At 37.4% G+C, this 72,089-nt stretch overlaps 1 long non-coding RNA gene and 8 gene segments (V, D, J or C); 2 read left to right on the plus strand and 7 right to left on the minus strand.

Moving 5' to 3' along the window:
- Nucleotides 1-1,099: 1,099 nt before the first annotated feature.
- LOC308389667 (Ig kappa chain V-VI region NQ2-48.2.2-like) lies at nt 1,100-1,581 on the plus strand. The segment is given in 2 exons: nt 1,100-1,151; nt 1,244-1,581.
- A 1,513-nt stretch (nt 1,582-3,094) lies between these two features.
- LOC308389668 (Ig lambda chain C region-like) lies at nt 3,095-4,818 on the minus strand. The segment is given in 2 exons: nt 4,782-4,818; nt 3,095-3,417 (listed from the first exon to the last, which is right to left on the minus strand).
- Nucleotides 4,819-16,500: 11,682 nt separating this feature from the next.
- LOC308389669 (Ig lambda-3 chain C region-like) lies at nt 16,501-18,185 on the minus strand. The segment is given in 2 exons: nt 18,149-18,185; nt 16,501-16,817 (listed from the first exon to the last, which is right to left on the minus strand).
- Nucleotides 18,186-23,727: 5,542 nt separating this feature from the next.
- On the minus strand, nt 23,728-25,422 carry LOC308389670 (Ig lambda-3 chain C region-like). The segment is given in 2 exons: nt 25,386-25,422; nt 23,728-24,050 (listed from the first exon to the last, which is right to left on the minus strand).
- Nucleotides 25,423-31,213: 5,791 nt separating this feature from the next.
- LOC308389671 (Ig lambda-1 chain C region-like) lies at nt 31,214-32,868 on the minus strand. The segment is given in 2 exons: nt 32,811-32,868; nt 31,214-31,533 (listed from the first exon to the last, which is right to left on the minus strand).
- Nucleotides 32,869-34,863: 1,995 nt separating this feature from the next.
- Nucleotides 34,864-36,518, minus strand: LOC308389673 (Ig lambda-1 chain C region-like). The segment is given in 2 exons: nt 36,461-36,518; nt 34,864-35,183 (listed from the first exon to the last, which is right to left on the minus strand).
- Nucleotides 36,519-38,513: 1,995 nt separating this feature from the next.
- Nucleotides 38,514-40,149, minus strand: LOC308389674 (Ig lambda-1 chain C region-like). The segment is given in 2 exons: nt 40,113-40,149; nt 38,514-38,833 (listed from the first exon to the last, which is right to left on the minus strand).
- Nucleotides 40,150-47,273: 7,124 nt separating this feature from the next.
- LOC308389395 lies at nt 47,274-48,191 on the plus strand. Its single transcript, XR_013970263.1, has 2 exons — nt 47,274-47,749; nt 47,823-48,191. It is a non-coding gene; the product is annotated as an uncharacterized lncRNA (long non-coding RNA).
- A 21,630-nt stretch (nt 48,192-69,821) lies between these two features.
- LOC308390087 (Ig lambda-3 chain C region-like) lies at nt 69,822-71,525 on the minus strand. The segment is given in 2 exons: nt 71,489-71,525; nt 69,822-70,144 (listed from the first exon to the last, which is right to left on the minus strand).
- Nucleotides 71,526-72,089: the final 564 nt, after the last annotated feature.

Genomic DNA, 72,089 nt, shown 5'->3' on the forward strand with positions numbered 1-72,089 from the left:
GAAACATATGTGTGAGAACAAGCACATTAGTTATACTAATATCAAATTAAACTAGGGACTGATGTGTTGCAGAGATGATCTCTCGGAGGAGATTAGAGACAACACTGTTCCATAGAAACTCCCTGATACTCATTAACGGGTAGTGAAATTGACATTTGCGCTCCTTTTTTCAGCTTCACACTTCAGTTATGCAAACAGTTTCCTTATGCAGAAACAAACATTGTTCTTAGAATCTATAGTTCCAAAGCAAAAGGTAAAATAAACTCCAGAATACAGATTTTTTCCTTTGGATTAGATTAGTTTCATACCATAGACAGAGACTTGACTTTATAAGTAAACATGCAGTAACATATACAACCTGCTAGATTAGTAGTTAGTATGTTAAAACAAAACAAGTTTTACCTCACAGTCTGAGGATCTGGTCTTCTTGAGCTTCAATAATTATTATCTAATGAGTTTAAAATCAAAAAGCTCTGTGAGGTCTGAGCAAAAATGCCAACATCATCATGTTAAAGCATTTGCCAATAACTTTTTGACTCAGACTGATGAAGACAAGCAACATTTCAAGCAAGATGTGCTGCTTTTTCCCTCATTTATTTTTGTTGATAAATGAATGATTTGTTTTCTAAGCTATTACCACTCAATTACCTGTGGTAGTTCCATGTAATAAGCATGCAAAATGCAAAGCTGCCCGTTTCTATATAATAACATATTATTAACCTATTAAAAAACTTAATTGAATGAACTGGAAAAACATATGCAGAATCATAATAATTAAAATTGAATGAAGAATACACATGAATACATTAGATTCACATATACTCTTTCACAGCATAATTAATATCTAGATGACAATACATAAAATGGTAAAAATATTTCAGGTAGGAAAGAAAGTAGAACACATTCAAAATGTTCAATAAACAAAAATAAGATATATAAATTTCCTTCAGTGTGTTGAGAGCAGAGAAATGATTTCCATAGAGAGGAGGCTTTGCATCATCAGCTTATCCTCCAGAGAACTGAGAAGGTTTATAGTCCTGTGACTTCAACACTGCAGGACTCACATCTGTCAGTCAACACAGCAGAAAGCACAACCACCATGACTCTCATCACCATCCTCATCTGGACGCTGACCTGCTGCTGTTTTACAGGTTCATTCACTCAGCAACATTTCAAACATGATGTGCTGCTTTTTCTCTCATTGATTTCTGCTGATAAATGAATGATTTGTTTTTGTCTGCAGGATGCAGCGGTCAGGTGACTGTGACTCAACCTCCAGTAGTGACATCTACTCCTGGATCCACTGTCACTCTGACGTGTAAAAACAGTAAAAATGTTGCATATTGTCCTGATAGTGATAACCAGTGTATGTCCTGGTATCAACAGAAATCTGGACAGACTCCAAAGCTCCTAATAAAACAGGGGAACAAAATTCAGTCAGGAACACCAACTCGATTTAGTGGCAGTGGAAGCAGCTCTGACTTCTCTATGACCATCAGTGGAGTTCAGGCTGAAGATGCAGCAGTTTACTACTGTCAGAGTGCCCATGTAATAAACAGTACTACTGTGTTCACACAGTGATTTGCAGTCGTACAAAAACCCCCCTCAGTCAGACTGCAGAGAAACTGAGCTGTTACAGCAGGAACTGACTGCAGCTGCTGAAGAGGAAGAAACTCTGACACAGACCACTGAAAACAGAGCTGACAGTAATCTCACCAAGCACTAAATCCAGAATTGTGCAGATATATTTAATTTGGGGTGATTTTAGAAAGGATAAAAAAAAACCCAGACCCATCCACAAAGTCGCTTTCTTATTGTGTTTCCAACTGTATTCACAGGAAGAGTTGGCAAATTACACAGAAAGATCAGATTTTTTTTTACATTTATATTCCCATTAAGTCTCTTGATGATTATAAAACAAAGTGATCTGAGTTTTTAATACTGTATGATCCCACGTGTATAATGATTTGTATAATGATCAATTAGAAAATGGTAGGTACAAATACAGTGCCTCTGGAAAGTATCCACAGTACTTTACTTGTTCCATATTGTGTCACATTACATCCTTATTCCAAAATGTAACTACTGAGATTCGCTTCTTTTCCACTTGATGATCTGCTGCACCTTGCGATGTGGTAGGACTGTATCACTCACACTTTCACACACAGCTGGTTATACATGAGATCACTGACTGACATTCTCTCTCCCCTATTTTCTTTCACACCCTGGGAATTTTTTGGACTTTACCCCTTGGACATTTTTTTATTTGGGACTTTGAACAATAAGCTGTTGTGTAGAACATTCTCCACATGTGAAAAGAGTGTGAGATTTTCATTTGAATGTACAATGGATTTGTGTAATCTGTTTCTATAAGAGTTAAGGAGTCAGGTTACTAGGGTGCACCTGAGCATTGAAACCCAACGTTGAAACCGAGAATTGAAAACCAAAAGTAACATATGGCCAAGTCATTGTCTTAGCAGTTTATGTGTTTTACTTTTCTTTCATTTTTGTAAGTTTCCGTTCTGCAACTGTAAAGTGCCTTTAACCTGTGCTTGTCAACCTTATGGTTTTTTTCACTAAAGTCGGCTGGTTCTTTTGAGTTACATTCTTGTCTCTGTGTCTCATTTAAACACACCCCTGTGCTCCTATAGTCGAACCTATTGGCCCATTGATATATTCTTTTCAACAATTCCCCTTACTGTGTTACATATACAACTACGTTTATAGTGATTCAACCTTTATATTTATCATTAAATATGAGCAAAAGTTCATGAGCACATCTTTTTTAAGTGTAGTAACAGAAACCAATGTGTATTTATTTCCAAACTTTAATAAATTGCATTTTTTTTTATAAAAGTTATAAATTCTTATAGATAAAGAATCAAAAGATAAAATGTTAGTGATTTTTCATGAACTGGGATTTTATTTTGTTCCGCAGACTTTCTTTTTATAGCATGGTTTGAAAACACAATGTGAATAAACAGATGACATCTGCATGCACAACAACAGACAACAATGTTTGCAGGAAAATTAAAACAAATTAAACCTGTAGCTTCATCAAACACATATGCAAACAGGAAGTGTTGCTGAAGTTCTACTCTGAGCAGTGGTCAGGGTCCAGGGTTTGAGTGACAGGGCACTGTCCACTCAGACTGGCCTCACAGCTCACTGAGCCCGCCTTCTTCCACTGGTCTGCAGAGAGGCTCAGGGTGCTGCTCCAGCTGTAGTGGCCGTCTGTCCCCAGGACCTCCAGGCTGCTTGACACACCTGAGGATGTGCTGGTGCCCCCCACCTTCCAGCCCAGCTTCCAGTTTGAGGGGAAACCGCCGGCAGCCAAACACACCAGAGTGGCACTACTCAGTTTGTCTTCCTCTTTGGATGGAGGGAGGACAGTGAGGGTGGGCCTCACCACACCCACTGGAGGAGAGAGTGGGGAGAAGAGCAACCAAAGACATAAGAATCAAAGCAGGAAAGGAATACCTACATGGTGTTTAATCATTAATTATTGATGAATATTATTATTTCTATAATGTTTTACAGTCAATAACTCATCTATGTGATAATTTTCAATGTTACACTCACAGAGTTGAAACACTCATGTACAGTTTAAACTTTGTCATCTGCTTCTTTCACTTCCTTTTAAACTACAAGTACAATCAATCATCCATGAACTCAAAGCTGGTCTGTGTTTACTGACACTTTTTTTTTTTTTTTAACTTTTGGGGAAATCCATAAAATACTGATATTTTCAAAATAGAAACAATAAAGAAATAAATCCACAAACACTATATTTGACAATCAAAGCTTGAAAATAACAAAACCTGAAATATTTTAACTGGAAAATACTAAAAAGATATTAATTAACATTTCAGAGAAACTTAAAAATGAAAAGGGAACAAAATATTTTTGTGTGTGTGTTTTTTGTGTTTTTTTTAACGTAAATTCTGACATTTGTAAAACTGAATGAGTTTCTCAGGGAAGTTATTTTGCAGACTGTGAGATCAACTTTGTTTTATAAATAATGAAAATGATCAACAACAATCACCAAACTTGATCAAATATCTTTTCAAAATTTTATAAAATGTTTTGTAATGGTAGTAAATTAAAATTTCTGGTACTTACAGTCAACGGTGAGTTTGGTTCCTCCACCAAAAGTCCACCACAGTGATACAAACTCATTAAGTGGCCGTACAAAAACCTCCTGCACTCTGATCAAGCATCTAACAACTGAAAATGAACCTTTTTTCATGTAAAACATCACAGCACACCTCATTAAATGCAGAAGATGATTTGACTAAAGTGACTTAAAGTGTTTAATAATTTTAAATCATGATTATCATAATTGTATTTTTAGGATTAAGAATTGAAAGACAAAATTTAATTTTCACCTCACACATACACAAAACTGTTTAAAACAGCAAAGAGAAACATTTCAAGAAATCATGAATTCTGAAACTATGAGAATATAATAAAGATGGCTTTACAGGTATATTGTATTTGTTGATACTAAAATCAAAAAGTAAACATACAAACCAGAGTGCCATTTTAATCCAGGCGTTAAAAATGCATAAATATGTTTCCAATATATTTTCTCTATTCCATAAAATCATTAATGGTATTAGTTCAAAGCAATTTTCTTTTGATTTTGTTCCCCACATTGCCGTCAGTGTGTTGAGAGCAGAGAAATGATTTCCATAGAGAGGAGGCTTTGCATCATCAGCTGATCCTCCAGAGAACTGAGAAGGTTTATAGTCCTGTGAGTTCAACACTGCAGGACTCACATCTGTCAGTCAACACAGCAGAAAGCACAACCACCATGACTCTCATCACCATCCTCATCTGGACGCTGACCTGCTGCTGTTTTACAGGTTCATTCACTCAGCAACATTTCAAACATGATGTGCTGCTTTTTCTCTCATTGATTTCTGCTGATAAATGAATGATTTGTTTTTGTCTGCAGGATGCAGCGGTCAGGTGACTGTGACTCAACCTCCAGTAGTGACATCTACTCCTGGATACAGTGTCACTTTGACCTGTAGGACCAGCCAAGCTGTTTACACATGGGTTGATGGTCGTGAGGGTATGTTCTGGTATCAACAGAAATCTGGACAAACTCCAAAGCTCCTAATTCGACATGTGAGCATAAGACATTCAGGAACACCATCTCGATTTAGTGGCAGTGGAAGCAGCTCTGACTTCTCTATGACCATCAGTGGAGTTCAGCCTGAAGATGCAGCAGTTTACTACTGTAAGAGTGTGCATAGCGGTGGGGTGTTCACACAGTGATTTGTAGTCATACAAAAACCTCCCTCAGTCAGATGGCAGAGACACTGAGCTGTTATAGCATGAACTGAGTACAGCTGCTGAAGAGGAAGAAACTGTGACACAGACCACTGAACACAGATAGATTTGTTTTGGGGTGACTTTAGAAAGGAATAAAAAAAAATCCACAAAGTTACTTTGTCATTGCATTTCCAACTATTTACATGAAGAGTTGGCAAATTATACAAACAGATCAGATTTTTCTTTATATTTATATTCCCATTAAGCTTCTTGATGATTATAAAGCAAAATGATCTGATTTTTTAATACTGTATGAACTCACGTGTATAAACAAAACAAAACAAAACAAAAACAAGAACAATTTCCTCAACAGTCAAACTATTGACTCTCCACAACACGTTGGTTGAGACCATACGATTTCTACTGATTTATATCAAAGACCAAAAACATTATTAGCAATAATAATCACATTAATTAAAAAAACTGGTAGCTTCATTTACAGTGCATAAATGTGTTAACATAGCTAAATTAAACCTTGCAAACTATACGTTTTTTTAGACTTTACCTGAAATTAGAAACTAATCAGCCAAGCCGTTAAAGATGACTGATGAAGTGAATAAAATTGGTCACCTTTCATGACCTGAAATACAGCCCAGGGAAATCACAGTATACGTGTCAGAGATAATTATACCACAAACTGAATTGGTTGTATAACTATAAAGCAAGGCTGTTGCTAGGATCTTGAAATCTCCGTGCTTCACAAAGGTTTAATTCACAGAATGATCCTGAAATTAAAAAAAAAATCAGTGCAATTTCATGTCTTGGGAGCTTGGAAAGAAAGTCACTGGACTTCTGTAAGTTTGTTGAAGATGAGTTTCCTCTCATCAAAGAAGCTTCTTCAGTTCTAAAACCAAATGGTGGAGAGCCCCAGGTATTTACACCCTAGTGGGAGTTGTCACTTAAAAGGTCATGACCCACTATTGATCATGTGCCTCATCCTTTTGCCAGTTAATAGAATTATCCAAAATGTCAATATTTTTTCTAATATGACATTTGCCATATTTCCAGTCTTCTTTTTTTTAAAATCTAATATTTTTTTCCTCAAGTGTATTAAGTCATAAGATCAAATGTGTGTTAATAACAGTTAATGTTCATAAGATTATTTTTGCAACATTAAAATGGTAAAAATTGACCACCTTCCCATTGATACTTTTACCCCTAAAATAAAAGTTCAGTCATTAATTCTAATGCTTATAATCTTAGAGTCATGAAGCTACAGTGCATGACAATACATTTACATTTAATAGAATTCGATGTATCATATAAAAACCAGTGAACATTAGTGAATGTTTCAGAAAGATATAGGGACTCAAAATGGGCACTACCAAGACCACTAATGAACTGAAGTACAAACAAATTCAGGTATGAAAATATTGATAAATCACAGATTGGCAGATGGAACATTCATATACGCATTATTTGTGTTTAAACAACTATTAGTAAATATGGTCCAGTGACACTATACATTCTTTTAATGGCAGGAAAGAAATCTGCCACATTGTGTTCTAGCTGGTACAAGGAGATATGATCATGAAAATATGCACTTTTCACAGCAGATGGCATTTCAGTGATTATTTTAACATGTATCATTCCTTTCATTTAGATGAGATAATTTCAGGATCCTGGAAGTCTGCAGAACTAACTTCTGAGGAATTCTGGTATAAAATGATAAAGTTAACCCTGTAAAGCCTGAACCACGAAACAATTGCCAGAAAATTCTAATTTGCTTATTTATTTTTGAAAATGGAGTGGTTATTGAATCTTCTGACAAAATAAGTAAATAAATATGTATTTTCCAACAAGTGTTGTTACATTTGGTCATTGCTTGAAGATATATTGTGCAATTTGTTTAGTTTTTTTTTTTTTGGGGGGGGGGGGGGGGGGGGGATCACTCCGATGACGTAGCGATCTCAAAAACCCTAAAAAACCTGTGTATCAAATAGGATATTTTTGCCATTAGAGGGTAAAGGCTTGCTCAAATCATGTGATTTGTGAGTAGATGTCATAATACAGATGGAAACCAAAAAAAATACTGATATCAGAAATCTTGCCTTTGACTACAGCTTCTGTGTCTTTATATTGAGATATCAGTTTATACTGCTTAGGGTCCTTCTGCTTGGCATAATGGTTGTCACACTCATGGCTAACTAAGGTAAAACTGAGACATCACTAGTAAAATTTATCTCACTGTGCTTTATTATCACATGCACCTCAATAAGGAGACATCATTTTGAAGGAACTGAACATGATTTATTGAAATACAGCTATTTAGCAATTACGCCCCATAGTGCTATGTAGAACAGGAAGTAGAACAGGACCCCTGGAGTCTAGACGCTGGTGGTGGAGATGAAGCAGGTGGAGATAAGGGTGAGGAGCTCGATCTGGCCAGAATGAGGTAGGGATGGGGAAGAGGCAGGAAGTAACAATGAGAGTCTCAAAGGCTGAATGACAGAAAAGCAGTGCGATTTAAAGATCATCACACAGAGGCTGACTGGTTTGCAGAAGGGGGACAAGAAAATGACTGGAGCAGAGTGATGAATACAGAGTTAATTTAGACAGCAAGGGAAAAGTGAAAGTGTTGCAAGGAATAGAGAAGCCTGACACCCAGTAACGATGAAAGATGAGTGAATCTTGATCTTCCTGCATAGATTAATTCTAGGAATATTCAGGTCTTTTGCTTGTCTTTTTTTGTGAATGAAACGTTTTCATTTTTTTTTAATTGGAAGAAAAATGTTCTGAAGTTCTACGTTTCAGCCCTCTGGTGGTAGTTGGAGGTGTAGCAGGTTTCTTTTGTATATTTTGTATTTTGTGTAATGTTCGGTATTTTGAACAGCTCTTACTATGCATATGATTGTTTTATTGGTAAAATGAACACAACAAAAGAGGATTTCTATTTTTTTTTCCAGATTCTTTTTAAAAAATTCATCTTTGGTTTCCTGAACTATGCAATCTGCACTCAAAAATCACAATATAATGATAACCCTTAGACACATAGTATTATGAAATTTGTTTTAGGTGGCTGGAGTAACAGATGAGACTGTTTCAATTTCCAGAAACTTTAGACAATCACTGCAAACACTGAAACTTGTTGATGTGTTTACTCAACAAGTTGACACAATTCCTTAGGACACAGTAATATACATCATTATGTGTTTTTTAACCAGAACACCTGCTCCAGTTAGAAATATGTGAGACTGAAAAGAATAATTTCTGGCACTGAATAAAATTTAGACATGATGTAAATTATAATTAAAGTATGGCCTCAGAGATTTGGATCTCAATTAATGAGATCCATGGATAAACTGTTATGTTAAGTGACTGTCCCACTTCAAACAAAGTGACAGTTTTTGGCTACTCGGAGGTGAAAAATGACCATAAAAGGATGCAATAAAAAGAGGTATAAAACAGGAAAAAATGACTACAAAACACTACAAACAAATATGAGGTGTGGAAAAAAAAACACCAAAAGGAAATTGTCATGTTAAGCAATGCAAAATACTGTAAAATAATGTATGTAGATGCAAAATTGCAAAGAAACACAAACTCTCGACAAAGATCATTATAGCAATTATTATTATTTTTAATATAGATCACTAGAAAGAGGCAGGGCATATTTTTTTAAGCCACTCCTGTAATTTTGTGTCTCTTTCAGAGTCGCTCCGATGTCCAGTTTGCTTTTTGTATCAATTTGGTGGATTTAATTTTATGTGTATTCTCTTTTTATGACAGAAGAGGGCGCTATTTGTTTTCATATAAACAGAGGGGTATAATTTCCCATTCAGACTCTCCAGGTGCAGGTGTGTTCACTGACCCATGCTGTAATTTGAATATTTGCTATATATTCCATATTATCATCCCAGAAAAATTTTTTTTTGAAAAAAAGTTTTTATTATGCGATGATAAAAAAAATCTTAAAAAATATATATTTTAAATATTTTACCGGACTGACAGCTAACCTAGCTCTGATTCTGACACACAATTATCAACGTCTATAAAACAAGGCGATACCGTCTCTCCGATCTGTACAGTCAGCACAGGTACCTGTAAAGAAATCAGCTCAAACCTGTTGGGTTTTCATAGATTTATGCTATCATGAGTTGTGTAGAACTGAACATCTTTCAGCACATAGAAAAAAGATAATATTACATCAGTTTAATATACCTTCCTTTTAATTGATGTTCATGTATTTACATTTAAATATAGATTTGGTTTGTCAGAATGAGCAAAATGGACCAACCAGTATCTGGCGACCAACTAATATGGGCCCTGTTAATGAGACAAATATAATGGAAAGGTTGAATGAGCCTCTCCTCACATGACCTCTGTGTTTTCTGTTTCATTGGGAGAGGTGGGTGGTTTCCTCCTACAGTGTGTTTTGCACACTTTCATGCATCACTGCTCCTCACAGTTTAAGTTCTGCTGTCACACATGCTCTCATTCACTTCCACTGAAAACTGAGTCAGGATGGTGTTTCCAATGTTGGTGGTTCTTTTGTTAGGCTTTCTGAGTCAGGGTGAGAGTTTTGAAAACATTTCTGACATATAAAACAAATTTTATGTTTGGTGACATGTTATCTGCTCCTTCTGTGTACATTGAGTTTGAGAGTTTAAAATGCCTTACTGATGTTTACTATTTGAAAGTTAAAAGATTCTGTTAAAGTCTTTGTTTTATTTCTTCATTTCAGAGTCATTTGCCAATAACTTTCTGACTCAGACTGATGAAGCCAAGTCTGTCAGTCTTGGTGGGACCGTGACCATCAGCGCAACAGGGAGTTCAAATATAGGTCCTGATCTCAGTTGGTACCTTCAGAAACCTGGACAGCCTCCCAAACTCCTTATATACAGAGCATCAACTCGCTCCTCAGGAGCTCCGTCACGATTCAGTGGCAGCAGATCTGATTCTCAGTACACTTTAACCATCAGTGGTGTTCAGGCTGAAGATGCTGGAGATTATTATTGTCTGGGTGCCCATGGTGGAGCATTCACACAGTGATATATAGCTGTACAAAAACCTCCTTCAGCAAGACTGAAGGCTGCAGGTGCAGATAGCTGGTGCAGAGGCTGTGATGAAAGTTACTGGCCCAGTGAACACAAAAAGAGCACAAACACAAGAACATACTAACATACTAAAAGCTTAAACATGCTGATTTAACTCTGCTAAAAAACAGTAAATGTAGTTTTCTTCTTGAACTGATCAACTAATAGAATAGAAACATATTATTTACTGTTACAAAATACACTAAATCACAGCTAAATCACAACAGTTGCCTCAGAGAGCTTTATATTGTAAGGAAAGGGCCTACAATAATACAGAATAGACAAAACTAAAACATGTTATGTTACTGAAACAATAAATAACGGGTTATAACCATGACTGTGTGATAGATTGGTGGTCAGTTACTGAAAGGATCTTCATTGAAGTGGCACTACAGTCTTAAAAATCTGTAGTACATTGTATTTTCTTCTCTACATTTTGCACTGCACACAATAAGGTAACATAATAATAAGATGTTCTAACAGTTTTTAAAATAGAGTTCTCACATTTAAGATAGATACATAGACTAAGTCACAAAGTGTTCCACATTTACAATATAATGCAAATGTAAAAAAAGAACTTCACATATCACACAAACAAGGTACCCGTACATTATACATGTATTTACAATACATGTATTTTTCAGTTAAACATTTAATATAAAACATATATTTACTTTTATTTGAAATTGATCTTGATTATGTTTCCTGTCACAGGGAAACATACCAAAATGGCATAAAACAATATAAGGAAATGCAAATAAGCAAATTAATAACCAAATAAGCCAAAGTATAAAAACACTCTATAAAGAAATACATTGAATGCAAAAGTCACAAAATGGCAACTGAGACACAGACAGACAAAACATGTATAAAAACCTCGACAGAAATGAATTAAAGAAAATTACAATTGGCCAGAAGGAGACAAAGAAAATGTGTTTTTTCATCGATGTCCAGTCTGCTTTTTGGATCTGTGTATCAGAGTCAATTTTATATGTATTCTCTTATTTTGACATAAGAGGGCACTATTTGTACAGCAGCAATGTACAATTTCCACCCAGACTCCATTGGTGCAGGTGTGTGCTCACTGACCCATGCATTAATTTGAATATCTGTCGCACACCCTGGATGCAAAATAGTTTTCTATAGTTTCAGTATGATACAGAATTTTTTTCCCTTCTGTAAAATGACAGTTTTTAATGTTTTGCTGGGTGGACCGCTGTCTTTAAGTCTATAAGGCCGTCTCTCTGAGCTGTACAGCCAGCACAGAAATCTGTAATTACCTCAACTCTGAACTTATGAAGATCTAAATTACTGCTGTGTTGAAACATATGTGTGAGAACAAGCACATTAGTTATACTAATATCAAATTAAACTATGTGAAATCTTAAACTGATGTGTTGCAGCGATGATCTCTCGGAGGAGATTAGAGACAACACTGTTCCATAGAAACTCCCTGATACTCATTAACGGGTAGTGAAATTGACATTTGCGCTCCTTTTTTCAGCTTCACACTTCAGTTATGCAAACAGTTTCCTTCTGCAGAAACAAACATTGTTCTTAGAATCTATAGTTCCAAAGCAAAAGGTAAAATAAACTCCAGAATACGGATTTTTTCCTTTGGATTAGATTAGTTTCATACCATAGACAGAGACTTGACTTTATAAGTAAACATGCAGTAACATATACAACCTGCTAGATTAGTAGTTAGTATGTTAAAACAAAACAAGTTTTACCTCACAGACTGAGGATCTGGTCTTCTTGAGCTTCAATAATTATTATCTAATGAGTTTAAAATCAAAAAGCTCTGTGAGGTCTGAGCAAAAATGCCAGCATCATCATGTTAAAGCAATAATAATGCAGTTATTTTCAGGAACTCAAAATGCATCTGAAACTGCAGAGTGTGTTATAAAAAAAATATAAAATATTAAAATATGTTACTCATTCTTTCTCAGTAAAATTTGAGGTCAAAAAAGGTGGTTCTTTTGTTAGTTAGTTTTTATTTTTTTCTTCATTTCAGGCTCATTTGCCAATAACTTTTTGACTCAGACTGATGAAGCCAAGCAACATTTCAAGCAAGATGTGCTGCTTTTTCCCTCATTTATTTTTGTTGATAAATGAATGATTTGTTTTCTAAGCTATTACCACTCAATTACCTGTGGTAGTTCCATGTAATAAGCATGCAAAATGCAAAGCTGCCCGTTTCTATATATTAACATATTATTAACCTATTAAAAAACTTAATTGAATGAACTGGAAAAACATATGCAGAATCATAATAATTAAAATTGAATGAAGACTACACATGAATACATTAGATTCACATATGCGTGTAGAGGATACTCTTTCACAGCATAATTAATATCTAGATGACAATACATAAAATGGTAAAAATATTTCAGGTAGGAAAGAAAGTAGAACACATTCAAAATGTTCAATAAACAAAAATAAGATATATAAATTTCCTTCAGTGTGTTGAGAGCAGAGAAATGATTTCCATAGAGAGGAGGCTTTGCATCATCAGCTGATCCTCCAGAGAACTGAGAAGGTTTATAGTCCTGTGACTTCAACACTGCAGGACTCACATCTGTCAGTCAACACAGCAGAAAGCACAACCACCATGACTCTCATCACCATCCTCATCTGGACGCTGACCTGCTGCTGTTTTACAGGTTCATTCACTCAGCAACATTTCAAACATGATGTGCTGCTTTTTCTCTCATTGATTTCTGCTGATAAATGAATGATTTGTTTTTGTCTGCAGGATGCAGCGGTCAGGTGACTGTGACTCAACCTACAGTACTGACATCTGCTCCTGAATCCACTGTGACTCTGACCTGTAGGACCAGCCAAGCTGTTCAGAGATGGTCTGATGGTGACGCCATGTTCTGGTATCAACAGAAATCTGGACAGACTCCAAAGCTCATAATAAAATTTGTGAAAACACTTCATTCAGGAACGCCAACTCGATTTAGTGGCAGTGGAAGCAGCTCTGACTTCTCTATGACCATCAGTGGAGTTCAGGCTGACGATGCAGCAGTTTACTACTGTCAGAGTCAACATAACATAAACAGTGTTTGGGTGTTCACACAGTGATTTGTAGTCGTACAAAAACCTCCCTCAGTCAGACTGCAGAGAAACTGAGCTGTTACAGCAGGAACTGACTGCAGAGGAAGAGACTCTGACACAGACCACTGAACACAGGCCTCACAGTAACTTCACTGAGCAATAAACACATTCAAGGCCATTTTAACATAAGGATTTAAATAAATAAACAATTACGTTTATAATAAAAACATAACAACTAATTTTAGTTAGGTTTCCTGACTGTAGTCACAGCAAGAGTAGTCGTTCATATGAACAAATGAAATATATTTTCTTTACCTTTGTATTCATAGCAAGTTTGTTCATCATGACATTTAAAAACAACAAAAACCAACTGCCAGTTTCAAGTTTTTTACTACTGTGTTATGTCACATCATTTTCATACAATTCCTCACCATTTTCAAGCTATTGACACTCTACCAGGAGAAATTCAAATTCAGGAGAAATCAACTGAAATCATCTAGTAGGTAGTTTTAATTGTAAATAATAAATTTAACCCATTGTGCTTGTCATTAACTAAGAACACCCCCGCCCTCCCCCCCGACAAACAAAACCTAAGATATCATAAAGCGAATTTGTGGTTATTGCAAAACGTTTGTGCTATGCTGACAAACATGAGTCAACCAGAGATTAAAGTGAAATTTTGAAGGAGGGGGAGCCCTAAGAGTGGGTGTTGAGGTGCAGTGTGGGGAAAATAATTACTTAGAAATAATTCACATCATAATTTGTGTTGTGAGCTCCAGTAAATTGCCTTTGCTTGTGTGTATGTGTGTGTAGCTGTGGTCAGCTGACCTGAACAAAATGTAAGTAGAGAGCCATATGACTGATTTCCAACAATGCAGAGACTATAAATATAATATAATAGAGAACTTTGCGAGGGCACTTTTATTAATAAATGGCGTTAGTAGTGGGATAATAAGGCAGAAAAAGAAAATAATAATATGTTAATTTCTAAGCTATTACCACTCAATTACCTGTGGTAGTTTCTGTGTAATAAGCATGCAAAATACAAAGCTGCCTGTTTCTATATAATATCATATTAATAACCTATTTGAAAACATTTCCTGGTAGTTGCAGCAGGAAATAAACAGAAATAAGAAAAAAGCAGAGCTGCAAAATGCAAAACTGCTTGTTTGTATTTATTAACACATTAATAACAACGTTAATACTGTTTTATAACAAACTTACAGAAGAGCAATGACTACCAGGAAACACATGTGATGTTTTCTGTGTAATAATCTGTAATTTAATACCATGGTAATGATAACTCATTAAATCAAGCACCACCCAGACTTCACAGGTGCAGGTGTTCTCACTGACCCATGCTATAATTTGAATATGTATCGTGCATCCAGTTATGTGAAATTTTTCAATTTTTAACAAGACTGGTATGCACAATAGTAATATTGTTTTATCCCTGTCACACTGAATGTTTTGTCATCAAAGTAACTGCAACACACTCTGGTGGACATAATATAACAAATTGACTAAAATGAGCTTTTTGGACGTAATTGGAAGGGAACTCACCGCATCACTGGAGTTAGAAGACTAACCTAACAGTATGCTCATGGGTAAAAGAGCAACCAACAAACAATCTAAGCAACAAAAAACAAACAGAAAAACAATTAAACTAAAACAAACAAAAAAACCCAAACAAACCAAAACAAAATAATTTCTTTTATTTTTGGAAAGATCCAATTCACCTGTACATGGTTTAAAAATATCAAATACCTGGTTTCTGTGGAGTAAACCCTTCATCACAGGGTTTTACAGGAGCTGTGCAGGACTAAATTATTCAAACAACAAACTAATATTAGATAAGTTTACAATTTAAAAGCTTTAAAACACTATGTATAAGTTTCTTTTTTGAAATGCATGTAAAATGAAAAGGTTGAATGATCCTCTCCTCAGCTGACCTCCTAAAATGGGTTTTGCACACTTTCATGCATCACTTCTCCTTTAAGTTCTGCTGTCACACATGCTCTCATACACTTTCATTGAAAACTGAGTCAGGATGGTGTTTCCAATGTTGGTGGTTCTTTTGTTAGGCTTTCTGAGTAAGGGTGAGAGATTCTTACATTTAAGACACAGACTGTTTTATATTTGATGAAATTTTCTTTGTTCTTTTTATGTTTGTGTCTAAAAAACAAACTTGTCATTTTATTCTTCGTTTCAGAGTCATTTGCCAATAATTTTCTGACTCAGACTGATGAAGTCAAGTCTGTCAGTCTTGGTGGGACTGTGACCATCAGTGCTACAGGGAGTTCAAACATTGGTGCTGATCTCAGTTGGTACCTTCAGAAAACTGGAGAGAGTCCCAAACTTCTTATATACGGAGCATCAAGTCTCTCTTCAGGAACTCCGTCTCGATTCAGTGGCAGTAGATCTGGTTCTCAGTACACTTTAACCATCAGTGGGTTTCAGTCTGAAGATGTTGGAGATTGTTGCTATTTGGGCTGTCGTTGTAGTCGGATGTTTAAACAGTGATTTATAGCAGTACAAGAACCTCCTTCAGTCTGGTTAAAGGCTGCAGGTGCAGTGTGCTGGACTGTGATGAGAATAACTAATCCACTAACACAAGAATCATCAACCACAAACGCACTGAATAAAACTAAAACTAAAGAAGTATACAACTACGTTTATAATGATTCAACCTTTATATTTATCATTAAATATGAGCAAAAGTTCATGAGCACGTCTTTTTTTAAGTGTAATGACAGAAACTGATGTTTATGTATTTAGTTACCTTCATAAATGGCATTTTTTATAAAAGTTATAAATGATCATAGATATAGAATAAAAGGTTAAAACATTAGTGATTTTTCATGAACTGGGATTTTATTTTGTGATGCAGACTTGTTTTTTATAGCATGATTTCAAAGCACAACATGAACAAGCAAATGAAATCTGCATGCATAACAATAGAGAGTCAAATGTTTGCAGAAAAATATGAACAAACAAAACCTGTAGCTTCATCAAACACATCATGCAGACAGGAAGTGTTGCTGAAGCTCTACTCTTAGCAGTGGTCAGGGTCCAGGGTTTGAGTGACGGGGCTCTGTCCACTCAGACTGGCCTCACAGCTCACTGAGCCCGCCTTCCTCCACTGGTCTGCGGAGAGGCTCAGGGTGCTGCTCCAGCTGTAGCGGCCGTCTGTCCCCAAGACCTCCAGGCTGGTTGAAACCCCTGAGGATGTGCTGGTGCTCCCCACCTTCCAGCCCACATTCCAGTTTGAGGGGAAACCCCCGGTTGCCAAACACACCACAGTGGCACTACTCTGTTTGTCTTCCTCTTTGGAGGGAGGGAGGACTGTGAGGGTGGGCCTCACCACACCCGCTGGAGGAGAAAAGGTTGAAGATAACCGAAAAATGAGATACAAAGGTGTAAACATGGGAATAAATATATTGTCAGTGATTATTTTTTTATGAGGTGTTACAGTTAATAACTTGACCCTGTGATCATTTTCTTGTTTAAAACTTTTTGTTCTTTTTTGACCGCAAAGCTCAAGCACTCATGAGAATACAGTTAAAACTTCACATCTGTTTCTTTCACTTCCTTTAAACTTAATTTAAAATTGATCAACCATGAACAAAAAAGATCTAAAGTATTTTTTTTTGCTAACAGAAGTTCACAAAACACCAGTCAATATTTGTTTTTATTTTAAAATTCATAAGTAAAAATACATTTTAAATCAAAGTGAGCTAAAACAAAGTGAGCTGAAACACATTTTAATATTGTAACCAGATAATATATAACGAAGCAAAAATTACCAAAAAGAACATTAAAAAATCTTTTTAAAAAAAATTCACTTCTTTCACAGACTGAATGAATTTTGATTGAAGAGAAGTTTCTTCCAAAATTGTGACATCAATTTAATAATAATCACTGAATTTGAACACAATTCTGTTTAGTAGATTTATTTATTTTTAAAAAAGCTTAATAAATACCACATTTTTCAAAATTAGAAATTTCTGGTACTTACAGCCAACGATGAGTTTGGTTCCTCCACCAAAAGTCCACCACAGTGATACAAACTGATTAAGTGGCCGTACAAAAACCTCCTGCACTCTGAACAAACCTCTAACCACTGAAAATGAACCTTTTTGTCATGTAAAACATCACAGTACAACTGATTAAATACAGATGATTTAACTAAAGTGATTTAAAATTATTTAATGAATTTAAGTCATGATTATCTTAATTGTATTTTTAGTATTAAGAACTGAAAGATAAAACTTAACTTTCACATTACACATATGTATTTAAAAAACACACAGAAAACTGTTTTAACACAGCAACCAGAAAGGCTTCAAAAAATAATGTATTATGAGACTATGACAATATACTTAACAAATATACAGGTATACTGTATTTGTTAATAGCAGAATGAAAAAGTAAGCATACAAACCAGAGTGCCATTTTAATCCAGGTGTACAAAGTATGTAATAATGTTTCCAAATATATGGTATATATGTTCCTCTGTTCTATAAAATCGTTAATGTATTAGTTCAAACAATTTTTCTTTTGATTTTGTGTCACAAAGTTTCCTTCAGTATGTTGAGAGCAGAGAAATGATTTCCATAGAGAGGAGGCTTTGCATCATCAGCTGATCCTCCAGAGAACTGAGAAGGTTTATAGTCCTGTGACTTCAACACTGCAGGACTCACATCTGTCAGTCAACACAGCAGAAAGCACAACCACCATGACTCTCATCACCATCCTCATCTGGACGCTGACCTGCTGCTGTTTTACAGGTTCATTCACTCAGCAACATTTCAAACATGATGTGCTGCTTTTTCTCTCATTGATTTCTGCTGATAAATGAATGATTTGTTTTTGTCTGCAGGATGCAGCGGTCAGGTGACTGTGACTCAACCTCCAGTACTGACATCTGCTCCTGGATCCACTGTCACTCTGACCTGTAGGACCAGCCAAGATGTTTACAGAGATTCTGATGATGATGATGCTATGTACTGGTATCAACAGAAATCTGGACAGACTCCAAAGCTCCTAATAAAATATGTAAAAACGCTTCAGTCAGGAACACCAACTCGATTTAGTGGCAGTGGAAGCAGCTCTGACTTCTCTATGACCATCAGTGGAGTTCAGGCTGAAGATGCAGCAGTTTATTATTGTAAGAGTCAACATTACATAAACAGTGCTTGGGTGTTCACACAGTGATTTGTAGTCGTACAAAAACCTCCCTCAGTCAGACTGCAGAGACACTGAGCTGTTACAGCAGGAACTGACTGCAGCTGCTGAAGAGGAAGAAACTCTGAAAAAGACCAGTGAACACAGAGCTGACAGTAACCTCACCAAGCACTAAATCTCACACAGATAGATTTGTTTGGGGGTGTTTTTAGAAAAAGGAATAAAAAAAATCCACAAAGTTACTTTGTCATTGCATTTCCAACTGTATTTATATGAAGAGTTGTCAAATTATACAAACAGATCAGATGTTTCTTTATATTTATATTCCCATTAAGCTTCTTGATGATTATAAAACAAAATGATCCGAGTTTTTAAATACTGTATGATCCCACATCTATAATGATTTAAAAACAAACAAACAAAACAAAACAGAAAGAAGAGCAATTTCTTCAGCAGTCACACTATTGATTCTCCACAAAACGTTGGTTGAAACAGTATGATTTCTACTGATTTATATCAAAGACCAAAAACATTATTAGCAATAATAATCACATGAATAAAAAAAACTGGTGGCTTCATTTACAGTGCATAAGGAAAGTATCTACAGTACTTTAATTGTTCTGTAATGTGTCACATTACAGCCTTATTCCAAAGCTGAATTAAGTCTTCGATGTTAAAATTCTACACAAAACACTCCATTATAACAAAATGACAAAATGTATACTTGCAATTCTTACTAATTTATTATAAAAAAAGAAACGGCCTTTACCATGACACTCAAAATTTAGGTCAGGTGCATCACGTTTCAAAAGATAATCTGGTAGATGTTTCTACAACTTGGAGTGTGTGGAGGCAGATTTCTTTTCTCATGTATTAATCACATATTTAATCATATCACATTAGTTATAGTAATATCACTTTCTGACTTTACTGTAGTAAGAACACTCCTGTCACCAGTTTGCATGCATGTGGAATGTTAACACAGTGAGACCATTGTAATGGGAAATGTTAAACAGATAGTGGGACTCCTCCTTATCAGGGATGTAAATCTTTAGGTGACGGCCAAGCAGAAAACCAGGTCATAATTCTCTCTGTGAGGGAGGGGGTATAGCCCCCCCATGAGAGGGGCCAACATGAGTTTGTGGAATATTCTTTTCTGTGTCTCTGTATGTAAGATGTAAGGGCGGTGGCTACAATTCAGAGATGATCCTAGTGTTTCACTGGGATGCTCTCTCCAAATTGCAATGTGTTTATTAAACCCACTTCACATCAAGCTCACTGGGTGTGTTGCAGGTTGTTGTTAAATTTTCCATAACAAGTGTATCTGTGATAAATTTAGTTGATTGGACATGATTTGGGTGTTGCAGCATAGGCTGCGAATTCTTGTTATATATTTTTTTTCAGTTTCAAACAAAAGCTTTTTTTCCTCCACATTGTCATTAAAGAATATTGTTTCCTTGTTATACAAAGAGACAGTTCCAGACGTTCTTGTTCTAGGGGTGCTTGAAATTTCACACAATATTGAAAGTCCCAATGAGAAGAATTTACTCCATCATAGCTAAAACAACTAAACTTGGAACCACCAGGACTCTTCGTACAGCAGGCTGCCTGACCAAGAACCTGATAGAGCTTTGTCAGAGGCTATGGAGAGAGAACCACCTTCTACAGCACTTGACCAATCATGCCTGTATAACAGAGCAGTCAGATGACTGGTGTGAAGGTTCATCTTCCAACAGGACAATGACCCTAAGAACACAGCCAAGATAACATGAGCCAGAGCCCAGGCTTGAACCTGACTGAATATGTCTGAAGGGATCTGAAAATGGTTGTGCACTGACAGTAGTGATCCAAATTGACTGAACTTGAGGGGAAGAATTTGAGAAACTTTTAAACAATACTACATCATTACAGAAAAAGAGTAGTGAGCAAAGGCTGTGAATATTTATACATGTCATATTTGTTTTTATTGTTTTATTTTTTTAATGCAATTTAATGCAGCCTTTTCTCTCTTCATCATTATGGGGTATTGCTTAGGATTTTAAGGTGAAAATGACAAAAATATGGAACTGAAGCACTGAATACTTTCCAGATGCACTCTGACTCTCCAAGTTGTTGTTGGCAACAGTATAGTAGTGTTGTACCCTGCACACTGGCTCATGTAGAGAGACGCGACTTCCTGTGTTCATTTTGGATGCCCCTGCAACTACCCTCACAGCATAGCTTTTTAATAAGTTTTATTAAAAGGGATTCACTCAAAGAAAGAGTTAGACCACTGTTTCAACCAAACCAAAAACAACCACAACCTAAAATATCCTGGGAAAAGAAAACAAGATACTTAACCAAGTTTCTGGTTTACTTCTGCTGCCAGCACAGACCAGATACTCAGTAGGCGCTCAACACCCAAAGCTGGCCCACTCGCTGAGTCAGCAGTGCTTCACTGGCTTCTATAGTTCTCGGTAGCTGATTGCTGAATGAATACAGTAGTGCACTGGTTCCTCAGGAGAAATGGGTGGCAGCTGAGCTCCTGGAAGAGACTGGGCACACCCACACAACACACAAACTGCTAGAGCTGTAACAAGGAGAAATGGGTAAAAAGCTGGACAGCCTTTCACTCGAGAGTAATAAAGTCCAACCACACGAAGATTTAAAGTACAGCGATATTAACAGGCTCACCAACAGCTTCATCCACCAGGCTGTGAGACTGCTGAACTCTCTTCCCTCCCGGCTCCCAGCCAGCAGAATCACCAGATTGGCAGAAGTATAGTAGACAGATTGGACTCTACCCCCCCCCCCCCCCCCCCCCCCCCCACACACACACACACTCTCCAACAAGGAAACACTCTCTGAACCAAGAACTGAAACATTCCTGACTTGCATTGCAATTGCACACACCTGCTGCTATATATATATTTTTAGTATTCTTTTAGCACTATTTATATTATTATATTACTATTTATTATCTTATTGTTAGGGCTGTTTTTGTTTTTGTTGTGCATCTGCACCTTATTGTTGTCAATGCCTACGCATTTTTTTGGGACAGTGTGAAACGTAATTTCAATTCCTTTGTATGGCAAGTACATTTGAAGAAATTGACAAATAAAAGTATTCTATTCTATTCTATTCTATTCTATTAAGATAAAACCCATTATTCCAGCATTCTGTCTGAATTTACGTGTGACAAAGAGGAGAAAAAAACATTTTTTCACATCAGGATTTTGGACAGTATTTTTTACCATGTTGCTGCTTATTTTACCATTAGGAAGAAGACAAAAGACAAAAGTGAAACTGTATCAAGGAGAAAAAACACAAAAATAATATGTCAGCTCAATCACATGAACATTCATGATATCTACCCTTTCTGCTTTACAAGAACAGATGTGTGTTTGCCTCCTTAAATGTGTTTTGCATGATTTTTATGCCTCATTGCTTCTCAGAGTTTAAGTTTTTCTGTCACTGAGTGTCTGAACTGTTCATTCACTCACACTGAAAAGTACAGCAAAATGATGTTTTCTATAACTCAGATTGTGATGTTGGATTTTCTTTTTTTTTTTTTTACTGGAGGAAAGAGGGGGAGAAAGAAAGAGGGAAAGAGAAACAGCTGAGAAGAGGGACGGGGGAGAAGGGCAAAAAACAAAAACCAACAGAATGGGCAGGGGAAAAAAAAAAAAAAAAAAAAGGGAAAAAAAAATGCATATATCAATCACCTGGATCACCTGTTGAGAAAGAAAAAAGAAAACAAGCAGAAGAGAACAAGAGTAATAGAATAAACAACATCACAATGATATATGGGAATATGACAGTAAATACTAAATATTAAACATTATTGTGCAGCACATAAGATCAACAGAACACAGTGTGCTTTGAGGTAGGAGCCAAAAAGGGTGTAGTTTGTGGGTGTGATCACCCGTGTGTACACCTGTGAGCATGGACGCGCTTGTTTTTTGTTTTTTTTTAAAAGGTTCCTTCATGTAATGATCTGCTAGAGGGTGTGGGGGGGGGGCCACAGCCCCGTCCTCCAGGGCATGAAGCAGGTATGGAGGAGATCAAAACTCCAGACATCCAGAGGCCCCCAGAACACAAGAGACCAAGGAAGACTAACAGAGGGGCAGCCGCGCCACTGTCCCAGAAAGAGCTGAGGAGAGTCCCAGATGAGGGCTCACTCAGCAGCCGCGGAGCAGAAGCCAGGGGGAGTTGCAGTGACGCGCCCGTGAGCTCCGCCGGCAGCCAGCCGTGCCTGAGTGACCGAGCCCCAGGCCGAGAGGCCGGGGGCACCCCACCTCCGAAGTGGCCCGAGCGAGCCCCAGGCTCCAGGCCCCGATAAGCGGCCGCCAAGGAGTGAGCCGGTGTGTACCTGGACGCTCATCCCCAGACACAAAGAACCACCAACGCACCGATGTCTGAGGGAGTCCGCCACTGGCAGGGGAAGTGGTGGTGGGGGGAGATAGACCTCCAAACCTTGGAGGGCCATGTTGGATTTTCTGACTCAGGGCGTGAGACTTCAAATGTGAAAATTATATTGTTAGAACAATAAAATTGTCATGTTTTAACCTCATATAGCTCTATATTTCTTTTGCCAAAGCCGTTCTAGATGATGAAGAATTTTGTTTAAGACTGAGTTTAGTGTTTTCCCATGTGATCAGTCTGAACCTGCTCATTGTGTGCCACCACCTGTTTGTAGAACAACCAAGCTAGTTAACGAAGAGACTTAGCTTCCCTTTAAAAAAACACCTGCAGAAACGGCTGCTCCAGTTGGAGCCTCCTGGAGGCTGGGCTTTTTGTGAGTTTTTTCCAAAGACTGTGGTAATTCTCCCTGTTTAAAAGACTGGTACGAGTTTGATAAAGCATTTATATTTGATAAAGTATTGTGAAAAGGACCAAAGAAAAGTGATTTTTCTTAAGCTGTGATTTTATTTTGTGATTTAGACTTTTTTTACAGCACGTTTTTAAAGAACAACATGGATAATAATAGCTGCTCAAATTAGCATGCACATCAATAGAGAGTCAAATGTTTGCAGAGATATTGCAAGAACAGAAACATGTAGCTTCATCAAACTATAAAACACATCATATGCAGACAGGAAGTGTTGCTGAAGCTCTACTCTGAGCAGTGGTCAGGGTCCAGGGTTTGAGTGACGGGGCTCTGTCCACTCAGACTGGCCTCACAGCTCACTGAGCCCGCCTTCCTCCACTGGTCTGCGGAGAGGCTCAGGGTGCTGCTCCAGCTGTAGCGGCCGTCTGTCCCCAAGACCTCCAGGCTGGTTGACACCCCTGAGGATGTGCTGGTGCTCCCCACCTTCCAGCCCACATTCCAGTTTGAGGGGAAACCCCCGGTGGCCAAACACACCACAGTGGCACTACTCTGTTTGTCTTCCTCTTTGGAGGGAGGGAGGACTGTGAGGGTGGGCCTCACCACACCCGCTGGAGGAGAAAAGGTTGAAGATAACCGAAAAATGAGATACAAAGGTGTAAACATGGGAATAAATATATTGTCAGTGATTATTTTTTTATGAGGTGTTACAGTTAATAACTTGACCCTGTGATCATTTTCTTGTTTAAAACTTTTTGTTCTTTTTTGACCGCAAAGCTCAAGCACTCATGAGAATACAGTTAAAACTTCACATCTGTTTCTTTCACTTCCTTTAAACTTAATTTAAAATTGATCAACCATGAACAAAAAAGATCTAAAGTATTTTTTTTTGCTAACAGAAGTTCACAAAACACCAGTCAATATTTGTTTTTATTTTAAAATTCATAAGTAAAAATACATTTTAAATCAAAGTGAGCTAAAACAAAGTGAGCTGAAACACATTTTAATATTGTAACCAGATAATATATAACGAAGCAAAAATTACCAAAAAGAACATTAAAAAATCTTTTTAAAAAAAATTCACTTCTTTCACAGACTGAATGAATGAATTTTGATTGAAGAGAAGTTTCTTCCAAAATTGTGACATCAATTTAATAATAATCACTGAATTTGAACACAATTCTGTTTAGTAGATTTATTTATTTTTAAAAAAGCTTAATAAATACCACATTTTTCAAAATTAGAAATTTCTGGTACTTACAGCCAACGATGAGTTTGGTTCCTCCACCAAAAGTCCACCACAGTGATACAAACTCATTAAGTGGCCGTACAAAAACCTCCTGCACTCTGAACAAACCTCTAACCACTGAAAATGAACCTTTTTGTCATGTAAAACATCACAGTACAACTGATTAAATACAGATGATTTAACTAAAGTGATTTAAAATTATTTAATGAATTTAAGTCATGATTATCTTAATTGTATTTTTAGTATTAAGAACTGAAAGATAAAACTTAACTTTCACATTACACATATGTATTTAAAAAACACACAGAAAACTGTTTTAACACAGCAACCAGAAAGGCTTCAAAAAATAATGTATTATGAGACTATGACAATATACTTAACAAATATACAGGTATACTGTATTTGTTAATAGCAGAATGAAAAAGTAAGCATACAAACCAGAGTGCCATTTTAATCCAGGTGTACAAAGTATGTAATAATGTTTCCAAATATATGGTATATATGTTCCTCTGTTCTATAAAATCGTTAATGTATTAGTTCAAACAATTTTTCTTTTGATTTTGTGTCACAAAGTTTCCTTCAGTATGTTGAGAGCAGAGAAATGATTTCCATAGAGAGGAGGCTTTGCATCATCAGCTGATCCTCCAGAGAACTGAGAAGGTTTATAGTCCTGTGACTTCAACACTGCAGGACTCACATCTGTCAGTCAACACAGCAGAAAGCACAACCACCATGACTCTCATCACCATCCTCATCTGGACGCTGACCTGCTGCTGTTTTACAGGTTCATTCACTCAGCAACATTTCAAACATGATGTGCTGCTTTTTCTCTCATTGATTTCTGCTGATAAATGAATGCTTTGTTTTTGTCTGCAGGATGCAGCGGTCAGGTGACTGTGACTCAACCTCCAGTAGTGACATTTACTCCTGGATCCACTGTCACTCTGACCTGTAGGACCAACCCAGCAACATATTCCAACTGTGGTGATAGTCGTCAGTGTATGGCCTGGTATCAGCAGAAATCTGGACAGACACCAAAACTTCTAATAAAGCAAGTGAGCATAAGTCATTCAGGAACACCAACTCGATTTAGTGGCAGTGGAAGCAGTTCTGACTTCTCTATGACCATCAGTGGAGTTCAGGCTGAAGATGCAGCAGTTTATTATTGTCAGAGTTACCACTACATAAACAGTGCTAATGTGTTCACACAGTGATTTGTAGTCGTACAAAAACCTCCCTCAGTCAGACTGCAGAGACACTGAGCTGTTGCAGCAGGGACTGACTGCAGCTGCTGAAAAAGGAGAGACTGCTGACACAGACCACTGAACACGCAGCTGATAGTAACCTAACCAACACTCCCAAAGTCGATTCTGTTCATCTGGACGTAGCCTTTCAGTGGGACAACTGACTTCTTCACTCTCAGCTGACTGCAGCTTTTTATTCATTCATTTGCATAATGAATGAAACTAACACCACTGGCGAACAATGTGCTGTGAGGTCTGTTTATTGATCATTAATATGCAAATTGTCATGACCATTGATCAACAGCCAGTGATCAAAGACCATAAATCCATGATCAATGACCACTGCTCTATGGCCATGAGTACCATACACAGAGAATTGGGGAATGGCTGCAATCACAGCACTGTAAGATGATGAAAGATGTACCCTTAGGCTCCCTCCTCAATCCAGAGATGGCTTTTCCCTTTCACGTAAATGGATTCTGTGACTCCACGCTCAAACCAGCATTCATCCCTGTTCAAGATGTGTACATCTTCATCCACTGGCCTGAAGAGTTAGGTCTTCTGTGTTGTGCCATCTGCTTGATATGATGTTCTTCTGCTTCCCTGGCCCCTGTATCTTTGGGGATGATGTTCTCTGATGTGTTGTAGTGTCCCGATCACACCCATTTTGTGCTCCAGTGGATGATGAGAGTCAGACCTTAAATGCTGATCCGTATGCGTTGGTTTACAGTACACATCAGCTTCTAAATGTCTCCCATTACTGATGGAAATCTTACAGTCTAAGAAGGCCAACCTGTCATTTTTCATATCCTCCCTTGTAAACTTGATGTATTGGTCCAACGAGTTAATGTGATCCGTGAATTCTGGTGCGTCCTGCGATTTGATTTTCACCCAGGTGTCATCCTGTGATATAAGGTCCGGTCAATAGCATTGCCTTGTTCTAACTGCTTCAGACAATCTATCACCCTCTTCCTGTAACCACATCCTGGGTCTCGTTTCAGGGACTCATTGGTATTTTGTCCTTTTTCTGGAACAAAATACAGCATTGTTATACATTGTGTTTGAAAATGTAATTTGTCTCAGTTGACAATATTAACTCAGTGACCACTTTTTCATTTTGACTCTACAAAAGGGGGAGGGGGGGGGGGGGGGGGGGTTACAACCTTATCTCCTCTTACGGTGTCACCTAAAGATTGCTTTAGATGAGAACTAAAGGTTTCACCACCAGTTAAATTAGCCAGAGCCCAGACTTGAACCTGATTGAATATCTCTGAAGGGATCTGAAAATAGTCTATAGCACACAGGAGTATTAGGTTATTATGTACATGTTGTTAAGTTGTCTTCTGGCAACCGATGACTTGAAACAAATGAGCATGCTTTGTTTGCACTGTGCAACAGCACGACAAAACATTACCTGTCCTTTATTAACTGCACAAGAAGTGGTGGTCATTAGCCGCTAGCTATTTGGGTAAAGCTGTCATGGGACTTTAGCTCTTTCCACTGTTTTAGGGAACTAAATATTTCTTTTTAAAGTAAGTTACAGGACTTTGACCTTCCTGGAGGGCTTTTATTTTGTTAAAATCTATCTAATATGCATATCCACATAATTGTGGATTATTATAATTATGATATTCACAAAAAACACACTGTATTGTAAAGAAAATACATTAAGAAACAAATTAGATTAGATTTTTATTTCAAATATGGCAAAAACTGCAACAAAAGGAGCCATGTGAGGCTGCTAAAGGCAACAGCTGGATGAAAAAGAGTACAGGCAACAATAACACATGTACCAGTTGTTACATTGCAGAGGTATTCAAATATAAACACAATAATAAACACAATTGCAATGATTTGGTTCTACATTTTTCTATCATTAAATTATTATGGATTAGGTGCAAAAGCTGTTAATTGCAGATACTTAAATAAAACTGTTTTAACACAGCAACCAGAAAGGCTTCAAAAAATAATGTATTATGAGACTATGACAATATACTTAACAAATATACAGGTATACTGTATTTGTTAATAGCAGAATGAAAAAGTAAGCATACAAACCAGAGTGCCATTTTAATCCAGGTGTACAAAGTATGTAATAATGTTTCCAAATATATGGTATATATGTTCCTCTGTTCTATAAAATCGTTAATGTATTAGTTCAAACAATTTTTCTTTTGATTTTGTGTCACAAAGTTTCCTTCAGTATGTTGAGAGCAGAGAAATGATTTCCATAGAGAGGAGGCTTTGCATCATCAGCTGATCCTCCAGAGAACTGAGAAGGTTTATAGTCCTGTGACTTCAACACTGCAGGACTCACATCTGTCAGTCAACACAGCAGAAAGCACAACCACCATGACTCTCATCACCATCCTCATCTGGACGCTGACCTGCTGCTGTTTTACAGGTTCATTCACTCAGCAACATTTCAAACATGATGTGCTGCTTTTTCTCTCATTGATTTCTGCTGATAAATGAATGATTTGTTTTTGTCTGCAGGATGCAGCGGTCAGGTGACTGTGACTCAACCTCCAGTAGTGACATCTGCTCCTGGAAACACTGTGACTCTGACCTGTAGGACCAGCCAAGCTGTTTACAGATGGGGTGATGGTAGTGAGGGTATGTACTGGTATCAACAGAAATCTGGACAGACTCCAAAGCTCCTAATAGAATATGTAAAAACACTCCAGTCAGGAACACCATCTCGATTTAGTGGCAGTGGAAGCAGCTCTGACTTCTCTATGACCATCAGTGGAGTTCAGGCTGAAGATGCAGCAGTTTATTATTGTCAGAGTTACCACTACATAAACAGTGCTAATGTGTTCACACAGTGATTTGTAGTCGTACAAAAACCTCCCTCAGTCAGACTGCAGAGACACTGAGCTGTTACAGCAGGAACTGAGTACAGCTGCTGAAGCTGAAGCGACACAGAACGCAAGGCTGAGGAGCGCAAAAAAAACAAAAACAAACCCCCCCAATAATATCATTAATCACTTCATACAGATTCATACGGAGTGTAAAGAACCTAAAGACATCAAATTATTTTATCTTCACATATAATCACCACAAATAAAACATTATGTAATATATAATATAATATAACATTTATTATATCAAATATCACCACGTACAATGGAGTGACATACATTTTTTCTTTTGCATTTCACACTATATTGTTGGATAGATTCGTTTCAAAATAGTTTTCAAAATAACAATCTTTTGGTGTACTGTGTATTTTTGTCAAAAAAATCAAATAAAGAAACAATAACAAATGTATTTCTTAAAAGAACACAAAAATCATTTTACTCATAATCTACTCAAATCTCATAACTTTCAAAGATTAATGCTCATGTTCTATCAGCTCAGAGATTTTAACACTAAGATGCCAAAAATTTAACAGAGTTTCAATGATACTGTTATATGGTGATTTTATCACATTTGACCTCTGATCTCACTTTTACGTTTCACATCTGCCTTTCTATCCAACTTAACACCAAAAAGCATTATATCTTTACAAAAAGCTTTGTAAAGAGAAACAGAATGAAATTCAAATATACTCTGGTATGATCTTATTATAATAAGCTCGAGTTATTTATGTCCAATTAAGCCTTTTCCTTTTTTGTTTTGTTTAGGTCACGAGCAGTTGTCCAAGCATTTCACTGCATATCGTACTGTGTATGACTGTGTACGTGACAAATAAAATTTGAATTTGAATTTGAATTTGATTTGATTTGATTTGATTTGATCAACATCAATGACACGACAGTGAACTGGTAAAACTGAGGAACTTAAATAAACAGACTGAATGATGATGATAATTGGACACAGGTGAGTACACGGCTGAACATAATGAAACAGGAAATGGAACATGTGGAAAAAACAGTGAACAAGAACCAAAAACGATGGGATCCAGGAATCCTGGCAATACCTTTACGAAAAAAAGCTTTGTCAAGAGAAACAGAAGGAAATTCAAATATACTCTAGTATAAAAGAATTATAATAACCTCAAGTTATTTGAGTCCAATTATATACAAACAATTAACTTTGTATGCTTTGAATTTAAACAGTAATAAAAATAATCATCATAAATACTATACCCTTAATTGTAAATAGTCCCAAGTAAGTGAGCTGCCTTCTGCCTCTTGCCTTCTTCTTCTTATTTTTTGTGTTTGACACAAATTTTCCATCCTGATTAGGGTTAGGGTCTGTCTGTGAAGGTTCTCAGTCATCCAGGTCATCGTAGTCTTAGGAGCTTGGAAAAGGAGCTTGACAGTCAGTTCAGGCTGATGATGCAGGAGAATAATGTAGTATGGGAGTGCATGAAGACCCAGTGTTTACGCACAGATAATATATGTTATATAATAAAAAACTACTTTTATTAAGAACTGTAATCAAAATTAAAGATGTACATAGCCAGGGAAAATTAAGCAATCAGAAAATGTTTGAAATATTAGAAAATGCTAAACTATAAAACTAAGTTTTCAGCAGAGTTTTAAAAAACACTCACAGAATCAGCCAAGCTCATTCAACTTTTAGGTGCTACAATCTGAAAAGTGTCAAAACAGAAACAGATCAGATGATGGTACAAAGTGGGTCCTATAACAAGGTCATAGCAGTACAAACAGGACACCATGGAACTGCAAGGCTTTACATATGAGTAGAAGAATAATTGACTGACATCTCCAACGTTAATTGAGTATTACATGTGATGCAGTTCTTTTATTTTGAAGTCGGTTAAAACAAAACAAAAAAAATCAACCAATCTTATTGTTAGAAATGAATCTCTTTAGAAGGAAATTGTGCTTTAAAATTAAACTTTTTATGCAAACTTTCATTAGAATTGAGTAAATTTGCCTGCTTACATATTTGATTCTGATTTCATAATGCCTCAGTGGTTTTTGTAAATATATTAAAACACGTGGGGTTATGTTTTCTAGTCCTTTGTGTCATTTTGTTGTAAACAGAATAATGAAATGTCTGAATACTGTCTTCCTTCTCACCATTGAAGAAAGACAAAAAAGTTTTATAATATTCTGGATAACTGCAAGCTTTATTGACACAAACATGAATCATTAATATGACAAGTACAATCACAACCAGCTGCTGAGCTGCACATGTCGCTCTTTAGCTTGTTGTTCTTGTCAACACTTTACATCAGTGTCGTTCTCTCACACACAAAGCTGTATTTCCTTCTACAAACAAAAACACATATAGATCACAGAGGCAGGTGTCTTTCTCCTGCTCCCCACACACCCGGTTCCTGTCCTGGGCTTCGGTAACTCCTCTAGCCTTCACACCAGCTCCTGCTCAGGGACTGGGACTGTGTGTGGCCATGATGGATGACCTTGCAGGAGTAAAGCTCTCCCTTCAACCAGCTTTTCTGGCTCAAGGTCAGGGTGCTGCTGCTGCTGTAGCGATCACTCTTCTTCTCCTCTGAGCTGGTCAGGACCTCTTCTGTCACCTCTCTGCCGTCCACCTCCCATCTCACCTCGGCTCCCTCTGGAGAGTAGCCGGTCAACAGGCAGGCCAGTGTGGTGGTGCACCCAGAGAGATCCTCAGGGGAGGGTTGAAGCAGAGAGACTGAGGGTCTGACCATGGGGCCAGCTGGAAGGGAGAGCAGGAACACACAAGGAGCAGATTAACTTCTGCTGTAGGACAGAGAGCTGAACATTACACAGTTATGATACATGACAGAGATTAACAGCATCGTGGAAGAAATGGAAAAATAACAATTACAAATAATGACAAAGTTGGAATTTTACATTTAAAGTTGGAATTTTCCCCTAGGTTACACATCTTTTTTTCTAAACCTGCCATAAAAGTAATTTTATTGTACAGCATCTAGTTCCTACATTTATTTTCTTAACTGAAAAAATGAACTGTTTGTACAGACTGCCATCTGTTTGTTTCACTTCAGTTTTACTACCTCAAAGTACTGAACCATAAACTCGCGATGGAACCGTTAAATTGCATCTAAATAAAACTCTTTTATTTTTAAGCCAAGAATGTAAAACCTTTTTATCCAGCTAACTGTTTGTATAAATAAATAAAATCAAAGCTTCCTCGTGCTATTTTCAGCCTCAGATTTTGTGAAAAAATATTTATTCACAGATAAATACAAAAAAAACTTAATTAAAATAGATTTATTCAAAATATAATTTACATTTTCAGTACTATATAAACATTCAGTTATGATACTGTATTATATATTCACACTTTCTGATACCAAGTTTTCAATAACAGCTACTATGACTAAATCCAACCATGTACACATCATGTAAAACACCCAGAATATAATTTAACACACAATGTTTAAATACATTCTGATGACATATTCAAAATAGTAATAGTATAATATTTTGTGTTAATGAGAAGATTTAGATACTTACAGTGAATGATGAGTTTGGTTCCTCCACCAAAAGTGTACCACAGTGATACAAACTCATTAAGCGGCCGTACAAAAACCTCCCACACTCTGATCAAGCCTCTAAACGCTGGAAATTAACTACTTTCCCCAGTAAACTTCACAGTTTAGAAAATATTTATCATAAAAGTGTTTGTGTTCAATTGACTTTCTTTAAAAAAAAAAAAAAGGATTGTTTTAATATTTTTCTTGATTAAAAAAGTAAAATCTACGCTTTCCAACCAACCTGCCATTTTAATCCAGATGTTAAAAAGAATCGCTTTTCTGAAGTATTTTCCAGTGTTTTGTTAGAATCATAATCATGTCATAATAATTTATTGTTGCTTCTCACATTGCTTTGTTGTGTGTTGAGAGCAGAGAAATGATTTCCATAGAGAGGAGGCTTTGCATCATCAGCTGATCCTCCAGAGAACTGAGAAGGTTTATAGTTCTGTGACTTCAACACTGCAGGACTCACATCTGTCAGTCAACACAGCAGAAAGCACAACCACCATGACTCTCATCACCATCCTCATCTGGACGCTGACCTGCTGCTGTTTTACAGGTTCATTCACTCAGCAACATTTCAACCATGATGTGCTGCTTTTTCTCTCATTGATTTCTGCCGATAAATCAATGATTTGTTTTTGTCTGCAGGATGCAGCGGTCAGGTGACTGTGACTCAACCTCCAGTAGTGACATTTACTCCTGGATCCACTGTCACTCTGACCTGTAGGACCAACCCAGCTGTTGTCAGATATACTGATGGGGATCAGGGCATGTTTTGGTATCAACAAAAATCTGGACAGACACCAAAGCTCCTAATAAAATATGTGAAAACACTTGAGTCAGGAACACCATCTCGATTTAATGGCAGTGGAAGCAGCTCTGACTTCTCTATGACCATCAGTGGAGTTCAGGCTGAAGATGCAGCAGTTTATTATTGTAAGAGTGCCCACAAAATAAACAGTGTTTGGGTGTTCGCACAGTGATTTGTAGTCATACAAAAACCTCCCTCAGTCAGACTGCAGAGACACTGAGCTGTTACAGCAGAAACTGACTGCAGCTGCAGGGAGACAGAACACAGAGCTGACAAAAAAGCTTTACAAAAAGAAACAGAATGAAATTCAGATATACTCTAGTATAATCTTATTATAATAAGCTCAAGTTATTTTTGTCCAATTATATAAAAACAACTAACTTTATTATAAATCATTTAAATAAAAGTTAAAAAATTTTTTTTTTTAATTATTTCACGTATATTAAAATAGATTTCAACCAATTAATGCATGCTTTGAATTTAAACAGTAATAATAATAATAATCATAAATGCTTTCCCCTTAATTGTAAATAGTGCCCAGAGAGAGAGTGCTGCCTTCTGCCTCTTGCCTCATTAATTTTTTTTTTGTGTTTGACACAAATTTTCCATCCTGATTAGGGTTAGGGTCTGTCTGTGAAGGTTCTCAGTCATCCATGTCATCGTAGTCTTAGGAGCTTGGAAAAGGAGCTTGACAGTCAGCTCAAGCTGATGATGCAGGAGAATAATATAGTATGGGAGTGCATGAAGACCCAGTGTTTACACAGAGATAATATATGTTATATAATAAAAAAAATAATATTATTAAGAACTGTAATCAAAATTAAAGATGTACATAGCCAGGGAACATTAAACAAGCAGAAAATGTTTGAAATATTAGAAAATACTAAACTATAAAACTAAGTTTTCAGCAGAGTTTTAAAACAACTCACAGAATCAGCCAAGCTCATCCAACTTTTAGGTGCTACAATCTGAAAAGTATCAAAACAGAAACAGATCAGATGATGGTACAAAGTGGGTCCTATAACAAGGTCATAGCAGTACAAACAGGACACCATGGAACTGCAAGGTTTTACATATGAGTAGAAGAATAATTGACTGACATCTCCAACGTTAATTGAGTATTACATGTGATGCAGTTCTTTTATTTTGAAGTCAGTTATAACTAAACAAAAAAAATCAACCAATCTTATTGTTAGAAATGAATCTCTTTAGAAGGAAATTGTGCTTTAAAATTAAACTTTTTTATTTTTTAATTCCTTCATTAGAATTGAGTAAATTTGCCTGCTTACATATTTGATTCTGATTTCATAATGCCTCAGTGGTTTTTGTAAATATATTAAAACACGTGGGGTTATGTTTTCTAGTCCTTTGTGTCATTTTGTTGTAAACAGAATAATGAAATGTCTGAATACTGTCTTCCTTCTCACCATTGAAGAAAGACAAAAAAGTTTTATAATATTCTGGATAACTGCAAGCTTTATTGACACAAACATGAATCATTAATATGACAAGTACAATCACAACCAGCTGCTGAGCTGCACATGTCGCTCTTTAGCTTGTTGTTCTTGTCAACACTTTACATCAGTGTCGTTCTCTCACACACAAAGCTGTATTTCCTTCTACAAACAAAAACACATATAGATCACAGAGGCAGGTGTCTTTCTCCTGCTCCCCACACACCCGGCTCCTGTCCTGGGCTTCGGTAACTCCTCTAGCCTTCACACCAGCTCCTGCTCAGGGACTGGGACTGTGTGTGGCCATGATGGATGACCTTGCAGGAGTAAAGCTCTCCCTTCAACCAGCTTTTCTGGCTCAAGGTCAGGGTGCTGCTGCTGCTGTAGCGATCACTCTTCTTATCCTCTGAGCTGGTCAGGACCCCTTCTGTCACCTCTCTGCCGTCCACCTCCCATCTCACCTCGGCTCCCTCTGGAGAGTAGCCGGTCAACAGGCAGGCCAGTGTGGTGGTGCACCCAGAGAGATCCTCAGGGGAGGGTTGAAGCAGAGAGACTGAGGGTCTGACCATGGGGCCAGCTGGAAGGGAGAGCAGGAACACACAAGGAGCAGATTAACTTCTGCTGTAGGACAGAGAGCTGAACATTACACAGTTATGATACATGACAGAGATTAACAGCATCGTGGAAGAAATGGAAAAATAACAATTACAAATAATGACAAAGTTGGAATTTTACATTTAAAGTTGGAATTTTCCCCTAGGTTACACATCTTTTTTTCTAAACCTGCCATAAAAGTAATTTTATTGTACAGCATCTAGTTCCTACATTTATTTTCTTAACTGAAAAAAATGAACCGTCTGTACAGACTGCCATCTGTTTGTTTCACTTCAGTTTTACTACCTCAAAGTACTGAACCATAAACTCGCGATGGAACCGTTAAATTGCATCTAAATAAAACTCTTTTATTTTTTAAGCCAAGAATGTAAAACCTTTTTATCCAGTTAACTGTTTGTATAAATACATAAAATCAAAGCTTCCTCGTGCTATTTTCAGCCTCAGATTTTGTGAAAAAATATTTATTCACAGATAAATACAAAAAACTTAATTAAAATAGATTTATTCAAAATATAATTTACATTTTCAGTACTATATAAACATTCAGTTATGATACTGTATTATATATTCACACTTTCTGATACCAAGTTTTCAATAACAGCTACTATGACTAAATCCAACCATGTACACATCATGTAAAACACCCAGAATATAATTTAACACACAATGTTTAAATACATTCTGATGACATATTCAAAATAGTAATAGTATAATATTTTGTGTTAATGAGAAGATTTAGATACTTACAGTGAATGATGAGTTTGGTTCCTCCACCAAAAGTGTACCACAGTGATACAAACTCATTAAGCGGCCGTACAAAAACCTCCCACACTCTGATCAAGCCTCTAAACGCTGGAAATTAACTACTTTCCCCAGTAAACTTCACAGTTTAGAAAATATTTATCATAAAAGTGTTTGTGTTCAATTGACTTTCTTTAAAAAAAAAAAAAAGGATTGTTTTAATATTTTTCTTGATTAAAAAAGTAAAATCTACGCTTTCCAACCAACCTGCCATTTTAATCCAGATGTTAAAAAGAATCGCTTTTCTGAAGTATTTTCCAGTGTTTTGTTAGAATCATAATCATGTCATAATAATTTATTGTTGCTTCTCACATTGCTTTGTTGTGTGTTGAGAGCAGAGAAATGATTTCCATAGAGAGGAGGCTTTGCATCATCAGCTGATCCTCCAGAGAACTGAGAAGGTTTATAGTTCTGTGACTTCAACACTGCAGGACTCACATCTGTCAGTCAACACAGCAGAAAGCACAACCACCATGACTCTCATCACCATCCTCATCTGGACGCTGACCTGCTGCTGTTTTACAGGTTCATTCACTCAGCAACATTTCAACCATGATGTGCTGCTTTTTCTCTCATTGATTTCTGCCGATAAATCAATGATTTGTTTTTGTCTGCAGGATGCAGCGGTCAGGTGACTGTGACTCAACCTCCAGTAGTGACATTTACTCCTGGATCCACTGTCACTCTGACCTGTAGGACCAACCCAGCTGTTGTCAGATATACTGATGGGGATCAGGGCATGTTTTGGTATCAACAAAAATCTGGACAGACACCAAAGCTCCTAATAAAATATGTGAAAACACTTGAGTCAGGAACACCATCTCGATTTAATGGCAGTGGAAGCAGCTCTGACTTCTCTATGACCATCAGTGGAGTTCAGGCTGAAGATGCAGCAGTTTATTATTGTAAGAGTGCCCACAAAATAAACAGTGTTTGGGTGTTCGCACAGTGATTTGTAGTCATACAAAAACCTCCCTCAGTCAGACTGCAGAGACACTGAGCTGTTACAGCAGAAACTGACTGCAGCTGCAGGGAGACAGAACACAGAGCTGACAAAAAAGCTTTACAAAAAGAAACAGAATGAAATTCAGATATACTCTAGTATAATCTTATTATAATAAGCTCAAGTTATTTTTGTCCAATTATATAAAAACAACTAACTTTATTATAAATCATTTAAATAAAAGTTAAAAAATTTTTTTTTTTAATTATTTCACGTATATTAAAATAGATTTCAACCAATTAATGCATGCTTTGAATTTAAACAGTAATAATAATAATAATCATAAATGCTTTCCCCTTAATTGTAAATAGTGCCCAGAGAGAGAGTGCTGCCTTCTGCCTCTTGCCTCATTAATTTTTTTTTTGTGTTTGACACAAATTTTCCATCCTGATTAGGGTTAGGGTCTGTCTGTGAAGGTTCTCAGTCATCCATGTCATCGTAGTCTTAGGAGCTTGGAAAAGGAGCTTGACAGTCAGCTCAAGCTGATGATGCAGGAGAATAATATAGTATGGGAGTGCATGAAGACCCAGTGTTTACACAGAGATAATATATGTTATATAATAAAAAAAATAATATTATTAAGAACTGTAATCAAAATTAAAGATGTACATAGCCAGGGAACATTAAACAAGCAGAAAATGTTTGAAATATTAGAAAATACTAAACTATAAAACTAAGTTTTCAGCAGAGTTTTAAAACAACTCACAGAATCAGCCAAGCTCATCCAACTTTTAGGTGCTACAATCTGAAAAGTATCAAAACAGAAACAGATCAGATGATGGTACAAAGTGGGTCCTATAACAAGGTCATAGCAGTACAAACAGGACACCATGGAACTGCAAGGTTTTACATATGAGTAGAAGAATAATTGACTGACATCTCCAACGTTAATTGAGTATTACATGTGATGCAGTTCTTTTATTTTGAAGTCAGTTATAACTAAACAAAAAAAATCAACCAATCTTATTGTTAGAAATGAATCTCTTTAGAAGGAAATTGTGCTTTAAAATTAAACTTTTTTATTTTTTAATTCCTTCATTAGAATTGAGTAAATTTGCCTGCTTACATATTTGATTCTGATTTCATAATGCCTCAGTGGTTTTTGTAAATATATTAAAACACGTGGGGTTATGTTTTCTAGTCCTTTGTGTCATTTTGTTGTAAACAGAATAATGAAATGTCTGAATACTGTCTTCCTTCTCACCATTGAAGAAAGACAAAAAAGTTTTATAATATTCTGGATAACTGCAAGCTTTATTGACACAAACATGAATCATTAATATGACAAGTACAATCACAACCAGCTGCTGAGCTGCACATGTCGCTCTTTAGCTTGTTGTTCTTGTCAACACTTTACATCAGTGTCGTTCTCTCACACACAAAGCTGTATTTCCTTCTACAAACAAAAACACATATAGATCACAGAGGCAGGTGTCTTTCTCCTGCTCCCCACACACCCGGCTCCTGTCCTGGGCTTCGGTAACTCCTCTAGCCTTCACACCAGCTCCTGCTCAGGGACTGGGACTGTGTGTGGCCATGATGGATGACCTTGCAGGAGTAAAGCTCTCCCTTCAACCAGCTTTTCTGGCTCAAGGTCAGGGTGCTGCTGCTGCTGTAGCGATCACTCTTCTTATCCTCTGAGCTGGTCAGGACCCCTTCTGTCACCTCTCTGCCGTCCACCTCCCATCTCACCTCGGCTCCCTCTGGAGAGTAGCCGGTCAACAGGCAGGCCAGTGTGGTGGTGCACCCAGAGAGATCCTCAGGGGAGGGTTGAAGCAGAGAGACTGAGGGTCTGACCATGGGGCCAGCTGGAAGGGAGAGCAGGAACACACAAGGAGCAGATTAACTTCTGCTGTAGGACAGAGAGCTGAACATTACACAGTTATGATACATGACAGAGATTAACAGCATCGTGGAAGAAATGGAAAAATAACAATTACAAATAATGACAAAGTTGGAATTTTACATTTAAAGTTGGAATTTTCCCCTAGGTTACACATCTTTTTTTCTAAACCTGCCATAAAAGTAATTTTATTGTACAGCATCTAGTTCCTACATTTATTTTCTTAACTGAAAAAAATGAACCGTCTGTACAGACTGCCATCTGTTTGTTTCACTTCAGTTTTACTACCTCAAAGTACTGAACCATAAACTCGCGATGGAACCGTTAAATTGCATCTAAATAAAACTCTTTTATTTTTTAAGCCAAGAATGTAAAACCTTTTTATCCAGTTAACTGTTTGTATAAATACATAAAATCAAAGCTTCCTCGTGCTATTTTCAGCCTCAGATTTTGTGAAAAAATATTTATTCACAGATAAATACAAAAAACTTAATTAAAATAGATTTATTCAAAATATAATTTTAATTTTCAGTACTATATAAACATTCAGTTATGATACTGTATTATATATTCACACTTTCTGATACCAAGTTTTCAATAACAGCTACTATGACTAAACCCAACCATGTACACATCATGTAAAACACCCAGAATATAATTTAACACACAATGTTTAAATACATTCTGATGACATATTCAAAAATAGTAATAGTATAATATTTTGTGTTAATGAGAAGATTTAGATACTTACAGTGAATGATGAGTTTGGTTCCTCCACCAAAAGTGTACCACAGTGATACAAACTCATTAAGCGGCCGTACAAAAACCTCCCACACTCTGATCAAGCCTCTAAACGCTGGAAATTAACTACTTTCCCCAGTAAACTTCACAGTTTAGAAAATATTTATCATAAAAGTGTTTGTGTTCAAATGGCTTTCTTTAAAAAAAAAAATTAAGGATTGTTTTAATATTTTTCTTGATTAAAAAAGTAAAATCTACGCTTTCCAACCAACCAGCCATTTTAATCCAGACGTTAAAAAGAATCGCTTTTCTGAAGTATTTTCCAGTGTTTTGTTAGAATCATAATCATGTCATAATAATTTATTGTTGCTTCTCACATTTCTTTGTTGTGTGTTGAGAGCAGAGAAATCATTTCCATAGAGAGGAGGCTTTGCATCATCAGCTGATCCTCCAGAGAACTGAGAAGGTTTATAGTCCTTTGACTTCAACACTGCAGGACTCACATCTGTCAGTCAACACAGCAGAAAGCACAACCACCATGACTCTCATCACCATCCTCATCTGGACGCTGACCTGCTGCTGTTTTACAGGTTCATTCACTCAGCAACATTTGAAACATGATGTGCTGCTTTTTCTCTCATTGATTTCTGCTGATAAATGAATGATTTGTTTTTGTCTGCAGGAGGCAGCGGTCAGGTGACTGTGACTCAACCTCCAGTAGTGACATCTACTCCTGGATCCAGTGTCACTCTGACCTGTAGGACCAGCCAAGCTGTTGCTACCTGTAATAGTAAACCTTGTATGTTTTGGTATCAACAGAAATCTGGACAGACCACAAAGCTTCTAATAAAACAGGGGAACATAATTCAGTCAGGAACACCATCTCGATTTAGTGGCAGTGGAAGCAGCTCTGACTTCTCTATGACCATCAGTGGAGTTCAGGGTGAAGATGCAGCAGTTTATTACTGTATGAGTATCCATGTGATAAACAGTGCTGATGTGTTCACACAGTGATTTGTAGTCGTACAAAAACCTCCCTCAGTCAGACTGCAGAGAAACTGAGCTGTTACAGCAGGAACTGAGTACAGCTGCTGAAGAGGAAGAAACTCTGACACAGACCAGTGAACACAGAGCTGACAGTAACCTCACCAAGCACTAAACACAGAATTAAATTGAGATATTACATGTCTATTGTGGCATTTTGAAAAAAGGATTTTAAAATGATCTGCTGTAATCAAATCATTTTCTGTTACATCACATTACTTGACTGTATTTTCATCAAGAGTTTTGCTGTTTCTATAAACAGATGAATAAATAAATCTTTACATTTATATTCATATTAAGCTTCTTGATGATGATGAAAAGATATTTTCTGCCAAAAAGATCCCATCTTTACCAAAAAATATCTTTTGATACCCTTTTAAAGCTTTTGGGAAAATATTCTGTTGACTAATGAGACAAAAGTTGAACTTTTAGCCAGTTTGCATGGCAGTAAAACCAAAACAGCATTTCATCAAAAGCACCATACCAATAGTCAAATACAATGGTGGTAGTGTGATGGTCTACTTTGCTGGTTTGCTGCTTCAGGATCTGGATTAAATGCCATAGTTGATGATTTCTGCTCTCTGCAAGAAAATCCTGAAGAAGAATGTCCAGCCATTAGTCTGTGCCCAACAGCTCAAGAGCATTCAGATTATGCAACAGGACAATGATCCTAAACACTCTAGCAAGTCCACCTCTGAACAGTGCAGCTGCAGTGATGCTGAATTAAAACAAATTGCATGTTTTGGTTACATCTGTCAATTTGTCGTGGAGAGACTCCGCCCTTTTCCCATTTTACTAATTTGACACACCTGAGAGGAAGGAGCTGGCGGTGATTTACAGAGAGTGCTGGGTGCGTGGGCGGTGAACGAGGAGACGATGCCAGCGAGCAGGGATCGGAGCGAGCGGTCCGGCGGCTGGAGGAACTAGAGGCGACGAGACAGTGCTCTACCTTCGGCGGCGAGACGGGCCGGTGCCGATTGGCGCGTTACAAGGAAGCGGCGGGCAGAGTTGAGAGCTCTGCCCACCCGGGGTCCCTGACTTATCCCACTCTGATGAACGGTAGCCGCTAAAAGAGTAGTGACTATCGCTGCCCCTTTCTTTCCAGCGCCCCGGAGCGGAGAACACGGACAGGAAGGCGAGGACGCCGCCGGGTTTCCCCCTTGCACACTGCTTGCCTGGATTTTTAATTTTTAGTGACTTTTATACCGTGGCGGACGCCACTGGGTTTTTAATGTTGTGTTTCATTGATGTTTATTGTGTTGTTCCCTGGCCAGGGTTGTTTTAATTCATTTTACATTTTTAACTGTTTAAATATAATAAATTATATTTTAGTCATACAGTTTTCAATTCTGTGCATTCCCTTGGCTGCTCCACTGCTCCTTCCGTTGTTGGGGATGGTTTCCCTCCTGTAGTACACCTGTGTTAATTCTCCTTCACCTCAGTTACATAAGCACATTCACATTCAGCTATTGAGCCCTGACAAGTCCAGTTCCTGCTGACCAAAGACATCCCCACAGCATGATGCTGCCACCACCATGCTTGACTGTAGGAATGGCATTGGTCAGATGGTGAGTTGTGCCAAATTTCCTCCACATATGATGTTAGGGATTCAGGTCAAAGAGTTCAATCTTTGTTTCTTCAGATGAGAGAATTTTGTTTCTCGTTGTCTGAGAGTCCTTTGGGTGCCTTTTACTGAGTGGCTATCATCTGGCCACTCGACCATACAGGTCTGATTGGTGGAGTTCTGCAGAAATGGTTCTCATCTCTCCATAATAAGATTGGGCACCAGACTATGAAACATATTGTAACGATGGTTAAATGTTATTTTACAGTGACACGTTGGTTATCTCTGCACACTGTTGTTATTTCTTTAAGATACATGTTTGGTTGTGCTGCAGGAAATAGGGAGTTAATGTGTGCAGGAATGGGAGGGGGGTCCTGGTTGTTGTGTGACTGTGCGGGGCTGAAGTGAAGTGTTGTATGAGGGCACTCTCCCCGGAGTTAACGGCCCGTTTGCCTGTGTTACCGAATAAACGGACAAACTGAGATCCAACCGTCTGGTTCTTGTGAACGTTACAATATCATATGCAGACAGGAAGTGGTATTCCTGTCCCTAAGACCTCTAGGCATTGGGGAGAGACCTCCAGACCCAGGGGCGTAGATTTGGCATGGACGGAAGGGACATGTCCCCACCAATAATTTGATCTCTTCGATTAAAGAAAAACAAAACCGATAGTAAGAAAAAAAAAAAAGATCAACGTCTCATTCACCCAGCGATGCAGAAAGAGTTATATTACGTTCTCTACTGGAGTCCTACATCATGTGACAAATATGGCCAATGTAATTGGCTGTGCCTTTCAGGGAGCTCTGTTTAGTTTTAGCAGCGGCAATCCTGCGCTGCAAAGACCTGCAAGAAGGAGAGGAGGACGGCAGCAAAAAAGAAGAACCTGGATATAAGAAAGTATTTTTCAAAGAAACCTGTAAGTCTCTTAAAGTCAAGCTCACTCATGAAAAGTGTCCGTCACAATAACGTTACAGGCTATGCTAGGCTTTGGCCCACATCAGTCTAAAACTTTATGTAACCATGAATAACGTGTTTTGGAAACTAACTGCACAAAAGGCAGCACTATTAGTTCTCTCAGTCTCTCAGTCACTCAGCATTTCTAATTTTGATTGAAACTGTCAGAGAAAACGGCAGCCTCGAGCAAGCCAGGATATTAGTTTACAGAGGCTGTTAAAATTATATGTCTAACGTTAAAATGTTGGTGACACAATAATTTCATCCTAATGGCACTGACATATTCATAGGGTTAATTTTTGAGACAATATATTATGAGGTAGTCACGATTTTGCAAATAATCCACCTTGTAGTGCAGTTTGCACAAATTGTTTTAAAAATGCATTCACCCTACAAACATTACTGATGAGTCAAGATCTGCACAAATTGACAGAAACACCAAAGCAGCTACACATTTTATTCTTATTGGCATGTATGTCCTATTTGTCAGGTGACAGAAGAACCAACACAAAGCTCAGAGAGTAATGGTGATACAAGATCACAGGTGAAATTGGACGATGACTTGTTGGTTCATTACTGTATTTGAAGCACGTGTGGGACTGCATGTATGTGGAATGTCTCACTGTTATTTATCAGGTGACAGAAGCAGCTCTGCCATGTTGTAGCTTGGACAGAGGTGAAGAGGCAATATCACAGGCAACTGACTGATGTTTTGGTGCTATAGAGAGGAGAAGGCATGTGTTTGGCTCCTTCACATAGTGGACGTTGAGTTGTTGTGTGGGACATGTAGTCCATGTCTGTTGCTGTAACAGTAGTTTATGTTTAGAATAAAAAATCCCAGCTCACTGATTTGATCGGGGCAGTAGTGCCTAAAATGTTGCATAATTTTGCTGAGAGATCTTTTACTTTGTGGTAATCTTAGATGAGTAGTTTTATGGACAAAAATCACCAGGTCATTCAGTGTTCCCTTAGTGCCAAAATATAAGAGATGTTGGTGTAGTATAACTGAAGTAATGTTGTTAAGTCCTTAAAGTCATATTCTTTTATTGTCATGACTGTATTTGAAGCTATTTTTATTTTTGTATGATACCTGATTTATATGGAATATGAGTGAAGTAAACTAAAGTCTAAAATACTTTAGTCAGTCATTTGTTTTATAGTAATTTAACATTATATAATTCACATATAAAACTATGAATTGTAATTTTAAATGGTTTAAAAGCATGCAGAATAACATATGTAGGAAAGTATATTTCTCCTTTTTTTTTTTATCAAGAAGCAAAGACAAACAGGAAAAAAAAAAAGAAACAGGGCAGGGTTCGGTGGTTGAGTCATCTGTCCCTACCAACGCCAAAACCAAATCTACGCCCTTGTCCAGACCTCCAAGTTCTTGGTCAGCTCACTGTCTAACGCCCTTCTACCCCGATGACTGAAAGAGTCATGGTGGTTTCAGTTCTTTGATATATGGGAGAATGGAGGCCACTGTGCTCTTTGGGACCGTCAATGCTGCATAAATGTTTCTGCACCATTCCTCACAATAAAACTGTAACATACAAAATTTTGTAAAATGACAACAGAAATGGTGTGCACAAAAGTATGTGCAAATATATTAAAAGGTAAAGAAAAGGATATGACAACAAAAATGCTCCAAATGTGAGATTTGACATCAACACAAAAAGCAGAAAAACATGTAAGAAAAAAAAAAGATAAAAAATGATGTAAAACAGTATAAGAAGATTTGTTTCTTGGCCAGTGTGTATCATGGTTAAATTAGTACTGTTCAAAATGCTAACAGTCATTTTAAAGGTGTTAGCGTGTTTTGACCTTTGAAGAAGAACTGACCACAAATGGCGTTCACAGTAACTCAGTGCAGACAATAAACATAAGTGTGAACCAGGGGAAAAAACAACAATGAAAACATGACAAAACATACAAAATATGAAATAACCACAAAAATCCCACAATTAAAAACAAATAACCAAAAAACCAAAGTATCAAAACGAACAATAAAGAAATACATTGAATGCAAAAGGCACAAAATGTTTTTGTTTTTGTCTTTGTTTCTATACAGTACAGTAGCATTATACTGTTGATCCCATTTGTCAGTAACATTATACTGTATTGGAGCAACAATAACCCACACAATTTCCCTAGGGATTAATAAAGTATTCTGATTCTGATTCAAACAGAATTTGCATTTCGTCTTGTGATCTGAAGGTTGCCGCTTCGAGCCCTGGCTTGGACAGTCTCGGTCGTTGTGTCCTTTGGCAAGACACTTCACTTACCGCCTACTGGTGATGGCCAGAGGGGACGATGGCGCGATATGGCAGCCTCGCTTCTGTCAGTCTTCCCCAGGGCAGCTGTGGCTACAACTGTAGCTTGCCTCCACCAGTGGGTGAATGTGAGAGTGAATGAATAGTGGAATTGTAAAATGCTTTGAGGGTCTCGAAAAGCGCTATATAAATGCAATCCATTAGTATTATTTGTGCAGCAGTAATGTACAAATTCCACCCGGACTCCATAGGTGCAGGTGTGTGCTCACTGACCCATGCATTAATTTGAATATCTGTAGTGCACCCTGGATGAAGGGTGCACTAAAGATAAAGAACCAATAAAGAACCCTCTTAGCAGACAAATAGAAACTGAACTGGGGAAAATTAAACTATCCTTTTAGAATTACTATAAAATACTTTACTCCCAATGCTTTCTAGATAACAATTCTGATGTTAATACCTTCCTCTCAGGTCTCAAGTTGCAAGGAGTGAGAGAGGAACAAAATAAAATGCTATTATCCACAGTAACCAAAGAAGAAATTTACTTGGCAATTAAAAGACTAAAGGGAGGGAAAATGGTAGGGCCAGATGGGTTTCACCCAGAATGGTATAAAATAATGCAGGATTATTTGACTCCCACCATGTTAAAAACATTTAATTGGGTAATGGAAAAGAAAACTATGCCTTCTTCGTGGAGGGAAGCAATAAATTCCTTTATACCAAAGGAAGGAAAGGATAAACTAGAATGTAGTAACTATCGCCCAATTAGTGTACTGAATATTGATTATAAGTTGTTCACATCCATCATCTCTAAGAGACTAGAAACAATATTACCTTGGTTAACACATAATGATTAAACGGGTTTCATCAAACAGAGACAGGCCCAAGACAACATCAGAAAGATTTTGCACATAATGAGGCAGGTTGATAAACAAAAATTAGAGGCCTTCGTGTCAAGTTTATACGCTGAGAAGGCGTATAAACTTGTGAGGTGGTCCTTTTTATATAAAGTGCTTGAGAAGTTTAATTTTTAAAAATCCATAATTGATATTATTTTTAGGGCTATACAACAAATCAACAGCTTAAATTAAAATCAATGGAGGCCTCACCAAACCATTTATATTGGAGCGTGGGACACGACAGGGCTGCTGCATTTCACCACTGCTTTTTGCCTTGTTTATTGAACCATTAAGTCAGTGGATCAGGCAGAGACAGGATATAACTGGAGTAAGAACTGCAGGAGGGGAACAGAAATTAGCACTGTTTGCTGAAGGCTTACTATTAATGATATCCTATCCCACACAGGCACTTCCCAAAATCATGGAAATGCTATCAGAGTATGGCTCTTTCTAGATACAAGGTTAATGTAAATAAAACGCAGGTATTAACTTTAAACTATGAACCGCCAGTCGAAATTCAGAATCGCTATAAATGGAAATGGGCTGCAGATAGCATTAGGTACCTAGGGGTGGTAATACACTGTGACTTCATCAAAATGTTCAGTGCCAACTATGCCCCGCTAAATGAAGCTATAAAATCAGATATACAAAGATGGAATACCATTCCGTTATTTGATAATGCAGGAACTCAAAAATGCATCTGAAACTGAAGAGTGTGTTATAAAAATATATAAAATATTAAAATTTGTTACTCAATCTCTCTAAGTAAACTTTGAGGTAAGAAAAGTAACAGCAATACAGTCTGAGAAAACACAGCTGTTATGAGGAAATTAGAAGAAAAGTCATGACATCATTCGAGAAAAGAGAATGAGAGAAGATTAGATTTTTTTTATTTTTGCATAAGATATAGTTCATCTGTACATGGTTCAAAATATAAAATACCTGGTTTATGGTTTTTACTATGGAGTACATACCCTTCTTCTTAGGGTTCTACAGAGCTGTACAGGACTAAACTATTCAGAGTAAGTAATGTTAGACCAGTTTACCATTCATTCCTTTAAACAGTTATTCATATGTTTCTGTTTTTCAAAATAAATGTTGATCCAGTTTGTCAGAATAATCAAAATCAATCAGCGTCTTTAGTGTCAGATGTATGACAGTAGGGGAACCATGCATCTGTTAATGAGACAAATATAATTGTGACAGGTGAGACCTGGAGACTTGGGACCGCCCCTGGTGGGCGGAGCTGGTCTTTGCTCCTTTCATAAGCGCAGGTGTGGGCAATTGGGTATTCCTCTGCAAACCTGAAGCTGTGAGTGCTTGGTCCGAGTTGGGCAAGTTGGTGTTTCTTAACTCCTGTCTATGAAAGTCTGATACGGGTCCTCCCCTAAACTTCTGTTAGAACGGTAGGTTACACAAAAATGTACCACGTGAGCTCTGGCTGTTGGCAGAGGTTTACAGTTATTTGCACTCTTGTAGGTGGGAAACATTGCTCCCGTGAGAACGGTATAGTGGACTTCATCGCCACTGACCCACATTTATTAGGGTGTGACACGAACTTGTGGACAGGTAACAAAACCAATTCAGTGGAGGAATATTCCTGTGTTTTATTGTCCAGCTAGTGATCTCCTGCCTTTTATTCACAGAGTACCGAGCTGCTGCTTTGCCAGGTGGATTTCTGGCTGCGGGCAAAGGACCCGACACATCAGTGTGTTTTAATTTGTTTTAAACTGGTGTAAGTCGACAGACTGACTGCGGCTGTCGATGGTTTTGTTTTTTTGTTTTAATCTTTTCTGTATCAGTAGGCACCACAGATATTGATTCTTTTAGTATTTTAATATATATATATATATATATATATATATATATATATATATATATATATATATATATATATATATATATATATATATATATATATATATATATATATATATATATATATATATATATATATATATATATATATATATATATATATATATATATATATATATATATATATATATATATATATATATATATAAAAAAAAAAAACAACACCCAGCACGCCCCTGCGGGCGGTTTATCCTTCAAGCTCGGGTCCTCTACCAGAGGCCTGGGAGCTTGAGGGTCCTGCGCAGTATCTTAGCTGTTCCCAGGACTGCGCTCTTCTGGACAGAGATCTCCGATGTTGTTCCCGGGATCTGCTGGAGCCACTCGCCTAGCTTGGGAGTCACCGCACCTAGTGCTCCGATTACCACGGGGACCACCGTTACCTTCACCCTCCACATCCTCTCGAGCTCTTCTCTGAGCCCTTGGTATTTCTCCAGCTTCTCGTGTTCCTTCTTCCTGATATTGCTGTCATTCGGAACCGCTACATCGATCACTACGGCCGTCTTCTTCTGTTTATCTACCACCACTATGTCCGGTTGGTTAGCCACCACCATTTTGTCCGTCTGTATCTGGAAGTCCCACAGGATCTTAGCTCGGTCATTCTCCACCACCCTTGGGGGCATCTCCCATTTTGACCTCGGGATAGCAGCTGGATAGCGTAGTGGTTAGACTACACGCCTTTGGAACAGAGGATCGCAAGTTCGATTCCTGCCTGGGGCGTCTGTATCCAGTAAGGGTCCTAAGGCTAGACCCCCTATGCTAAGCAAGCCTACCGCAGACATGAGCGAGACAGATAAATATGAAGGCATGCCGGCTCGGACGTCGCCCGGATCAACAAGGTCCGCGTCAGGTGTTGAGGAACCAGGGCACCCTGACGAAAAGTGGGCTACTGGAACAAGAAGGCATCGGTGGGCAAGAGACGAAAACAGGGCGTTGTTGGAATGCTACTACGCAAGTAACCCTGGCGGAAGGGGCTACATGAATAGGCTGAGGGACCTATGGATTCTTCGATACCCAACATCCACAATGACGGCGAAACAACTAGTAGCTCAGTGTTCCAACATTCGAAAGAAGGGACTGCTCTCACAGCTAGAGATTGACAAGGTACAACACAAATATATATATATATATATATATATATATATATATATATATATATATATATATATATATATATATATATATATATATATATATATATATATTAAAAAAAAAAATTGGTCGCAGACGGTGAAGGCGCTGCAGGGAAAACAAATCCTTTTTTTTGTCTCCCCGCTCTTGCATGCACAGCGGTGGGCCCGAGTGAAGACGGCACCGAAGATTTGCCTTTTTTTTTTTTTTTTTTTTATTTATTTATTTTTTTTCTCTATAGTGTTTTACCCATTTGGGGTCATGTGTGAGTTGCCGTCCATTTTTAACCTGTGTGCCATGTCGATTTGTTTTTAAACGGTTCCCCGCAGCGCTTGTCCTGTCTCACGGGCAATCCTACAGTTTTATCGTTTTTAATAAGGTAACGTTTTTAATTGTTTTTAGGTGCCGCTGTTACACTACTTTATTTTGTATTAAAAATTAAACTCTTTTAAACTGACTGTGCGCCTACGGCTCTGTCCTATTTTAAATAGGTACCTACCACGGGTCACATAATGAAAAAGTTGAACAATCCACATGAGCTCTGTGTTTTCTGTTTCATTGGGAGAGGTGGGTGGTTTCCTCCTACAGTGTGTTTTGCACACTTTCATGCATCACTGCTCCTCACAGTTTAAGTTCTGCTGTCACACATGCTCTCAGGCACTTCCACTGAAAACTGAGTCAGGATGGTGTTTCCAATGTTGGTGGTTATGATGTTAGGCTTTCTGAGTTGGGGTGAGAGATTCAAAAAACTAATATAATATTTCAGGAGAATGTTTGGTGAAATTTACTCAGCTTGTTTTATGTGTACATTCATTCTGAAGTTTAAACTGTCTTCCTGATGCATGTTTTTTGGGAATAAAAATAAGTTTTTAAAATTTTTTTTTTCTTTTTTTCCCTTCATTTCAGAGTCACTTGCCAATTTTCTGACTCAGACTGATGAAGTCAAGTCTGTCAGTCTTGGTGGGACTGTGACCATCAGCGCCACAGGAAGTTCAAATATTGGTGCTGATCTCAGTTGGTACCTTCAGAAACCTGGACAGCCTCCCAAACTACTTATATACAAAGCATCAAGTCTCTCCTCAGGAACTCAGTCTTGATTCAGTGGCAGCAGATCTGGTTCTCAGTACACTTTAACCATCAGTGGGTTTCAGGCTGAAGATGCTGGAGATTATTACTGTCTGGGCTACCATGGTGGTGGAGTGTTCACACAGTGATTTAGAGCTGTACAAAAACCTCCTTCAGTCTGGCTGAAGGCTGCAGGTGCAGAGTGACAGACTGCAATAACTGATCAACTCGACACCACAAAAGCAAAAACACAAAGAATCTAAACAAAACTGAAGAAATACACAGCTTTGTTTATTAAAAGAAATACTTAAATATATCTCAATGAACAAAACATCATGTGCAGGTCTGTTAGGTGCCCCGATAGAAACTAATATGTATAAAGAAATATTTCTGTATTTTTTTATATTTACAAACATAAATGTGTAAATGTATAAATATCTAAGAGAAATATGGAGGTTTGATCAAGTATTTCTGTGCAAAGTAATGGAAAAACAAGAACACAAAAGTGATTTTTCCCAAGCTGCGATTTTATTTTGTGATATAGACTTGTTTTCTCTTTCTTACAAGCATAGTTTTAAAGCACAATATAATATGAATAGCTGATGAATTCTGCATTTAGATTAATAGAGTCAAACGTCTGCAGAAATATCGCAACAGAGGAGACATGTAGCTTCATCAAAGTATAAAAAGCTTCACAGCCATAAAATATTGTTGAAGCTCTACTCTGAGCAGTGGTCAGGGTCCAGGGTTTGAGTGACGGGGCTCTGTCCACTCAGACTGGCCTCACAGCTCACTGAGCCCGCCTTCCTCCACTGGTCTGCAGAGAGGCTCAGGGTGCTGCTCCAGCTGTAGCGACCGTCTGTACCCTGAGCCTCCAAGCTGTTTGACACCCCTGAGGACGTACTGGTGCCCCCCACCTTCCAGCCGAGCTTCCAATTTAATGGGAAACCCCCACTGGCCAGACACACCAGAGTGCCACTGCTCTGGTGTGGGAGCACAGTTAGAGTGGGCCTCACTACACCCGCTGGAGGAGAAAAGGTGGAGAAGAGGGGGAAGAAGACAAAGAAGAAAGGAATGAAACCTGGTAAACACATCTGAAAAAGTGACAGTGATTGCTGATAAAAAAAAACATCACTGTTACAGTCAATAACTGATCTGTAGGATACTTTTCTGACTTTCAGCTGAATCATGTGAATATGGTTCAAATGTCACATCTGTTTCTTTCACTTCTTTAAATGTAAAATAATTGAACCACAAAGACAAAACTGATCTGAATACACTGAAAAAATAATGTCCACAAGAGAAATTCACACTTATATACTTATGAATTTTAAAAAGCATTTAAGTATAAGTGAAAATAAAATTCAAATCGAACAGTCATATTTTGAGAGGAACAACTTCACTAACACCAAACACTAGTTTAAAAAATTTAACTGGAAAATAATTATATAAGCACAAATGATGACAAAAAGAATATTGAATATTGTTTTCGGCAACTGACTGAGACTGAATGAATATTGACAGAATTTTACTCTAACAACTTAATAATGAAAAATGATTAACTATTAATAATCACTTAATTTTAGCAATGTTCTGCTCTGCAAATTTCTTTTAAAGAGGTATTATGTATTGCACAAAGTAAACATTTCTGGTACTCACACTCAATGATGAGTTTCGTTCCTCCACCCAAAGTCAACCACAGTGATACAAACGCATTAACTGGCCGTACAAAAACCTCCTGCACTCTGAACAAGTGTCAAACTGCTGAAAATGAACCTTTTCTCAAGTAAATCATCACAGTTTAAACCTCATTAAATCCAAACGTGGATTTAAGAAATTTACTAAAATTGTTTGATGATTTTAAATCATTTTCATAATTTTCTTTGATCTACTACCAATTGAAACACAAAGGCAGACATCAAATAAAGTTTTATTAACAAAAAAAAAAAAAACAGAAAAGGAAAAGCTAAGGAACTGTAAAATGCTAAAACATGAATTATGAGATTTTGGCAATATACTTAGAACAACAATAGAGGCTCAATGTCTGTTATCAAAAGTATGAAGTAAGCTGACCAACCAAATTGCTGCTTTGATCCAGATATTAAAAATGCAGAATTATATTTTCTTTATATTTTCCTCCATTCAATAAAAAGTCAGTGGTATCAATAAAGTTTGTATAATGTATAATAGTATTAATCCAAACAATTTTTCTTCTGACTTTGTGTCCCTTCTTGCCTTCAGTGTGTTGAGAGCAGAGAAATGATTTCCATAGAGAGGAGGCTTTGCATCATCAGCTGATCCTCCAGAGAACTGAGAAGGTTTATAGTCCTGTGACTTCAACACTGCAGGACTCACATCTGTCAGTCAACACAGCAGAAAGCACAACCACCATGACTCTCATCACCATCCTCATCTGGACGCTGACCTGCTGCTGTTTTACAGGTTCATTCACTCAGCAACATTTCAAACATGATGTGCTGCTTTTTCTCTCATTGACTTCTGCTGATAAATGAATGATTTGTTTTTGTCTGCAGGAGGCAGCGGTCAGGTGACTGTGACTCAACCTCCAGTAGTGACATTTACTCCTGGATCCACTGTCACTCTGACCTGTAGGACCAACCCAGCTGCTTACAGGCGGCCTAGAAGTGATGGTTTTGATCTTACGGACATTTTCGATTTAAATAATGATTACATATTTTGGTATCAACAGAAGTCTGGACAAACTCCAAAGCTCCTAATTCACCATGTTAGCATAAGTCAGCCAGAAACACCATCTCGATTTAGTGGCAGTGGAAGCAGCTCTGACTTCTCTTTGACCATCAGTGGAGTTCAGGCTGAAGATGCAGCAGTTTACTACTGTCAGAGTTTACATGAAATAAACAGTGCTGATGTGTTCACACAGTGATTTGTAGTCGTACAAAAACCTCCCTCAGTCAGACTGCAGAGACACTGAGCTGTTACAGCAGGAACTGACTGCAGCTGTTGAAGAGGAAGAAACTCTCACACAGACCTCTGAACACAGAGCTGACAGTAACCTCAACAAGCACTAAATACAGAAATAAACAGAGATATTACATGTATATTGGGGCATTTTGAGATAAGGATTTTTAAAGTATCTGCTGTGATTAAGTCATTTTCTGTTTACGTTGCATTATTTGACATTTCACTCAAAGTGTTTTGCTGTTTGTATAAAAAGATGAATCCTAAATGTTTATATTTATATTCATATTAAGCTTTGTGATCCTTTATGAAAAAAAAAAATCAGTTCCATTGTATCTTGCCACCTATATCATGAATACAAAACACTGATTTTCTCTTAGATATTGTCAAATTATTGAATCTGCAGTTGGAACAATTTGATTTCTAGTAATTCATCTCAAAGACCAAACACTGATGTTGACAAGTTTATGATCCAAGTTGATGTTGCCAACACAGCATTGTTTGTTCAAACTCATATTGATAAAAGAAGCAGGCTGCTTGTGTCACACTGAACTCTTATCCTGGGCTTCCAGTACACCATTTGTCATCACTGGGGGAGCACAAAGTCCTGCTGGAGGTGAGAGCAGTTACAAATGAGTACCCTGTTAGTTCACCATAGAATAAAAGCTGAAAATGAATCAGAGGTTTGTCAACCTCTCACCAAAGGTTATAAATAAATATTTTGAAAGAGAAGGTTTAGCAAGAGTGAAAAAAAATGAAAATTCCAAAAGAAATTGGCATTGTTCTCATTTTTCTTTTTCTTTTACGTGGTTTTGAAGAAGAGGAGATTTGAAGGTATAAAATGTCTCTAATGTATTTCAGCTCATTAATAAAAATAAAGAGCATATCTGCACCCAAAACCTAAGGCAGGAGAAGTTGTTGACAAGTTGTGGTTATTACAACAATCCCATGACTGACTATCATTACTGTCAACCTATAGTACAAAAGGAAAAGGAAAACAAGTTTGTTATTTCAGTGTCCTCTCTGAGTCTAATAGATCAAATTAATGATAATACAATTTGATGAATAAATAAATAATTGTTTTTATGCCTTACAACTCCTCAGATTTAAAGGTTTTTTAATGGACTCACACAGAAAACTTCATCAGGATGATTTTTCCAATAACTCCATCATGTTGGGTTCTTTTAAGCTGCTGCAGATTATTACTGTCTGCGTTGGCATGATGGTGGAGTGTTCACACAGTAAAATAGAGGCAACACATCTTTCACTTCAACTGAAGGCTGCAGGTGCAGATTGTCAATGAAGAGACTGATGAGAATAACTGGTCCAATCAATTATTGTGTTTAAGTACATGATTGTGGTTAATGTAGCCCAGTTGATAGAATTTTAACATTATTGAAGTTAATTAAATGTTTTACTTTACATACTTTTGCTGTTACCAAAAAAGTCTAATGTAGATTGTGATGATGTTAGTATTTTAATTTTTAGATTTTTCAGTTTTGATATATAAACTATAAAATTCTAGAGATTATATCTAATGTAACTATGTGACTTATATAAGTTTATGTAAAGTTAAAGACCATATGCACAGTCATACACAGGAATTTGAAATTGCAATGCCCACTGGCCCTCAGTGTACACTAAAGATAAAAAGATAAAAAATAAAATAGGAGTCTTATGTACAACACAATACAGTACTACACAATTATATAAACAGCAGTATCCAACACAATCATAGGGATTGTGGGCAAGTTTGTGTGCAAGTGGGGATAGGGCAGTCAGTAAAAAGCAATGGTGGTGGTTCAGAGTTTTGTATGTCAGGAGGGTGGGGGTTCAGAGGGAGCAGGTGGATGCAGGTCTGTAGTTTGTGTGGGTGAGAGCAGGGAGTGAGTGTTGATATTCTAAAAATATTTTCTTGTTGATCCCATATTGTAGTCTGTCAAACGAAATACAGTCAGTTTCTTCTAATATATGTTCCAAGTATTTTATTCCTTTACAACTCCAATTTGGGAAGTCTATCATATTATTGTTTTGTAATATGTCAGAGTTGCTCCAGATACATTTGCATGGGATTAATGAAGAGTTTGTCATTTTTAGAAACTCCCACCATGCTGTCAGAGAACACTGACACTGCACTTAGTTCAAACTTTTAATGAACCACTGGTATCAGATGCCGTTCTATCTTTGACTCAGTCTCCTGTATTTAAGGCTGCTGCTTTGGGGCAGACGGTCTCTCTGAGCTGTACAGCCAGTAAAGGAATTGATGATGATCTCAGCTGGTACCTTCAGAAACCTGGACAGCCTCACATACTACAGTTTCACAAAATCAGCAGAAGTGAATCTGGTACGCCGAGTCATTTCAGCAGTGGATCTGAGCCTGAGTTCAATCTGACAGTCAGTGGAGTTCAGGCTGATGATCGAGATTACTACTGTATGGATGTGTATTCTGACCGAGCATGCGCACACTAATATACAGTCATACAAAAGCCTCTTTCTGTTACTATTTGCAGTGTTGCAGCTGTGAGCTTCTGTACAGACTCAAGGACTGGCTCACTGACTCCAATTACAGATGTGGAAACTTTCAAATGAAGTGGCACAATTTAAAGTCTGTGTCATTTGATATTTACCTCAAAACATTGCTGTACATAAAGTAATATAAAAATATTTTGCTGTTGTTATTGTTATAATGCAAAATAAAACATTCAGAGTAATTGTGTACTTACATATTTCATTATGAGCACCCTCACTAAGATACATTTTATATTGAAGTTTTGGACATGGCAAGACCACATGAGCTTTTATTTTGTAGATCTCTTCAAAGTTTAAATGTAAAATGGAGAATTTATTTACTGAATCAAACTCAAGTTATTTTTTTTTCAGCAAGAGTAAAATTTTCAGATATTGTCATCCTGCTAAAATAAATAAATAAACGACCACAAGGTTCTTTCAACTATTCCCTTAATTTTAAGAGATCACCTCACATTTGATTTGTTCCAGATGTTCAGGCCAGATGCAGCCCTGCCATCTTAATCTCCTCCCAGTCTTGATTTTTCACATGTTAGGGGAACAGGTTAATATATAGCACACTACACTAAAATTATAGAGCAAGTATATTTAAAAATCAGACAAAAGACTTAATAATATGGATCACTGCAAGCTCTTTGGCAAAAATATGAATCAGTAATAAGGCAGATATTTGGTACACTCACATCCAGCTTCTACACACGTCACTATCTAAGTTGTTGTTATCAAATAATTTCATCTACAAACTTTCAAACTCATATTGATCAGAGCAGCAGGGATGTATCTCCTGCTCCCCCACACTAAGCTCCTGTCCTGGACTTCAGCAGCCCCTCTAGCCCTCACACCGGGTCTTGCGGAAAGACTTGGCCTGCCGGTGGTCATGATGGTTCACCCTGCAGGAGAACACCTCTGCGTTCATCCAGTTCTCTTGGCTCAGCATCAGGGTGCTGCTGCTGCTGTAGCGACTACTCTTCTCTTCTTCTAAGCTCTTCAGGACCACCTCTGTCACCTCTGTGCCATCTACATCTCACTTCAGCTCCCTGAGGAGAGTAGCCGGTCAGCAGGCAGGCCAGTGTGACTGGGCCTCCAGAGAGCTTCTCAGAGGATGGTTGAAGCAGAGAGACTGAGGGTCTGACCATGGGGCCAGCTGGAGGGACGATCACAGACACACAAAGAGTAGATTAACCTCTACTGTAGGAGAGATAGCTGACATGAGACAGTTATGATACATGACAGAGATTAACAGGCCTGTGGATTAACTGTATGTGATCAGAAACTGAGAAATTGGAAATATTAGGTTTTAACAAAGTATAAATAATTAGTGAATGTGTTGCTGTATTTGTTTTCTTGATGATAAAATTGAAATGTGTACAGGAAACGTTAAAGTTTGTCATCTGTTTGCTTCACTTCCTTTTCATCACATCAGACTAATGAACTGTAAAGTCTGTTAAAGTGCATCTGTATGAAAACTAATTCATTTAGTCAACAGCATAAAATGTCATATCCAACATGGTGTCAAAAATTTCAGTGCAAGTCATCATATCATATTTTCAGCAACAGCTGAGCATTACACAGTTATAGTACATGACAGAGATTAACAGCACTGTGGATTAACTGTGTGAATCACACTGTGATCAGATGAAAGGTCATAAATAGGAGACCCTAACACTTTTAACAAACAAATATTAAAAAATTGTATTTTCACAGTCACATTAACACATAATTTAGAATAAATGTCTTGTTGTTACAGTTATTTTCTTGATGGAAAACAAACAGAGCTGGACTTTGTCATCTGTTTGTTTCACTTCCTTTTTACTACATCAGACTAATAAACTATAAACTCAGTGATGAAACTGTTAATCTGCAAATAAATAAAAGATCTTTAAGGTAAGAATGTTTTACTGTTTGTATAAATAAATACAATCTCAGTCTCAGATTTCAGATTAAAAAAAATATGTATTTGCAGATAAATACAGAAAACCATTCATTAAAAACAGATTGACCCACCGGTAAAGTGTTCGCACAGTGATTTGTAGTCATACAAAAACCTCCCTCAGTCAGACCCACGTCGACCGAAGACTGTTGACGTTTGCCTAACCAGGTGAAGGGACACTTTCTCTCGGTTGAACACGGAACACACTCACACGCAAAGATACACATGTAGACTGACACAGACCTACACTCACCCCCCACCCCCTCCATACGCCTTTGAAGCTTATGTCTTCTATGTTGTGAGATGTGCTGATTCATGAGCTATGTGCTGAGGTGTTTTTTTCTGTTCTCAAACTGATCTCCCTGTTGGAGCTCAGTCTGGGGGGAGTTATTTTTCCTCCTCGTCTTTCCTCATGCTGTGCATTTTCCATTATTATATCTCTCTGACCTGTCTTCCCCATGTGATGTTGTAATGTATGTATGGTCAGAGGGGTATGATGGTGCTGGCAAAGGTCGGCAGCCTTCCAACAAATTAATGATAAAGGTTATCTTATCTTATCTTAATCACTTCATACGGACTGTAAAGAACCTAAAGACATCAAATTATTTTATCTTCACATGTAATTACCACAAATACATTTTTATGTAATATATAATAAAATATAACATCTATGATATCAAATATCACCACATACAATGGAGTGATATTTATTTTTTGGGGGGAATTTCACACTATATTTTTTCACAGATTAGTTTCAAAATAGTTTTCAAAATAACAATCTTTTGGTGTACTGTGTATTTTTGTCAACAAAGAAAATAAAAAAACAACAACAAATGTACTTCTTAAAAGAACACAAAAATCATTGTACTCACTCAGATGTTCTAATAAAATTTCATCACTTTCAAAGATTAATGCTCGTGTTCTATCAGCTCAGAGTTTTTTTTAACACTAAGATACCAAGTATTTAATAGAGTTTCAATGATACTGTTATATGGTGATTCTATCACATTTGACCTCTGATCTCACTTTTACGTTTCACATCTGTCTTTTCTATCCAACATAACACCAAAAAGCATTATATCTGACAGGATTTGTGTGCGGATGCGAAGAACTGACCCAAATGCAGGACTCGTGGATAGTGATGAACTGAAGATGGTTTATTATAAAGAGTGGATGAATAGAAGATGAACAAACACTGACTGGCAGGATAACTGAATGGCTGGCTGAACTGAGAGCACACACGGGAAAGACGACATCAACATCAATGACACGACAGTGAACTGGTAAAACTGAGGAACTTAAATAAACAGACTGAATGATGATGATAATTGGACACAGGTGAGTACACGGCTGAACATAATGAAACAGGAAATGGAACGTGGAAAAAACAGTGAACAAGAACCGAAAACGATGGGATCCAGGAATCCTGGCAATACCTTTACGAAAAAAAGCTTTGTCAAGAGAAACAGAATGAAATTCAAATATACTCTAGTATAAAAGAATTATAATAACCTCAAGTTATTTGAGTCCAATTATATACAAACAATTAACTTTGTATGCTTTGAATTTAAACAGTAATAAAAATAATCATCATAAATACTATACCCTTAATTGTAAATAGTCCCAAGTAAGTGAGCTGCCTTCTGCCTCTTGCCTTCTTCTTCTTATTTTTTGTTTTTGACACAAATTTTCCATCCTGATTAGGGTTAGGGTCTGTCTGTGAAGGTTCTCAGTCATCCAGGTCATCGTAGTCTTAGGAGCTTGGAAAAGGAGCTTGACAGTCAGTTCAGGCTGATGACGCAGGAGAATAATGTTGTACGGGAGTGCATGAAGACCCAGTGTTTACGCACAGATAATATATGTTATATAATAAAAAACTACTTTTATTAAGAACTGTAATCAAAATTAAAGATGTACATAGCCAGGGAAAATTAAGCAATCAGAAAATGTTTGAAATATTAGAAAATGCTAAACTATAAAACTAAGTTTTCAGCAGAGTTTTAAAAAACACTCACAGAATCAGCCAAGCTCATTCAACTTTTAGGTGCTACAATCTGAAAAGTGTCAAAACAGAAACAGATCAGATGATGGTACAAAGTGGGTCCTATAACAAGGTCATAGCAGTACAAACAGGACACCATGGAACTGCAAGGCTTTACATATGAGTAGAAGAATAATTGACTGACATCTCCAACGTTAATTGAGTATTACATGTGACGCAGTTATTTTACTTTGAAGTCAGTTATAACTAAACAAAAAAATCAACCAACCAATCTTATTGTTAGAAATGAATCTCTTTAGAAGGAAATTGTGCTTTAAAATTAAACTTTTTATGCAAACTTTCATTAGAATTGAGTAAATTTGCCTGCTTACATATTTGATTCTGATTTCATAATGCCTCAGTGGTTTTTGTAAATATATTAAAACACGTGGGGTTATGTTCTCTAGTCCTTTGTGTCATTTTGTTGTAAACAGAATAATGAAATGTCTGAATACTGTCTTCCTTCTCACCATTGAAGAAAGACAAAAAAGTTTTATAATATTCTGGATAACTGCAAGCTTTATTGACACAAACATGAATCATTAATATGACAAGTACAATCACAACCAGCTGCTGAGCTGCACATGTCGCTCTTTAGCTTGTTGTTCTTGTCAACACTTTACATCAGTGTCGTTCTCTCACACACAAAGCTGTATTTCCTTCTACAAACAAAAACACATATAGATCACAGAGGCAGGTGTCTTTCTCCTGCTCCCCACACACCCGGTTCCTGTCCTGGGCTTCGGTAACTCCTCTAGCCTTCACACCAGCTCCTGCTCAGGGACTGGGACTGTGTGTGGCCATGATGGATGACCTTGCAGGAGTAAAGCTCTCCCTTCAACCAGCTTTTCTGGCTCAAGGTCAGGGTGCTGCTGCTGCTGTAGCGATCACTCTTCTTCTCCTCTGAGCTGGTCAGGACCCCTTCTGTCACCTCTCTGCCGTCCACCTCCCATCTCACCTCGGCTCCCTCTGGAGAGTAGCCGGTCAACAGGCAGGCCAGTGTGGTCGTGCACCCAGAGAGATCCTCAGGGGAGGGTTGAAGCAGAGAGACTGAGGGTCTGACCATGGGGCCAGCTGGAAGGGAGAGCAGGAACACACAAGGAGCAGATTAACTTCTGCTGTAGGACAGAGAGCTGAACATTACACAGTTATGATACATGACAGAGATTAACAGCATCGTGGAAGAAATGGAAAAATAACAATTACAAATAATGACAAAGTTGGAATTTTACATTTAAAGTTGGAATTTTCCCCTAGGTTACACATCTTTTTTTCTAAACCTGCCATAAAAGTAATTTTATTGTACAGCATCTAGTTCCTACATTTATTTTCTTAACTGAAAAAATGAACCGTCTGTACAGACTGCCATCTGTTTGTTTCACTTCAGTTTTACTACCTCAAAGTACTGAACCATAAACTCGCGATGGAACCGTTAAATTGCATCTAAATAAAACTCTTTTATTTTTAAGCCAAGAATGTAAAACCTTTTTATCCAGTTAACTGTTTGTATAAATAAATAAAATCAAAGCTTCCTCGTGCTATTTTCAGCCTCAGATTTTGTGAAAAAATATTTATTCACAGATAAATACAAAAAAAACTTAATTAAAATAGATTTATTCAAAATATAATTTTAATTTTCAGTACTATATAAACATTCAGTTATGATACTGTATTATATATTCACACTTTCTGATACCAAGTTTTCAATAACAGCTACTATGACTAAACCCAACCATGTACACATCATGTAAAACACCCAGAATATAATTTAACACACAATGTTTAAATACATTCTGATGACATATTCAAAATAGTAATAGTATAATCAGAGGCAGAGCCAGACATTTGAAACTCCCGGGGCTTATCCCTAAAGGGTAGTATGTATGTGGGATTTTTTTTTTTTTTTTTTTGGGGGGGGGGGGGGGGGGGGGGGGTGTAGAAATGACTTAAAGATTAATAGGCTCTGTTTTGACTTTTGTTCAAAAAATAATGACTTCATATAGGGAAAAATATATATCACATGTGCAGGACACCTTAAGCTAGTTTTTTAATTAAGCAGCAAGGCAGAACAAAGTCGGGGCTGTATCAAGACACGAGGACTAAACCCCAATTCAACCAGACCCAGAACTGATCCGGAATTAAAACAGGACTACAAGAGTTCAAAATCAGGACTACTGAGGACTTAACCAAGACAGAACCAGAATCAGAACTAGATGATAGTAGCACTAAAAATCATCATAGACCTGCACTACACTTGTTTTTTAATTCTACCAAAGTAGACTATTTAGATTGAGAAAAGTTTATATAATTATTTAGCCTTGTTGTGCAAACAAGCCTGCATAACTTAATAAATGTAGAATTTGAAAAATAGTAGACCTAAAAAGAAACACTAGGTACTAGATACATGAGGACCTATGATACAGTGATACTTTTGGTAAGCAACCATTTGACTAACATGTGTGTCTCACCTGCTCTTGTTCCATCGCTGTTCTGTCCTCATTCTCCATCTCCCTCTCTGTTCCTCTCTCTCCCTCTTTGTGCTGACAATCATCAAATATACAGTGGAAACCAGATATTTACACACTCTTCAGATCAAAACACAAACACTTTTTTAATTGTAAACTCAAATCAGACTAAATGTTTATTTTTTTAGATTGATAAATATAAAAAACATATTTGTTAACTTTAAGAGTAAAGAGAGAAACTATCTGTATTTCTTAATTGTAAATGGCACCAAATTGTATTCAAACTTGAGCCACACTTATGGAGCTCCACAATTCTTTTCCTGGTGTTTTGGTTGACATCTCTTGATTTTCCCATGTCAAAGAAACGGGCTCTGTGTTTTGCCTTATATGCGTCCACAGCTGTGCCACCAATTTACTCACATGGACTCTACTAACCTATCAGAAGCTTCTTCAGCTCAGAATGGAATCGTCTGGAGTTTCTTATTAATTAACAATAAACTTAGTGTATATGTACTCCTAAATTTAATGAAAGTGATAAAAAATAGACAGCTCTGTCTCTCTTTATTCTGACATTTAACTAATTCAAAATACATTTCAATATTTATCTAAAACAAAAGTTTACTCTAAATTGATGTTGTACAGTAAAAATGTTTTGTGTTTTCTCCCTAAAGTGTATGTAAATATCTGGTTACAAATGTGAATATCCTGCTGTGTACTGAAATCCCTCTTGTTTTGCATAGAAATATACTGAACAACATACAAAGCATAATATATAAAATAACATTTACCTGAGTTTTTTCTTTGAAAGAAGCCTCTAATGTCCATTCTTATATTTCAGTACATAACTGAAACCGATTTAGTCGGGGAGGGTAAGAACTGAAAATATGAAATAAACACACGTAAGCTAAGACTCTCTAAAAAAAAAAAAGCATTTGTTCAGCTTTTCATTTCGCCATTTGTTGATTCACTTGAAGAGCAAGTAACGTAATATTGGTCAAGTGATCAGTTTGATATCAATCTTTCGTGATGCACCGTCATATTTACATTATTTGTACGGTACGAATGATTTTCTTTGGTACCTGGTCAAACTTAAGCTCTCCTTAGTATGGCTGGCTCCGTTTCTCCAACAGCGCACTCACAGGCAGCAGCTGCCCCGCCCCCTCGCTCAGTCGCTTAGTGCCTGAGCTCGGATCATACCAACATCAGGGGGGATTCACGCACAGTCGTAAATTCCCACAGTGTGCACTATGTGCTTCGAATATTGTGTGTACTTTTTGTTTTATACAGTTGTCAGCCAGGCATCTAACTATGAAAAAATTACACTCCAAAAGACCCCGGGCTTCTGACAAAACAACCCGGGCTTAAGCCCAGTAAGCCACCCCCACGCTCTGCCCCTGAGTATAATATTTTGTGTTAATGAGAAGATTTAGATACTTACAGTGAATGATGAGTTTGGTTCCTCCACCAAAAGTGTACCACAGTGATACAAACTCATTAAGCAGCCGTACAAAAACCTCCCACACTGTGATCAAGCCTCTAAACGCTGGAAATTAACTACTTTCCCCAGTGAACTTCACAGTTTAGAAAATATTTATCATAAAAGTGTTTGTGTTCAATTGACTTTCTTTAAAAAAAAATAATTAAGGATTGTTTTAATATTTTTCTTGATTAAAAAAGTAAAATCTACGCTTTCCAACCAACCTGCCATTTTAATCCAGATGTTAAAAAGAATCGCTTTTCTGAAGTATCTTCCAGTGTTTTGTTAGGATCATAATCATGTCATAATAATTTATTGTTGCTTTTCACATTGCTTTGTTGTGTGTTGAGAGCAGAGAAATCATTTCCATAGAGAGGAGGCTTTGCATCATCAGCTGATCCTCCAGAGAACTGAGAAGGTTTATAGTTCTGTGAGTTCAACACTGCAGGACTCACATCTGTCAGTCAACACAGCAGAAAGCACAACCACCATGACTCTCATCACCATCCTCATCTGGACGCTGACCTGCTGCTGTTTTACAGGTTCATTCACTCAGCAACATTTCAAACATGATGTGCTGCTTTTTCTCTCATTGATTTCTGCTGATAAATGAATGATTTGTTTCTGTCTGCAGGATGCAGCGGTCAGGTGACTGTGACTCAACCTCCAGTAGTGACATCTACTCCTGGATCCACTGTCACTCTGACCTGTAGGACCAACAGTGCTGTTGGAACCTGTAATAGTAAACCTTGTATGTTTTGGTATCAACAGAAATCTGGACAGACTACTAAGCTCCTAATAAAGCACGGCAGCATAATTCATTCAGGAACACCATCTCGATTTAGTGGCAGTGGAAGCAGCTCTGACTTCTCTATGACCATCAGTGGAGTTCAGGCTGAAGATGCAGCAGTTTACTACTGTAAGAGTGTGCATAACGGGCCAGTGTTCACACAGTAATTTGTAGTCGTACAAAAACCTCCCTCAGTCACACTACAGAGACACTGAGCTGTTACAGCAGGAACTGACTGCAGCTGCTGAAGAGGAAGAAACTCTGACACAGACCACTGAACACAGAGCTGACAGTAACCTCAACAAGCACTAAATACAGATCCACATTTATACATTTATACAGAGCTGACAGTAACCCCACAGAGAATTACCAATCAATCAATTTATTTATAAGCACATTTAAAAACAACACAGGTTGACCAAAGTGCTGTACATAGTAAAAAAGGAAAAGGTAAAACAAACACATGCAAAGAACAAAACAAAAGCTCAGTCACAATTAAAAGCTAGTGAATAAAAATGTGTTTTTAGACGGGTTTTAAAGATGTCGAGAGTTAGAGAGATCCTAATTCGAAGAGGCAGACTGTTCCAAAGTTTAGGCGCAGTAATCGCAAAGGCCCGGTCTCCTCTGTGTTTTAGTCTGCTTCTAAAAATTGTCATGGTATGCGCCGGCAGACCATGGTAATTTTGGGAAAATAAGACCCAGGACCCAAATAAGACCCAAATGCAGGAGTGTGCGATAAATCTAGTGTGTTTATTTACAGTGAAGTAAATAGTACACAACAATACATCTCTATGCATTTCCAACTCCCATGCCGTGTCTTCTTCCCAGTGCTCGTGCTCCACACACACACACACACACACACACACACACACACACACACACACACACACACACACACACACACACACACACACACACACACACACACACACACCACTACACAGGGAAACAAGGGACAGCAGTACAATAGACACACACCCCATCAAACATAAACAAGTCCATACGGTTGAGACAGTCCCTCGACCCAGGTCCTTCACAGGAACAGTCAGAAGTAACTTATCGGCAGACCTAAGAGTGCTGTTTGAAGTATTTCGGTTAAAAGATCAGAGAAGTATGATGGAGCTAATCCATTTAGAGACTTAAAAACAAGTAATAAAATCTTAAAATCAATTCTATAACATACTGGAAGCCAGTGTAAACGAGCCAAGACTGGGGAAATATGGTTGTGTTTATAAGTGCCTGTCAAGAATCTGGCACCAGTATTCTGAACAAGCTGAAGATGAGAGAGCAGAGCCTGGCTGATACCAAAATAAACACTAATACAGTAGTCAAGCCTGGATGAAATTAATGCATGACTCACTTTCTCAAAGTCAGCAGATAACAAAAGGTTTTTAATTTTAACAAGGGCCCCTGAGCTGGAAGAAGCTGGCTTTTACAACAGAATTTATTTGTTTCTCAAATGAAAAACTGGACATTTGAGTATTAATCCACATTAGTATAAACAGCTCTTACAGGTTACTCCAGCCTTCTAAAAGAAACAGACCCCCTGGGCTTTCTTTTTCAAACCACTACACTGAACCCAGTTATTCCAAGCACACTGATCAAGAGGTAGTAATGGGCTTATTCCCTCACCCCATCTAAGCTTTGTATTGCTTCCTGGGTAACACTCTTACAATCAGAGATTTAGTTAGACTGTGAGCCGATTCAGACACCCTGTACTGGGGTGCTGGTAGTGTTGTTCTCTCACACACAAAGTTTTTCTTCCCTTCTAAAAACTTTGAAATTCATATTGATCTGAGTGTGCTCATCTCACACTGAGGTCCTCACCTGGACTTTAGCATTCGCTGTACCCTGCACACTGTCTCCTGCAGAGGGACTGTCTGTGGTCATGATGGATGATTCTGCAGAGTCCACTTCTCCTTTCAACCAGCTCTACCAGCTTAGCCTCAGTGTGTTACTGCTGCTCTTCTCCTTCGAACTGGTCAGAATCGTCTCTGTCACATTTGTAAGATTTAAAGATTTAAAATTCATGAATATTTAAATTATTGTTTATGTTGCTGTAAGTCATTAAAAAACACTTAAGGATTTTAACTGATATATTCTCTGTTTTTCTTCCCTCAAGACTGAAATAATTTTATTTATCATTTCAGACTCCTTTGACAATAACTTTTTTTTTTTAAAACTCAAACCAATAAAGCAAAGTCTGTCAGTCTTGAAGGGACTCTCACCATCAGCTCTGCAGGGAGTTCAGATATTGATAATGATCTCAGTTGGTACCTTCAGGAACCTGGACACCCTCCAAAGCTCCAACCACAAAACTTTGTACATACTTGGCATTAAATTGCTTGTCAGGAACTCCATCTTGATTCAGTGGCAGTGGATCTATTTCTCAGTATGCTTCAACCATCAGTGATATTCAGGCTGAAAGAGCTGTTTAAAACCCCTTTTATAAATCCAAATAAGAATTTATCAGAAAAGATCAATGATCGTTTGGAATTGAGAGAATAATGATAAAATAAAATTTTAAAAAATTCTATAGAGAGATGAGGGATGATTTCACTTTCGCTTGTTATGTGTCACTGATCCTAGACCAGTTTAAAAAGAACCAGCAGGAAACGTCTGTACAGAGTCTCTGACAGTTATTCATGACAATGATGATAATGTTACTGACTCAACTGCTGATCACACTTATGCTCAGACTTCAAGGTGAGAAGTGATGTGGTTCTATTATTTTCTCTGTTACACTGTAATTTACATCACACTGTCATTTTAATAAAGCATATTTTAATTTCCAGGATCAGATGCCAGTCCATCTGTGACTCAGTCTCCTGTATTTAAGGCTGCTGCTTTGGGGCAGACGGTCTCTCTGAGTTGATGATGATCTCAGCTGGTATCTACAGAACCCTGGACAGCCTCCCAAACTGCTTTTTAACAAAATCAGCAGATGCGAATCTGGTACTCCAAGTCATTTCAGCAGCAGTGGATCTGAGCCTGAGTTCACTCTGACAATTGTTATGACCCGGCTCAAAAGCCGCAACATGAAAAAGGAGATGAATACCGGAGTGTGAGTGAGAAGAGGTTTTATCTTAAAATGGCATAGCAGGCTGGCTGAAATGGCTGGTGACACCAAGGCAAAGACCAGTGAGCATTCTGGAAAGCCTGCCTCAAGTATGCTCTTATTCACACCTAACTAGGTGTGGCCAATTAGCACCAACTGAACACACTAAGGAGATTACGGGCTGCAGAGGGGCGTAACACCTCCTGCCTCAGAAGGGTTCCTCTAGGACCCCTAAATTTATTAAAAGCCCCTCTGGACCTTGATCCCTCAAACATAAGCTTTTCTTCTTTTTAATGGATTTACACAGAAAACTTAATGATTTTTCCAATAACTCTGTCATGTTGGGTTTTCTGAGATGCTGCAGATTATTACTCTCTGTGTTGGCATGATGGTGGAGTGTTCACACAGTAATTTAGACTAATGAGAATAACTGGTCCACTAAAGACAGTCAGAGTCATCAAGCAGAAACACAATGAATGAAAGAAATTAAATCAAATTAATGGATTTTAGATGCAGCATTAACTTGAGTTTAAATAATCTATTATTGTGTTTAAGTATATGATTATGGTTAATGTAGCCCAGTTGATATAATTTACATATTATTGAATTTAATTAAATGTTTTACTTTACATATTTTTAAGATTACCAGCAAAAACAGTCTAATGTAGAGTGTGATGATGTGAGTATTTTATTATTTAGATTTTTTCAGTGTTGATATATAAACTATAAAAATCTACAGACCACATACAATATAACTATGTAACTTATGTAAGTTTTTGTTCATGAATAAATTTAACAAACCCGCTAAAAGATGTTTTCCAAATATGCAATTGTTTTTCTAAAGTTGCAAAACTTGCACTTTATACAACAGAATGGAAGGGAAATGAAAAGTGACCTCACAGTTGTCAAGTATACTTGAAAAGTATACTTGACAACTGTGAGGTCAGAAAACTGATGCACTGATGAACATGAATAAGGCTCATAAGTATACTTATGAGCCTTATTCATGTTCATCAGTTTTCTTTTGTGAGCTGAATAAAAACCTTGTTTGTCTGCAAAGAGTTTTTAAATTACATCAATGTAACACATTGGTGAAGTGAAAGCAGTGATCTGTTTATTTATTTTGGTGTTAGGTTTCAGTAGACATCATCTATTTATATAAATATATTTAAATTATTTAAATTATTTTCATATTAATAAAAAAAAAGTTCTGATACTTGAGAGTAAATGTCTTGTTGATGCAGTTATATTCTTGATAGATTTGGGTACTTATAATGACTGAAGAGTTTGGTTCCTCCACAAAAAGTCCAGCACAGTGATCCAAAGTCATTAAGTGGCACAAACACCTCTGAACAAGCATCTAACCACTTTTTTTTTTCTAGTAAAGCAAACATTTTAAAACCTCTGTGTTGAAAAAACTGTTCACCACCAAATCATTTTCATTTCTTTTGAGATTGTTTCTGTAATATTTCTTAATTGGTTAAATTATAAAAATGGCTTTAAATCGCAATAAAAATGCATAATCATGGGTTAAAAATGAACACAAGAGAAATAAGAATGTCTCTTGAAATAACCCTGCTGTCTTACTCCTTTCAGCTTTGTGAAAGTCCAGGATCGTGGACTCTGTGGTGAAGCGCTGACAGTTGCTCTGTCTAAAGCAACAGTGGACTGTGCAAAGCAGCAAAATATAACACATCTGTCAGAAAGGTTGACATTTGAACAGCAGAGAAGTCAAGAATGAGTAGGTTTTTTGATTTCTTTTCAGGCATGAGTGAGAAAAACAGTGACCAAATTGTTCAGAAATTGAAAGTTTGTGAGTGCTGAAGGATGCTTTCTCAGTGTGTGAGTGACAAGTTGTAACTCAGCTGCTCAGTAAATCACTGTTATAGTGTTGCCCTCTGGAACTCACATAGAGCATTCTGTGCATGGTTGGAAAATATAAAGTTGTAAATTCTCATAGATAAAGAATAAAAGGATAAAACATTAGTGATTTTTCACAAACTGGGGTTTTATTTTGTGGTGCAGACTTGCTTTTTATAGCATGGTTTGAAAACACAATATGAATAAACAGATGACATCTGCATGCACAATAGACAATAGAGAGTCATGAAAATTAGAACAAACGAAACCTGTAGCTTCTTCAAACACATCATATGCAAACAGGAAGTGTTGCTGAAGTTCTACTCTAAGCAGTGGTCAGGGTCCAGGGTTTGAGTGACAGGGCTCTGTCCACTCAGACTGGCCTCACAGCTCACTGAGCCCGCCTTCCTCCACTGGTCTGCAGAGAGGCTCAGGGTGCTGCTCCAGCTATAGTGACCGTCTGTCCCCAAGACCTCCAGGCTGGTTGAAACCCCCGAAGATGTGCTGGTGCCCCCCACCTTCCAGCCCAGCTTCCAGTTTGAGGGGAAACCCCCGGTGGCCAAACACACCACAGTGGCACTACTCTGTTTGTCTTCCTCTTTGGAGGGAGGGAGGACAGTGAGCGTGGGCCTCACCACACCCACTGGAGGAGAGAGAGGGGAGAAGAGCAACCAAAGACATGAGAATGAAAGCAGGAAAGAAATACCTACATGGTTTTTAATCATTGTTGATTGCTCAATATTATTATTTCTGTAATGTTTTACAGTCAATAGCTCATCGATGTGATAATTTTAATGTTACACTCACAGAGTTGAAACACTCATGTACAGTTTAAACTTTGTCATCTGCTTCTTTCACTTCCTTTAAACTACAAGTACAATCAATCATCCATGAAGTCAAAGCTGGTCTGTGTTTACTGACACTTTTTATTTTGGGGGAAATCCATAAATTAATGTCTGAAAAAAGTTATTTTCAAAATAGAAACAATAAAGAAATAGATGAACATATTTGACAATTACACCTTGAAAATAACCAAACCTGAAATATTTTAACTGGAAAATACTAAAAAGATATTAATTAACTTTTCAGAGAACCCTAAAATGAAAAGGGAGCAAAATATTTTTTGTTTTTTGTGTTTTTTTAACATAAATTCTGATATTTGTAAATCTGAATGAGTTCTGATCTTTGGGAAGTTATTTCGCAGACTGTGAGATCAACTTTGTTTCACAAATGATGAAAATGATCAACAACAATTACCAAACTTGATCAAATATCTTTTAAAAATTTTATAAAATGTTTTGTAAATCCTAGTAGTTGTGAAAAGTAAATATTTCTGGTACTTACAGTCAACGATGAGTTTGGTTCCTCCACCAAAAGTCCTCCACAGTGATACAAACTCATTAAGTGGCCGTACAAAAACCTCCCACACTCTGATCAAGCATCTAACAACTGAAAATGAACCTTTTTTTCATGTAAAACATCACAGTACACCTGATTAAATGCAGAAGATGATTTGACTAAAGTGACTTAAAAGTATTTAATGAATTTAAGTCATGATTATCATAATTGTATTTTTAGTATTAAGAACTGAAAGATAAAACACATGTGCACAAAACTGTTTAAAACAGCAAAGAGAAACACTTCAAGAAATATGAATTCCAAAACTATGACAAAATAATAAAGACAGTTTTACAGTTATATTGTATTCGTTAATACCAACATCAGAAGTAAGTATACAAACCAGACTCCCATTTTAATCCAGGTGTTAAAAATGCGTAAATATGTTTCCAATATATTTTCTCTATTCCATAAAATCATTAATGGTATTAATTCAATCAATTTTCTTCTGATTCTGTGCCCACATTGCCTTCAGTGTGTTGAGAGCAGAGAAATGATTTCCATAGAGAGGAGGCTTTGCATCATCAGCTGATCCTCCAGAGAACTGAGAAGGTTTATAGTCCTGTGACTTCAACACTGCAGGACTCACATCTGTCAGTCAACACAGCAGAAAGCACAACCACCATGACTCTCATCACCATCCTCATCTGGACGCTGACCTGCTGCTGTTTTACAGGTTCATTCACTCAGCAACATTTCAAACATGATGTGCTGCTTTTTCTCTCATTGATTTCTGCTGATAAATGAATGATTTGTTTTTGTCTGCAGGATGCAGCGGTCAGGTGACTGTGACTCAACCTCCAGTAGTGACATTTACTCCTGGATCCACTGTCACTCTGACCTGTAGGACCAACCCAGCAACATATTCCAACTGTGGTGATAGTCGTCAGTGTATGGCCTGGTATCAGCAGAAATCTGGACAGACACCAAAACTTCTAATAAAGCAAGTGAGCATAAGTCATTCAGGAACACCAACTCGATTTAGTGGCAGTGGAAGCAGTTCTGACTTCTCTATGACCATCAGTGGAGTTCAGGCTGAAGATGCAGCAGTTTACTACTGTCAGAGTGTTCATAACATAGACAGTACTTGGTTGTTCACACAGTGATTTGTAGTCGTACAAAAACCTCCCTCAGTCAGACTGCAGAGACACTGAGCTGTTGAAGCAGGGACTGACTGCAGCTGCTGAAAA

Source organism: Rhamphochromis sp. 'chilingali' (genome assembly GCF_963969265.1).
Source record: "Rhamphochromis sp. 'chilingali' genome assembly, chromosome: 21".
Classification (NCBI taxonomy): domain Eukaryota; kingdom Metazoa; phylum Chordata; class Actinopteri; order Cichliformes; family Cichlidae; genus Rhamphochromis; species Rhamphochromis sp. 'chilingali'.